This window comes from Oryctolagus cuniculus, chromosome 2 (genome assembly GCF_964237555.1).
Source record: "Oryctolagus cuniculus chromosome 2, mOryCun1.1, whole genome shotgun sequence".
In the NCBI taxonomy this organism is placed as follows: Eukaryota; Metazoa; Chordata; class Mammalia; order Lagomorpha; family Leporidae; genus Oryctolagus; species Oryctolagus cuniculus.
The window spans coordinates 174,158,502-174,216,369 of NC_091433.1; the positions used below are offsets into that span (position 1 = coordinate 174,158,502).

The following is a 57,868-nucleotide window of genomic DNA, read 5'->3' on the forward strand; positions in this document are numbered from 1 at the left end:
GGACTGCATTGTGCTAGCTGGCGAAAAGAGTCAAATTCAAAATCTGGTGTGTGGTTTTCACTGAATACACAGTTTTGGCACCATTGAAAAGCTGAGAAATTCTAAGTGGAACCACTGTATGGCAGGCACCATCTGAACACGCACTCAAGCTCTAGTCTGTTAAGTGTGGAGGGAGCCTGAGACCAAGTTTAATTTAACAATTCCTCCCTTCTAGTCAAGCGTCTCAAAATCAACAAAAACCTTGGGCTCTGACAACACTTTATCACCACCTCAATGGACCTGTCTGGTCTCAATATGGAATTCACAGTATCAAATTAGGCTTTTTAAAATTTTTTTATGCTATCTCCACATTTCTGTTATTCTAACTGTAACAAGACTATTTTCATGTACAAAGGATGGCTGCATTCTACCTATGTTAAGATTCTTCTTGCTGGCATTTTCCAGTTAAAATAACTATCTTCAGGAACATTTAGGTTCTCTTCAGAGTGAAGGGAGATGAGAATGTGGCTACAGAGTCCTTATTAGGTGCTACGTACAAACCAGTCCTGTGCTAATGATCACAACTGGTCCTTGGGGGTACATTCAGGCTAGCAGTTCAGACATGCACATCCTGCAACACAGTGCCTGGGTTTGACTGCCCTATTCCAGCTTAGCTGCCAGTGCAGACCAGGGAGACAGTGGGGCTCCAGCTATTGGATCCCTACAGTCACATAGGCGATCTGGTTCCCAGCTTAGCCTTGGCTTAGTCCCGGAAGCTGCAGACATCTGAGGAGTGAACTAACAGATGGGAGCTCTTCTCTCTCTGCCTCTCATTTAAAAAAAAAAAAAAAAAAAAAAAAAAAAAAAAAAGGCTGCTGTTGGGCAAAGAAGAAACAATGTTAGCAGCAATAAATACAAATTTAGTGAACACATTACCTACATATGACTATAAGCAGTTAAAATGGTTTAAAGAGTTACTACATAATTTAAAAATATGGTAAATTTTCATTCTTTAATGATTAATATTAATTTGCCTAATTAGTGACTTATTCCACATTTGATTTTTTTAAAGATTTATTTATTTATTTGAAAGGCAGGGTTATAGAGAGGCAGAGGCAGAGAGAGGTCTTCTATCCAATGGTTCACTCCCCAGGTGGCCGCCAATGGCTGGAGTTGCACTGATCCGAAGCCAGGAGCCAGGAGCTTCTTCCCAGTCTCCCATGTGGGTGCAGGGGCCCAAGGACTTGGGCCATCTTCTACTGCTTTCCCAGGCCATAGCAGAAAGCTGGATTGGAAGTGGAGCAGCTGGGATTCGAACAGGCGCCCACATGGAATGCCAACACTGCAGGTACAGACCCTCCCATATGTGGTTTTTATCTGGATGAATTTCTAAATAATTTCCTACTGACCAAAAAATCAATAGAATCCAGATTAATGTGGTTTAACTAATACTGAGATTAATAAAGACTGCCCTTTCCCCGCCACAGGCTTCAATATGACTTCTAGAAGAATCTATCTAAAATTCTATTTAGAAACTGCTCAACTTATACTTCAACCAAGAAGCTGTTTAAGTCAAAACTGATAGTGTGTGTGTGTCCTAATCTAGCATACCAAAAGCAATTCATGAATATTTTCAGAAAAGAAATCAATTCAATGTCAGAAACATAGTGTCATTCTGAATAAAATGTATGTTTAAATGTGTCGCTCTGAAGAAAAAAGCAATAAAATAATCAGTCAGGCTTCATATCAATTAGACAACTTTTACTAAATGAGAAAACTACATTTAAAATGTGCTTTAAAACAAAATAGAATTAGAAAAAAAAAGACATATGCAGTTTAAGGAAACTTTGCACTGTGCTGAAAATCAAATATTTCTTGCAGTAATACAATGCGCCAATTCATAAACTGTAAGTTAACAGAATTCTCATTTTAACATTTTCAAAGACAATATTAAGGTCAAGAATTTCACATCTATGGTAGCACATATAGAAGGGCATTATAAATGTGATGTCCATCCCTATGAAGCTTACAAATTTGACAATGCTCAATAAAAGCTTTTAGAGTCACATCCAATAGTGTCACATCCAAACAATCACAAATCTGTGCTCTGTAAGTTCTCCTTCTAAAATCTTAATGGTGACTTTTCTATTCCTTGCCATGTTAATGCTAACCCTTAAAAAAAGAGAGAACAGGAAAAGAAATGCTGCAATAAACTCTTGATCACATACAGAAATTATTGCTACTATAGTTCACTACAAAGCATATCTATACAGTATCATATGAACTTTGATTACGAAAAATCAGAATAAAAATCTTTAGTGACATAAGCCTTACAATCGTATACAACATTCACATGGCAATATTAGACAGTTAAGCACCCAATACCCATAGTTGACAAAATGTCCCACTGACCAGCATTCAATTAAATACATCCTTCGTATAAAGGGAGAAAAAAAGAGATAGTGTCAGCTTTCCAAGGCTTGTCAAAAAAGGATTCTCATGTTTTGTGGATCTAAAAACAAAACCAACAACAACAGCAACAACAAAAATCCCAAAAAACAAAACCAATGCAGGTGAGGGTGTTACCAGAAAGTTAAGCATGCCAAAAGGTGTTTCGTGCGAATTAAAACCTAAAGCCAAGGTACCACATAATCACATTACCAACTATTTGGGTAATACTATATGAGCCTTACATTAAAGTTAAATGAAATGCTACTGCACAATAGAGCATTAATAAGTTAAAAATTAGAGTGCACAAATTCAAATCAGTGGCAATTTCTGAATAAAGCAAAATATTCACTATCAGCTGTAAAGTTTGCCCAGTCAAACTGATTAAAACCAATGAATTGGACAGTCTGCATATTTTTAAAAACTATCACTCTCTAAAATTCCTTTTTAATGTAATGAGGAATAAATTTTCTTAAGATCAAACAGGTATATAAGTAGATAAGCAAAAGAAAGTAACAGTTGGTGAATGTCTTTAAAGCTCTTCCCATATTTCACTTTTTAAAATGTTTAGGGAAAAAATATTGCCATTATTCTAGCAAAAACAAACAAAACAAAACAAAACAAGCCCAAAATAATTAAACAACCAAGCAACACTAAAACCACATTACACAGATGGATCATCATGCTTTCATCTGGTTTAATTATCACATCTAGTTTAACTGGGATGCTTTTCAACTTTAAAAATTGTGATACGTGAAGATGTAACCTGAATGGATAATTTTGAATTTGGATTTAACTTTGTTGAATATAACAGAATATACTTATTACAATACAGTGTAGCACATCTTTCTATTAGAAAAAAATTTAAGATCCTTTACCCGTCTCCTTAAGTTAAAGGTGTGACATCATAAAGGGTGTCAAATGGCTGGATGGTTTTACAGTGCACACTTATATATATTATGAAGTATGTCCTTAACAAATCTGGTGGTTTCTTTATAGAATTCCTTCTTCACCTTTTCTTCGGTGGATTAGCTGTTCGAGGTGGAGTGACAGGGCGTCCAGAATTCAGTCCACCATACTGGTATTTAGCTTTCTTTTCAGATGGTTTCAATATCTTAAAGTAAATAATAAATGAATAAGCAGTGTTACTCTTTCAAATGCAGCAAGCTTAAGAAAACTGATAGGGTGGGTCTTTTTTTCAATAAGGGGCATACAAATTGAGAAAAAGGACAACACAAATGCAGAACAGCAAAATTCCACCAACATTTCTTATTTAAAGAGAGTACACATGTGTGAACACTATTATTTATCATCCCATTAATATATTTTAGTTAATAAAAATTTCAGTAAAATTTTTTCCAAATTTATCTCTGGTGAGGAAAAGAACACCAGTTTAAGAATCAAAAGATGTAGGTTTTCATCATAATTCTGACATATTTACTTAGTAGGGCAATTAACCTTCAACATGTCACAAACGCTTCAGGCCTTATTTTTTTGTGTACAAATAAATATCGATATATTTTATTACAAACCTTAGAGCTCAACTATTTAAAATGTACAAGTCAACAGTTTTTAGTGTATATATATTCATCCAAACAATTATCATAATTTAAATTTAGCACATTTTTGTTACCCCAAAACAATCTTTGTTCCTGTTATCAATCATTTCTCATTCCTGCTCTCTACCTTTCCATAACCCCTCCAACTCTAAAAAGTACTAACTTACCTGATATCTCTACAGATTTGCCTATTTTGGACTTAATTGTTAAGACCTTCCAGTCTTTTTCTTCTTCTTTTTTTTTTTTTTTTGTGACAGGCAGAGTTAGAGACAGAGAGAAAGGTCTTCCTTCCGTTGGTTCTTCCCCCAAATGGCTGCTACGGCCAGAGCGCTGTGCCGATCCGAAGCCAGGAGCCAGGTGCTTCCTCCTGGTCTCCCATGCAAGTGCAGGGCCCAAGCACTTGGGCCACCCTCCACTGCCTTCCCGGGCCACAGCAGAGAGCTGGACTGGAAGAGGAGCAACCAGGACAGAACCCGGTGCCCTAACCAGGAATAGAACCTGGGGTGCCAGCGCCGCAGGCGGATTAGCAGCCTAGTGAGCCATAGCACCAGCCTTCTTCCTCTTTTTTTTAAAAAGATTTATTTGAAACAGTTACACAGAGAGGAAGAGACAGATCTTCTATCCACCAGTTCACTCCCCAGATGTCGGAAGCTTCTTCCAGATCTTCCACATGAGTGCAGGGGCCCAAGCACTGGGCCATCTTCTGCTGCCTTAGCAGCAGGGTGCATTAGCAGGGAGCTAGTTTGGAAATGGAGCAGCAGGGTCTTGAACCAGTGCCCCTATGGTATGCTGGCATTGCAGGTGGTGGCTTTACCCACTATGCCACAATGCCAGCCCCAAGACATTTCAGTCCTAACACTGCACTACCTGGTCTGATCGTCAGCTCCAGCTCCTGACTCCAGCTTCCTGCCACTGGAGAGAGAAAACACTTATCTGTAAATGCATACTTTAAAATTCTTTGGAAAGATTTTTATTTAGGTAAATGTTCTGTTTTTTTTTTCTTCATTGTATTTATACTGTTTTCTTTCCCCAGTGCCCATCCCAGGTAAGTCACTACCTTACAGGTCACACTCAGTCAAGGATGAGTTCCCTAAAATTCAAATATTTGATGGGTACCAAAAGTTAGAAATTTTTGTGATGAAAAACAGAAATCTCTAATGAGTGCCAATGATAATCATTTCCTAATTAAAATTTCAATAAACCTAAAAGTAAAATTGTACTGACAATAGTTTTAAATAGATTTCTAGTTGTTACAAATTTAGATCTATATCATACCTGAAATGAACACATCAAAGTCTCATCCACACTCATCATTCCACCAGCATTATCAAACTCGCCACAGTAATTTGGGGCTGAAAATAGGGTTACCAATTGTCGCTTAGCAAAAAATTCATATCCATCTTCCACCACCTGTCAAAGGAGAAAGAAAACGGCATTTATTAGCAGGCAATTGTCAGCTATCTATATTAATTAAGATTAATAGGTAATGGCCTAAAAAAACACTTGTTTTGTTTTGGAAGTTTTGATATCTATTCTTAAACTTTGCTTAGAACATTAAATTGGTGTGCCTTTTCTGTAAAATGGCAGAGATTAAGCTTAAATGGAATAATAGGTTTGTAATTACTAAAAAGCATATTTCCAAGGCTTCCCATGAGACAAAAATGAAATACCCTAATGTGTACAGTAACCACAGGGACCTGGGACATGAGGTGGGACTCTGATGACAGCATATAATCCCACTATAGAACCCTTCAATGAGTAACAACCAGGCCACAAAAAACTTCCCCACAAACTTTTTGTTTGCTTTGCTTTTAAACTTCATATCAGTGGTATATACCTACAAACTGAAAACATTACTAACTTGAGTTTCATTTATACAGATCAGGCTCCTTAAGTTAAATGATTATAGGCTGAAGTTTTATACCACATGTAATTTTTTTCCTTAATGTTTTAAATTTCTAGACTCTATTGTCAATTCCTGAGTTATTTGAACAGCTTATATTTCTCAGCTTATGACTCTAACTTTTGGGTTTATGAGAGGTAAACAAAAACATGTAAACAGTTTATATTTATCTACAAAAACCAAGATTACTTTTTTTTCTTAAAGATTTTATTTATTTATTCGATAGGAAGAATTACAGATAGTGAGAGAGAAACAGAGAGAAAGGTCTTCCTTCCGTTGGTTCACCCCCTATATGGTCGCTACGGCCGGCGCTACACCGATCCAAAGCCAGGAGCCAGGTGCTTCCTCCCAGTCTCCCATGCGAGTGCAGGGCCCAAGCACTTGGGCCATCCTCCACTGCCTTCCCAGGCCACAGCAGAAAGCTGGACTGGAAGAGGAACAACTGGGACTAGAACCCGGTGCCCATATAGGATGCAGCACCACCACAGATGGAGGATTAACCAAAGGAGCCACAGCGCCGGCCCATCCAAGATTGCTTTTTTTTTTTTTTTTTTTTTTTTTTAACAAGCAGAGTTAGACAGAAAGAGCGAGACAGAGAGAAAGGTCTTCCTTCCATTGGTTCAACCCCAAAATGGCCGCTACAGCCAGCGCGCTGAGCCGATCCGAAGCCAGGAGCCAGGTGCTTCCTCCAGGTCTCCCATGTAGGTGCAAGGCTCAAAGACTTGGGCCATCCTCCACTGCCCTCCCAGGCCACAGCAGAGAGCTGGACTGGAAGAGAAGCAACCAGGACAGACCTGGCGCCCCAACCAGGACTAGAACCCGGAGTGCCGGCGCCGCAGGAGGAGGATTAGCCTAGTGAGCTGTGGCGCCAGCCTCTAAGATTACTTGTTAAAGTCTATTTTGGCCGGCACCGTGGCTCAATAGGCTAATCCTCCGCCTTGTGGCGCCGGCACATCGGGTTCTAGTCCTGGTTGGGGAGCTGGATTCTGTCCCAGTTGCCCCTCTTCCAGGCCAGCTCTCTGCTGTGGCCAGGGAGTGCAGTGGAGGATGGCCCAGGTGCTTGGGCCCTGCACCCCATGGGAGACCAGGAGAAGTACCTGGCTCCTTCCTGCCTTCAGATCAGCGCAATGCGCTGGCCGCAGCGGCCATTGGAGGGTGAACCAACGGCAAAGGAAGACCTTTCTCTCTGTCTCTCTCTCTCACTGTCTACCTCTGCCTGTCAAAAAAAAAAAAAAAAAAAAAAAAGTCTATTTTAGGGGCGGCACTATGGCATTAACAGGTAAAGCTGCTTCCGGCAGTGCTTGCATCCCATATGGGTGCCACTTGGAAGTTCCAGCTGCTCCTCTTCCAATCCGCTGTCAGGGCCTGGGAAAGCAGAAGACAGCCCAAGTCCTTGGGCCCCTGTCCCTGAGTGGGAGATCTGGAAGAAGCTCCTGGCTCCTGGCATTGCGGCCAATTGGGGAGTGAACCAGTGGATGGTTCTCTCTGCCTCTCTTTCTCTGTGTAACTCTTTCAAATAAATAAATAAATAAATCTTAAAGTAAGTCTATTTTAGGTATCCTTTTTGATAAGCAAAATTATCCTATAATACTTCCATAGAATTACAATTATTTACTTTTTAAAATAAATCATACCTCACTGCTGGGAATGTGCCTCTGTTGAAATTTACCTCACAGCACAATTTAGATATTAATCTTTTTGGTTAAGACTGCAACACTTTATCTATGGTTTCTAGTTTTCAGTTTTTGTTCATTCTTTCAAACACTCTTTTTAAAGATTTATTTATTTCCAAGTCAGTTACAGAGAGAGGTAGAGCAGAGAGATCTTCCATCGCTGGTTCATTCCTCAGATGGCCTCAAGGACCCAGGTGCTTCATCTGGGTCTCCCACACAGGTGGCAGGGGCCTGAACACTTGGGCCACCTTCTGCTGCTCTTCCCTAGCCATTAGTAGGGAGCTGGATTTGAAGTGCGCAAATGGGAACCAGTGTCACAGGCAGCCAGTCCCCTTAAATTTTTTTTTTTTTTTTTTTTTTTTTTGACAGGCAGAGTGGACAGTGTGAGAGAGAGACAGAGAGAAAGGTCTTCCTTTGCCGTTGGTGTACCCTCCAATGGCCGCCGCGGCCAGCGCGCTGCGGCCGGCGTACCGCGCTGATCCGATGGCAGGAGCCAGGAGCCAGGTGCTTTTCCTGGTCTCCCATGGGGTGCAGGGCCCAAGCACCTGGGCCATCCTCCACTGCACTCCCTAGCCACAGCAGAGAGCTGGCCTGGAAGAGGGGCAACCGGGACAGAATCCGGCGCCCCGACCGGGACTAGAACCCGGTGTGCCGGCGCCGCTAGGCGGAGGATTAGCCTAGTGAGCCGCGGCGCCGACCCCCTTAAATTTTTTAAAAAGGAAATATTAGTAGTTTGTGTTGTTTCCTACTGTTAAATCTCATAATTTTAGAGATAACATGTTTGAAAATAAAAACAATAGAGGGGCCAGTGCTGTGGCATAGAGGGTTAAAGCCCCGGCCTGTAGTGCCAGCATCCTATATGGATGCCAGTTTGAGTCCGGCTGCTCCACTTTTAATCCAGCTCTCTGCTATGGCCTGGGAAAGCAGTAAAAGATGGCCCAAGTCTTTTGGCCCCTGCATCCGCGTGGGAGACTCGGAAAAGCTCCTGGCTCCTGTCTTCGGACGAGTGCAGCTCTCGCCATTGCAGCCATCTGGGTAGTCAGCAGCAGATGGAAGACTTTTCTTTGCCTCTGCCTCTCTCTAACTCTGCCTTTCAAATAAGTAAGTAAATTTAAAAAAAAAATAAAGTAAACATAGAATTCTGGAAGTTCCTGGAAAAGTCCACATACATAAACTAAGTTACTTTAGTAACTTCACATTTTAAAATCATCACCTATTTTTGAAAAGACCAATGAATGGAGATCTATGGCTGAAACAACTTAACCAAGGGGATTTCAGTTAGGTAACTTATTAGCAACCCTGCTCTTTTATCAAAATCATAAACATGATAAGTACTGATTAGAAGACAAATTTGCTAACAGTAAAGGCTTTAGGAACGTAACTTCATTTCAACTGCGTGACAGGAGAGAAGCACGTAGTACCTAACGTGCAGCGGGTGGGAAGCCAATCATTTTTATGAGTTAGGATCACAGCACTCAAGTGTCATAGGGAATAAAGCTTCAGACAAAATGGAAGTAATTTCTAACACAACATGATTAACTTAACATATCTTGCTTTAAAAATAATAAAGAATCACTAATATAATCTTTAAAGTAGCCAAAAATTATTTTTAAAAATTAAAGTGATTGAAAAGTGTATCAGTTATGTTTTAGAGAGTGTTTCTGGAAAAATATGAAGTATTCTTAAATAATAATAATGGTTTTATCACAGCTGAGATAACGATACAACGCAGTCTGTAGTCAAATCCCCCAATGGACTCAAAAATGCCTTCTTAAAGAGCATTTTGATTTTATCAAACTCCAAACAATATCCATACAATGACTGATAATATGGGACTGTTACCCATTATAGATCATATAAAAAAAAATCTAGATTATGTCTAGAAAGCTTCAGAAAAGCACTAAAAATTTTTCTAGAGTTGCACACATTATTCAATATATCCTTTTGAAACATTTCTTCTTGTACAGTGAGAAAAGGTTAACAAAGCATTTGTTTTTGTTAATTAAAGATTATCTATTTGAAGGAGTTACAGACTGAGGGAGAGACAGAGAGCGATCTTCCATCTGCTCATTCACTCCCCAGATGGTTACAACGGCTAGGGCGGGAGCAGGCCAATCCCAGGAGCCAGGAACTTCTTTCAGGTCTCCTATGTGGGTAGTAGGGACCCAAGCACCTGGGCCATCTTCCTCAGCTTTTCCCAGGACATTAGCAGGGAGCTGGATCAAAAGTGGAGCAGCCGGAACTTGAACTGGCACCCATTTGGGATGCCGGCTTTGAAGGCTGAGGCTTTACCCACAATGCCACAACGCTGGCTCCAAAGCATTTACAATGGTACAATCTAGGTAATGGCTTTGTCTCTCCCACTGCCTTCTTTACACAAGTCATTCAGATGTCTCAAAAATAAAATGAGAGGGACTGTGTGAAGTTAACAAATATTAAGCTATCCACAACTCTTATAGTTCATACCTGATGAGCTCGACAAATCAGGTCTAAATCATGACGATTCAGAAATTTACTGACTACATCAGCGCCAAAAGTGAAGGAAACACCACGGTCATTTTCTCCCCAGCCTTGCACGTCCTTGTCTGGGTCAGACCACAGTAAATCACAGAGCAAACCTTTAAAGAACAGAAATACAGCAATGAAAAAGAAAAAAAGGAAAAATAAAACACAAAAACTTCGACTAAAGGACATCTACATCACATCTCTTTTCCTGCCCTCTTACCCTTCAATAAACAATGGTAATTATTTGCCCCCAAGTATCTCAGCCTAGCTAACTCATTCAACAAGACTGCCTGGCCTCTTAAGAGAAGTACTGGAACCAGTCCTACAGAGAGGAAATCTGTACGACATGCTCTAAGTTCATTTTTTCTGAATTTTTACACACGAATAAATGATTGACTCAGTAGCATTTTTTTTCTTTTTTCAGGATATTCATTTATTTATTTATTATCTGAAAGGCAGTAAGAGAGAGAAGGAGAGACACAGAGATCTTCCATCTGCTGGTTCACTCCCCAAATGGCCGCAAAGACTGGGGCTGTGCCAGGCGTAAGCTGGGAGCTTCATCTGGGTCTCCCATTGAGTGCAAGAGCCTAAGGGCTTGGGCCAACCTCACTTGCCTTCCCAGGCACAACTGTAGGGAGCTGGGTTAGAAGTGGAGCAGCTGGGGCTCTAGCACTGCAGGCCACAGCTTTAACTTGCTGAGCCACAGTGCTGGCCCCTGTAGCATTTTTCATCCCTTCCTTATGGAGTTACGCTGTTACTGAGCACTATAATCTACTCCACTAGACTATTTATCCCCGAGCCCATAACACACCAGAGGTTTTCAGTAAGTCTTTATAAAAAGCTCATGGGGCTAGTATCCCCACATTTTTCTCTCTTCAGGACTGTCTTGGTTATTTTGACTCCTTTGTTCTTCCACATAAAGTTCAGAACCAGCTTGCTTAAGTCCATGAAAACTCAACTGTAATATCACTGGGATTGCATTTAACCTACGGACCAATCTGAGGAAAGAAAAATATCTTCTCCTTAGATCTGAAGGATTTAAAAGGAAAGTATGGTGGAACAAAATCAGACTAATCCTGAACTTTAGTAATGTTTTGGTCAAAAGAGGTCAGAACTGGGACTGGCACAGTGGCGTAGTAGGTTAATCCTCCGCCTGCGGTGCTGGCATCCCACATGGGTGCTGGTTCTAGTCCCGGCTGCTCCTCTTCCAACCCAGCTCTCTGCTATGGCCTGGGAAAGCAGCAGAAGACGGCCCAAGTCCTTGGGCCCCTGCACCCATGTGGGAGACTGGGAAGAAGCTCCTGGGTCCTGGCTTCAGATCAGCGCAGCTCCGGCCATTGTGGCCATTTGGGGAGTGAACCAATGGACAGAAGACCTTTCTCTCTCTCTCTCTCTCTCACGGTCTATAACTCTACCTCTCAAATAAAATAAATAAAAATCTTTAAATAAATAAATAAAAAAAAGAGGTCAGAACTAGAAATACTTATCTTAGCATCTTCAATAGATAAAGAGTAATGGAAATCTTAGAATTCAAACCACCTTGAAACCATAAAGTGAGAAGACCGGGGAATGAGCAAAGAAATAGTGAGGAGGAATGATCAAAATAAACAACAACAAAAACAATTGGCAAAGATTTCCTAAAAGGATAAAGAATTGTCTAGAAGTTGGAAATGGTTAAGTTTCAATGCCACAAATATATGGAGTAAGACAAAGAACAAATATAGGCCAATTATAGTAAATTATCAGACCTTAATGAAAGTAGATTCAATGGTTCAGGGTAGGATACTTAAGTAAAAGTTGAACTGTAGTGACATCAGGAGTGGACAATGAAATGGTGATATTAAATAATTTTTTAAGAATTACAATGGCTAATGAAGTTTTTAACCATTGGACCAAATGTCTGCCCCAGGGAAGGTGTTTTTAATACAATGAGATGGTTTAAGATTTTTAAAATTTATTATCTTTTATTCTTAAAAAAATTTAGTTATATTTATTTGAAAGACAAACAGATTATCTTTCATCTGTTGGTTTACTCTTCAAATGCCCAAAACAGCTGGGGCTAGTCCAGGCTAAAGCCAGGAGCTGGGAACTCAATTTGGGTCTACCACATGGGTGGCAGGATCCAAGCCCCAAGACCATCATCGGCTGCCTCCCAGAGTGCAACTTAGCAGGAAGCTGAAATCAGAAGCAGGGTCAGGACTCGAACCCAGGCACTTGAATAAGGAACATGGGCATCCTGGGTGATGTCTTAACCACTGCATCAAACTCCGTATTACAGCTTATCCTGAAAGATCTCCATAGGAGAATTATCTAAAATACAACAGAATTAATGGCAATGTATTAAATTTCCATCATCGATATTTCCTAAACTCCTGCTATTATGTTTTAAGGAATTCGCCAACACAAAAAATCCACTGGAATATGTAGTCTCAATTCATAAGCCCTTTCTGGTTGAAGCTCTTCACATATCTCCAGCACTCTTTAATGCTTCCCACTTTCCAGTCTGATCCTTGAGATGAAAGCAGTGAGCAGAAAGCCAAGATACTGCGGCCAGCATGGCAGTGAGCTAAGCTGCTGCCTACAATGCTGGCGTCCTATAACAGAGGGCTGGTTTGAGCTCTGGCTGCTCTATTTCCCATCTGCTCCCTACTGATGGTCTTGGGAAAGCAGCAGAGGACAGATCAAGTATTTAAGCCTCTGTCACTCACGTGAGAGACCCACCGGGATGGAGTTTTTAACTCCTAGCTTCAGCCTAGACATCCCAGCCTTGGAAATCATCTGGGGAGAGTGAACCAGCACACAGGAAAATGTTCTCTCTCTCCCTGTCTCTCAGCAACACTCTGCCTTTCAAATAAATCTTTAAAAACAAAAAAAAGGCACCAAGATACTAAGACTCTATAATTTCAGTGACAACCTGTAAAACCACAAAGTAGCTGGCTTCAAGATTTTTGAGTGTGGATGCATACAATATAAAATAATAACAGCAACAACAATCTGGAATTCCGCAACCTTAATGGAGTCAGATAAGAATTTCAGAGTCAAGATTCAATGTTTAAAGAACAAGCATTGAATTAATTTGGCTACTGTTTCAAAGATTACATTAATTTATAAATTAAATTTCTATGTGTTATACAGAACAAGATCAAAACTATTAACATTTCAGAAATTTCCCATTACGACATGCTGAAAACAGAAACCTTACATGTCACTCTCAAAACTGAACTGTACACAGAAACTTTAAACAGTGAATATATATTTTATACCTTATTTTAAGTACTGAGGTTGGCACTGTGGTATAGTGGATGAAAATGCCTTGTGACACCAGCATCCCATGTGGGGGCTGGTTCATGTCTTGGCTGCTCCACTTTCAATCCAGGTTCCTGATAATGGCCCAGGAAAAGCAGTGGAAGACGGCCAAAGTATTTGGGACCCTGTCACCCATGCATGAGACCTGGCATGAAGCTCTTGATTCCTGGCTTCGGCCTGGCCCAGTCCTGCCTGGTACAGCCATCTAGGGAGTGAACCAGTGAATAGAAGCTCTCTCTTTTTTTCTCTCTGCCCCTCTCATTCTCTCCCTCTACTGTACCTTTGGAAATAAATAAGTTTTAGGTACTAGTTTCTATTATATTGGGTCAAATATATTTTATAATTAAAATTAAAAGCCAGGGTGGGATGGGTGCAGTAGGTTAAGCTGCTACTTACAATGCCAGCATCCCATACTGAAGTGACAATTCCAATCCTGCTCCCTGCTAATGCACCTGGGAAGGCAGCAAATGATGGCCCAAGTTCTGGGTCCCTGTCACCCATATGGGAGACTAGAATGGAGTTCTGGAGTTCCTAGCTCGGGCTTTGACTTGGCCCAGCCCTGGCTGTTGCAGGCACCTGAGGAGTCAATCAGTGGATGGGACATCTCTTTCAAATAAAGAAGTTATGGCAAAAATCTCCGCTTTCTTACCTTTTATATTTGCCAAAAATCAGTTGTGTTACCTGAGAAGTTCTGGGGCAACTTATTACTACAATACAGTGTTAAGAGCAGGCTGACACCAGAGGATCTACACAGCTATTTCCAATGGTTAATATACAGTCATGAGGAGCATTCAAAGTGACATTACCAGACTTTCAGTACAGTGAGCAAAATAATTCAATGACACTTGAAAGAAAGCAATCCCAGGGATGGCACTGTGATGTAGTGGGTGATGCCAGCATCCCCTGAGTGCCAGTTTGAGTCCTGGCTGGTCCATTGTTGATCCAGTCCCTGTTAATGAACCTGGGAAAGCAGCAGAAGAAAGATGGCACAAATACTTGGGCCTCTGCCACTCATGTGGGAAACATGGCTGTAGTTCCAGGCTCCTGGCTTTGGTCTGGTCCAAGCCTGGCTTTTGGAGCCATTTAGGGAGTGAACCCGGGGATGGAAGCATTCATTCTCTCTCTCTCTCAAGTAAGAATCTTAAAAATAGAAGAGGGGGAAGGCAGTGCTGTGGCACTGTGGGTTAAAGCCCCAGCCCATTGTGCTGACATCCTATATGGGCACCAGTTAGTGTCCTGGCTGCTCAGCTTCCAATCCAGCTCCTTGCTAATGCACCTGGAAAGCAGTAGAAGATGGCCCAAGTCCTTGGGGCCCTGCACCCACATGGGAGACCTAGCAGAAGCTCCTGGCTTAGAATCAGCTCAGCTCTGGCAACTGTGTCCATTTGGGGAGTAAACCAGTGGATAGAAAACCTCTCTGTTTCTACATCTTTCAGTAACTCTTAAAATAAATTCCGCACTGGGTCATGAATAGTATTCAATGTTTATCCAACGAAACTTTATAGGTAATGGGAAACGAATTCACCCATAATCCACTCCAATACTTTAAAAAAAAAAGACTTACTTAATTATTTGAATGGCAGAGTTGCAGAGTTGCAGAGAGGCAGAGGCAGAGGCAGAGGCAGAGGCAGAGAAAGAGAAAGAGAGAAAGAGAAAGAGAGAAAGAGAGAAAGAGAGAAAGAGAGAGAAGTGTCTCCCATTTGCTGGTTCACTCCCAGGTCAGGAACCAGGAGCTTCTTCCAGGTGCAGGGGCCCAAAGATCTGGGCCATCTTCCACTGCTTTCCCAGGCCATAGCAAAGAGCTGGATCGGAAATGAAGCAGCCAGAACTCAAACTAGTACCCATGTGATGCCAACCCTGCAGGTGGTGGCTTTACCCACTATGCCACAGTGCTGGCCCCTCCAATACTTATTTAATGAATAATCAATTTCCTTTTAACAATAAGCAATCTTCTTATCAGTAACTAAAGTCCCCCCCATATGTATTTTGTTCACAATATGTAACAGGATTTCTGGATCCTATGTCATGCCTGAGAATCTCCATTGTTAACACATGTAAATTTGCTGGGAACTGATGAGTATAGTATGTATAAGGGTGTATCTGATTACACAAATAACACTGGGACAATCTATCCAAAAAGGTGAGCTCTTTTTTTTTTTTATTTGACAGGTAGAGTTACAGACAGTGAGAGGGAGAGACAGAGAGAAAGGTCTTCCTTCTGTTGGTTCACTCCCCAAATGGCTGCAACAGCCAGCGCTGCACCGATCTGAAGCCAGGAGTTAGGTGCTTCTTCCCGGTCTCCCATTCGGGTATAGGGGCCCAAGCATTTGGGCCATCCTCCACTGCCCTCCCGGGCTATAGCAGAGAACTGGATTGGAAGAGGAGCAACAGGGACTAGAACCTGGCACCCATACGGATGCAATGCTGTAGGCGGAGGATTAACCAAGTGAACCACGGCACCGGCCCGAGTCTCTTTTTTAAGATAAATTTTTTGGCAGGAAAAAGAGAAAGAGTAGTTTTGCTTATGTTAATGTTTTTAACAGTATGAACATGTGTAATATAATAAAAAATATATTTGGTCTTTGTAACTGTTCTGTCCTGGCTCCCAAAATTCTTGCAATTTCCTGAAAGATAGTAATGTCTTTTGTTATTCATAATGGGCTCCTTTCTACCACCAACTGAGCCTGTAGTAAAGAAGCAATTCAAGGCTTCAAGATAGAGCTATTCACCACAAAGACCAAACATCTGAGCAGACAGTTAGAATTTTCATACCTGTCTTTCCCCTCATTTATTGGTGATCATGGTGCTAAATATGAATTTCTATTAAAAACAACAACTCTTGGGGCCAGCACTGTGGCACAGCAGTTAAAGCTGCTGCTTGTGCCACCGGCATCCTGTAAGCGCACTGGTTCGAGTCTTGGCTGCTCCACTTCTGATCCAGCTCCCTGCTTTGGCCTGGGAAAGCAGTAGAAAACAGCCTAAGTCCTTGAGCACCTACATGGGAGACTCAGAAGAAGTTCCTGGCTCCTGGCTTTGGATTGGCACAACTCTGGCCATTGTGGCCATTTGGGGAAATGAACCAGTGGGTGGAAGACCTTTCTCTCTGTAATTCTACCTCTCAGATAAATAAATCTTCAAACAAACAAACAAAAAACTACTACTCCTGACTGTGATTTGGAGAGGTTCCAGTTCAGAGAGGGCATGGAGTTCTGGGCTAACATTTCCATCCCCAGTACCTTCCTCTACGTATAGCTTTCACTTGGCTATTCCTGAGTTATGTTTTTAATCACTTTTTTTATTATGATTTTTTAAAGCATTATTTTATTTATTTGAAAAAGTTACATAGAGAGAGGAGGAGAGGCAGAGAGGTCTTCCATTCTGCTGGTTCACTCCCCTAATGACTGCAATGGCCAGAGAGGGGCTGATTCAAAGCCAAGAGCCAAGGGCTTCCTCCAGGTCTCCTATGCGGGTGCAGGGGCCCAAGGACTTGGGCCATCTTCTACTGCTTCCCAGGCCATAGCAGAGAGTAGGAGCAGAAGAGGAGCAGCCAGGACTCAAACCGGAGCCCATATGGGTTGCCGGCACTGCAGGCTGGGGCTTTAACCTGCTATGCCACAGCACCAGCCCCCCCCCCTTTTTTTTTTTTAATATTTTATTTTATTTGAAAGAGTCTCAAAGAGAGAAGGAGGGGCAAAGGAGAAAGATCGATCTCCTATCCGTTGGTTTACTTCCCAAATGGACGCAAATGGCTGAGGCTGGGCAAGGCCAAAGTCAGTATCCAGGAGCTTCACCCATGTCTCCCATGTGGGTAGAAGGGCCCAAGCACTTAGGGCACTCTCCACTGCCTTCCCAGGCGCATTAGCAGGGAGATGGATCAGATGTGGAGCAACCGGGACTTCAACTGGCACTCATATGGGATGCTGGCACTGTAGGTATGGGGCTTTACATGCTAGGCCATAGCACTGGCCCCAAGTTACATCCTTTGTAACAAATGAATAAATGTGGGTAAATCACCAAGGAGGGGGTTGTGAAACCTCCCCACTTGTAGGTGGCTGGGCAGATCTTACTTGTATCAGTAATGTAGAATGGAGCCTTTAGTCTGAGCACTCTGTGGTAATTTCAGGAGCCAGTGTCAGATTTGAATCAGACACTTACCTAGTGTCAGAATTGGTTGTTGTGTGGAAAAAGCACACATATTTGGTATCAGAAAACACCACAAAGAAAGTACTGATTTTTAGGCAAAAGGAAGCAAAGCAACCTGCCTATACATAATGACATTTATGTTATAAATGTCATGATTAGATACTTCAGAATATATGCTAGTACTGAAATAGGAGTAATAACATTTACAAAAACTTATTTTCACTTTATTTAAAAGTAGAGATTTCCCATTCACTCCCCAGATGCCTGTGTGTGCTGGGGCTGGGCCTGGCTAAAGCCAGGAGCCAGAACTTAATGCAGGTTTCCCACACAAATAGCAGAGACTCAAGCAGTTGAACCATCATCTGCTGCTTCCTGGGTGCACATTAGTGGGAAGCTGGATCAGAAGTAAGGAAGGGCCAGTGCTGTGGCCTAGTGGGTAAAGCCGCCGCCTGCAGTGCCGGTAACCCATATGGGTGTCGGTTCGTGTCCTGGCTGCTCCACTTCCGATCCAGCTCTCTGCTATGGCCTGGGAAAGCAGCGGAAGATGGCCCAAGTCCTTGGACCCCTGCATCCACATGGGAGACCCAGAAGAAGCTCCTGGCTTCAGATTGGCCCAACTCTGGCCATCAGGGAAAGAACCAGTGGATGTAACACTTCTCTCTCTCTCTCTCTCTGCCTCTGCCTCTCAAATAAGTAAGTCTTAAAAAGAAAAAAAAAAAAAGATGCTTAAAAAAAAAAAAAAAAGGCAAAGAAGCTGCAACTCAAACTAAGCACTCTGATATAAGATACAGGTGTCCCAACCAGCATCTTAACTGCTACACCAAATGCCTGCCCCAGGGAAAAACATTTTAAAGCCAATAGAAAGGTCAGGGTAAGTGACAGCTGTGTCTACTATTTACATACAAAATTACATCAGGATTCACTGTTATCAATTCACATTTTATCTTCAACCAGAATGTATTGCCCTCCCCCCTCTTTTGACAGGCAGAGTTAAACAGTGAGAGAGAGAAAGACAGAGAGAAAGGTCTTCCTTCCGTTGGTTCACCCCCCAAATGGCCGCTACAGCCGGCGCTCTTTGCCGATCTGAAGCCAGGAGCCAGGTGCTTCTTCCTGGTCTCCCATGCGGGTGCAGGGCCCAAGCACTTGGGCCATCCTCCACTGTCTTCCCAGGCCACAGAAGAGAGCTGGACTGGAAGAGGAGCAACCGGGACAGAACCAGCGCCCCAACTGGGACTAGAACTCAGAGTGCCGGTGCCGCAGGACGAGGATTATCCTAGTGAGCCGTGGTGCCGGCCCTGCCTATTATTTTGACTTGCTTAGCCAACTTAAGAGACAGTTTTACTGTCTAAATAGCCAATTTTCATTTTTTCATGTATTTTGCAGAATTTCATAAAATCAGCCACATCTCTAGAAACTTAAGAGCTCTTAAACTCTAAAGACAGATACTGAAAATAATGGAGAACTAGTAGATAATTTTTTTTTATTTTATTTATTTTTTTTGACAGGCAGAGTGGACAGTGAGAGAGAGACAGAGAGAAAGGTCTTCCTTTGCCGTTGGTTCACCCTCCAATGGCCGCTGCGGCCAGCGCGCTGTGGCCGGCGCACCGCACTGATCCGATGGCAGGAGCCAGGTGCTCCTCCTGGTCTCCCATGGGGTGCAGGGCCCAAGGACTTGGGCCATCCTCCACTGCACTCCCGGGCCACAGCAGAGAGCTGGCCTGGAAGAGGGGCAACCGGGACAGAATCCGGCGCCCCGACCGGGACTAGAACCCGGTGTGCTGGCGCCGCAAGGTGGAGGATTAACCTAGTCAGCCGTGGCGCCGGCCAATAGTAGATAATTTTTAAAGAAGGTAATTATATTCTTTGCTAAGAAACAGAATAATTTTAAAAACGTTTGGACAAATCCAACAGTTTTTTTTAAAGATATAATCATGCCAATATGAACGAAAGAATTAAAAAATAGAAAGGTAAAGGGAATCAACAGCAAGATCTTTTTTTGTGATAAAATAAGTTTAACAGAACCCTATTATGGTTGCACATAAAACCTCACAGTTCCATGTTTTGTGGAATAATTAGCACAAAGTGAAATACAATACTGCAAATAAAGTAATAGAGTTAGTTGGTTTACTATACAAGGGGCTCTATTATATATATTAGATGAATCAATCTTATTTCCACTAAAGATAATTAAGCTGAAATACATTAACACATAAAAATAATTAAATTTCTCTCTATACTTACCTGTATCAGGGACATCAGTGGGTCTCATAATTCTCCGAATCTGCTCCATAGATTGTAGGTCTGGTGACAGTCCTACAAATAAACAGATGAGACTTAGTCTTCATATCTATAAAATTTCAAGTCAATAAAAAAGTATTTGATCAACACAGATTCACTACATGAAATTAAAATCCTCAGAAGTGGTCTTTTTAATGTCATCTTAAGAGATCATTTATTGAACTTTTATGAATTCCCCTATACTGTATCATGATTACATCACCCTCTCCATTTTTCCCTACCAGGGAAATGATATCCCCTTATATTTCAGAAGATTTTCCACAGATGGGAGCTACAGCAATCTTTCTGTCCAATCATTCCCTGCCCTTCACAGGAACATGCCCAGTTACAAACTTTCCCACCGCTACTGTCATTTCTCACCACCTGATCTAAAAATTTTTACTTCCAAGTTAAAATGCTTCGGTTGGTCCTCTAAGCCATTCTCACATCCCACTTAAACTGGCTCACTACCTTCATCAAAGTACAAATTCTTAGCCACAAAGATAAAGAAGAAAGCACATAAAAACACTTTGCAATCTTTAAAGTGGTACATTAAAATGTAAGCTTTTATTTCCTTTTGTTAGGTAATCCAACTATCATCACAAGGAGCAGAACTAAACATTATTTCATAAAGCTGTATTTCTATTCTTAGCTATACTGTATAAGAACTACAATTCCTCTGGTGTTTAATATATACTGAAAAACAAGTTTCCATTTATATGGTGAATTATGTTGTCAGAAAATGAGCCACTAGGGGCCAGCGCTGTGGTGCAGCGGGTTAATGCCCCGGCCTGAAGTGCTGGCATCCTATATGGGAGGCTGGTTCTAGTCCTGGCTGCTCCACTTCCGATCCAGCTCTCTGCTGTGGCCTGGGAAAGTAGTAGAAAATGGCCCAAGTCCTTGGGCCCTTGCACCTAGGTAGGAGACCTGGAGGAGGCTCCTGGCTCCTGACTTCAGATCGGTGCAGCTTCAGCTGTTGCAGCCAGTTGGGGAGCGAACCAGTGAATGGAATACCTCTCTCTCTCTGCCTCTCCTCTCTCTGTGTAACTCTTTCAAATAAATCTTAAAAAAAAAAAAAAAGAGAAAGAAAATGAGCCACTTATTAGCTCAGATGTAGGTAAATGCATCTAACCTTTCCATGTTTCTCCATTTGAATTCTTCCTGTATGTTGATAAAAATCTAATTTTCTTACGTTATTTCCATTAATTTCTAATAACCCAAAACAATTATTAGAGCATTCATCAATTTCCTTTGCTCAGTATTCAATTCTCTATATATGACAGTCAATTCTTGCATGTTCCTAAAACTGCACAACATACGAAGATTGTCTCAAGTCCCTTTTAATGCTCCAAAGTCTATTTTTCCCCTAAAACCCATGCTTCCATCAATATTTGTCCAACAATTCTCCTTTTTTGGACTTTTCAATAATTATTTTCTCTAGAAGTACCAACATAATCAAGTCTCTTATTAGTCATATCTGTTTCTGTTTCATACATCTATTTTATTAGCAGATTTTTAAATTCATTAAGATTATCAGATCACATACTATACATATTTGCAAGGCATCTAGCCAACTGCTAACTTTTATGTCTTCAATTTTTTTTCCCACAAATCATACAGAACTTACCATTGTATGAAAAGTTATTTTTAGGAATAAAGCAGACACATTGCATGAAGCCAACTCTTGACAAATGTTAAGATATGTATCAATCACATCTGGATGCTGATGAAAGATTTTGTTATAGGCAGGAAATGAGCCTCTCATTTTAGTATTTTTAATAATAGCAAAAGTTTTAATCACTTGAGTTCTCATAAAAGCACTGCTTTGTTTCCCCACAGCATCTTATTGTAGACCTTTTCTGAATAACAGTAAGGCAAATTCATTAAAAATTTACTGGTCTACCTCCATGACAACAGAAGATCTTCTCATCCACAATGGCAGCTATAGGCAGACAGTTAAAGCAGTCAGTGAAGGTCTTCCACAATTTAATATTAAACCTTCGCTTGCCTATAAAAAGAACAAGCAGACAGAATTTTAAAAAATATAAAACTGTTTATATTGGTTATTTAAATCCACATTATGATTTTAATTTCCTTTATGCTTATTGAGCACTTCATTTTTTATGTGTTATTTGTATACTTTAGAAAAAGTAATAGATAAAAAATATTCAGCACCTTCAGTAAAGTTGCAAGTAATTTCAAAGACTGTGCTAGGTGTTTTATGAGACAAATATATTAAACAATTTTGTCTTTTAAAGATCAGTGTAATATAGCAACTTTGAAATAGTTTAACAGGCTAGCAGCTCACTTTGAGTTTAACACCTAGCCAAATAAGCCAACAGAAGCAAAAGGGTTGCTTCCCTCTGAAGACTTTGTTTTTTAACTCTAATGCCTTGAGCAACTACAGCTTACTGCCAAGAAAGAAAATTTCGAAGTGCTCAACTGGTCGTCGCTTTTGAGCAAATTACAATTTGGCACTAGAACAAGTATAAATAAGGATACGAAGTCTGTAATTTTTCTGTAGCCTAGCATAAACAGCTATACCTTTACAGAGTTACTCTTAAATTTGCCAAGTTGCAACTAAGCCAGGAAAAACATATAAATACTAATTCTCTATGCTTCTACGCTATAGCCCATCTCTTAACTCAAAGCTCTGTTTACAAGCTGCTCTCCCATACTTAATGTCACTTAATGTCATTTCTATACAAGAGTATTCAGAACCTTATTTTATTCTTTTTTTTTTTTTTTTTAAGATTTATTTATAGGGCTGGTGCTGTAGCGTAGTAGGTAAAGCCACTACGTGCAGTGTTGTTATTCCCATATGGGTGCCAGCTGGGAGTCCTGGATGCTCCACTTCCAGCTCCCAGCTAACATACATGGGAAAGTAGTGGAGGACAGAGGATGGAGGATGGAGGACTGAGGGTGGCACAGGTTCTTGGGCCCCTGTACCCACATGGGAGAGCCAGATGAAGCTCCTGGTTCCTGACTTCAGACTGGCCCAGCTCTGGTTGTTGCAGCCATTTGGGGAGTGGGGAGTGAACCAGTGGATCGAAGATCTCTCTGACTCTTCCTCTCTAACTCGGCCTTTCAAATAAATAAATAAATCTTGAAAAAAAAAAAAAAGTTGTTTATTTGAAAATCAGAGTTACAGAGAAAAAAGAGATAGAGATATTGCATCTGCTGGTTCATTCCTTGCATGGCTGCAACAGCTGGGACTGGGCCAAGCTGAAGTCAGGACCTTCTTCCTGGTCTCCTACATGGGTATGGTGGCCCATCTTCTACTGCTTTTCCCAGGCCATTAGTAGGGAGATAGATCAGAAGTGGAGCAGCAGGGACTTGAATTGGTGCTCCTATGGGATGCCACAATCACAAGTGGTGGCTCTACCTGCTCCGCCACAATGCCAGCCGCCCCTCCTTAGTTTAGTCTTTAGTTTGATGTACCGTTGGCCCCCTGAATCCATACCTGAGGGCTCCATAACCACAGATTCAATCAACCATAAATGGAAACAAAAACAAAAACAATCTATGTCAGTTACTGTCATTATTCCCTAAATAATACAGTGTAGTAACTGATAACAGAGCACTGACACTATATAAGTAATTTAGAGATGACTTAAAGTATACAGGAGAACGTGCATAAGTTATATGCAAATCCCATAAACAAAGATCTTAAGTATCCACAGATTTTGGCATGTTTCCTGGAGGTTCTAGAACTAGTCTCCCAGAGTTACTGAGGGACACTGTATTCCAACTCACTCACTCTGAGCTACTGGTGTGTTTTAAGCAATTTAAGCTGTATTTATTACATTTCAGAAATAAAAATGCAATATAAAATCAGATACAGAATCATTCCCACTGGGGTATAAGTGTTACAAGAACAGGTAAGTTTTACATTCTGATGCATTCCCGGCGTTTAGTGAGAAGAGTGACTAACATACATAACACATTCTCAAAGTTTTGTCAAATCATTATATGAATTAAGGAGATACAAATTTGAGAAGAATTTAAGGATGGAAAAAAGTAAAAGAAGATTATAATGGCAAATTCAGGAGTAAAAAATAAATTCAATTTCAAAATAACTGATTCTAAATGTTAATTAGTGAATTAACACACTTGTTCCCATACTTAATCTAACAAAACCGCAAGACCAAATGTATATTTAGAAATTCAGTAATAACACTTAGAAACACTATTACACAATAGTAAATCTGTGTTTTCCTATTGATAAAATATAATAAAATATGGATAACCCAAAATATTCAGTATCCTGGTATTTCTAGATCTGTACATATAGATTAAAATTCTAATAATAAACCAGTTCCACCGAACTTTTCAATAGTTCTTATGACACATTATCATTACTATTATTTTTTAAAGATTTATTTATTTATTTGAAAGAGTTACACAGGGGAGGGAGGGGCAGGGGAGAGAGGGGGAGAGAGAGAGAGAGAGAAAGGTCTTCTATTCACTGGTTCATTCCCCAATTGGCCATGAATGCTGCAGTTGCGCTGATGCAAAGCCAGGAGCCAGGAGCTTCTTCTGGGTCTCCCACATGGGTGCAGCGACCCAACAATTTGGCCATCTTCTACTGCTTTCCCAGGCCATAGCAGAGAGCTGGATCAGAAGAGGAGCAGCTGGGACTCAAACCGGTGCCCATATGGGATGCTGGCACTGCAAGTGGCGGCTTTACTCTACATCACAGTGCCAGCCCCCCAACACATTCTTATTAAGGGCTTCTGATACACCACAAGAATGCAGGGAATTAAAACTCTAACTGATGCTGGAAAACCAGAAGCCACTATTTACAGTGACCTCTGTTTCACTTGATATTTTAGTAGAAAAACTAATTAAAAGAGGAACTCTCCAGACTAGGATGCTGTTGTCAGTCTAAAACAACATGACGAAGAAGTGCTCAAGGAATCAATTTAATTAGTAACGTTTTTCAGCTGCAGATTCCTCCACCCATGTGGGAACCCGGAACAAACTCCTGGCTTCACATCAGCCCAGCTCTGGACGTTGTAGCCATCTGGGGAGTGAACCAGTGGATGGAAGATTTCTGTCTCTGCCTCTCTCTCTTTCTCTGGATCTCTTTTGCCTTTAATAAATAAATCTTAAAAAAAAAATACTGAATTAAAAAACCCCTTTGACTAGAAAACTATTATGAAATGTTTTCATTAATTAAATAATTTTTATTTTCACTTACATTCATCATAGAATCCATAAATGCGATTGATGCTAGCACACTCATGGTTTCCTCTTAAGAGAAAGAAGTTCTCTGGATATTTGATTTTGTAAGCCAATAGCAAACAAATGGTTTCCAAAGACTGTTTTCCTCTATCCACATAATCTCCTAAGAAAAGATAGTTGGCTTCTGGTGGGAAACCTCCATACTCAAATAATCTCAGTAAATCTGTATACTGTCCATGAATATCTCCTAAAAAATAGAAAAAGTCAGTTTTAGAGAAATTGATGACTAAACAGCTTCTACTAAAACTTGCTGTTAATGTAAGCAGTTGCGAGTGTTCAGGACCTTATGCAATCCCCTCCCCTGGAGTGAGGGTTACACCTAGTGACTTGTTACTAATACGATGTAGCAAAAGTCAGATGGGCTGTCACTTTCAAGATAAGGTTAAAAGACTGTGACTTCTGTCTTGCTGGCACTCTCTCACCTTCTTCAGTGCTCACTGCGAAAGCCAACTGCTTCACCTGCAAAGAAGGTGGCCTCTGGCCAGTACTCATTTTGAAGAGGTTCTCAGTCCATTCAGGGCATGAGAAACTGAATCCTTCCACGGCTGAGCCTTCAGATAGATGACTACAGCCCCAGATTACGCTTTGACTAGACAAAGTGTGACAGCCCCAGAACTAGAGGACACAGATAAGCTGTGCCTGAATTCCTGACCCTCAGAAACTTGAGAATGGTAAACTAATGTTGCTGTAAGCCAGTTTTAGGGATAATTTGTCAATATAATAATAATATAAATAATAAAACAATCATATATAATGTAATTATACTTAGCAAGAATAATAAAAATAATAATATAATAGATTACACAGGTACTCTTAGCATTTTAGTGGCTTAGGGCACTTTGTTAACAAACACAGGAAAAATGGCAAGACTTTAGGAATATGTACTATAAGTAACTATTACCTTGAAGTTATTTTCATATTAAAAATTCTAAAGAAAAGTACCACAGACACTCTCTAACTTATGACAGTTAAATCTATGATTCTTCCATTTCATGGTGGCATAAAAATGATATATATTCAGTAGAAATCATACTTTAATTTTCATCTTTTCCTGATAGTGATACATGGTCTGATACTCTCTTGGCATGTTGGGCAGTGGCACTCAGCCCTGGCTCTTGGTCAGCCACAAGACCATGAGGGTAATAAACTGATACTATACAGCAGGGGTAGGGAGCCTTTTTTCTGCCAAGGGTCACTTGGGTATTTATAACATCATTCACAGACCATACAAAATTATCAATTTACACTGGCATCATTTAAATTCTTAGAAAGGATCGATCATTTCCAAAAAGTCTAAACTACTACCTCTTGAAGGTGATATTCAATAAATATTTGCCTTAGCTAATATCTCTATTATTTGCATGGTGCTGTACAAAGGAGTACCAAGCAAATGATTTAATAAGCCACATGAATAAAAGGAAATGAGAAATATTTAAAGACACACTGAGCATCTGCAGATTACATGGTATGAATACAGATCACTGAGAATCATGCAGAAGACTTTGAGTAAAAGTTGATGATAAGTCCAAAAGCTATCTATAAACACTAATAACTGAAGAACACCTAATTATCAAATCAAAAGCCAGCATGATACATTATTTATATCATTTTGCACTGTCATGTGAACTACAGAAAAATGTTACTTTCCATGCAACAATTTTTCTGATCATCAACTCAACTTACAAACTTTTGCTTCTGGTCAACACCATACGACTTAAAAAAAAAAAAAAAGAAATTGTGAAATAATCTAGTATTCAAAATAAATTTAACCATCACAACAAAGTTAGAAGACCACAGATATTACTATATTGACCACCAAAATTTGTATCTATGCTTTCTAGCCAGTGTACTGGAATGGCTATTTCTCCATACCCTTGACAATAGTAAACACTAATCCTTGATTTTTTTTTTTTCTGTAATCTGATAAAGTTGGGGACTTACTTTAAATTGCATTTCAGTCATTCCTGGAGAGGATGAGGACCTTACATTTACTGGTCACTTGAATTTCTTCTAAGAGCTAACACTTCTTCATTTTGTAATGTATTATCTTTTTCTTACTTATTTCTAAGAACTCATATATTATGAACAGCAAACTTTTCATCAGTTATATATGTGGCAAACACTTGTTTTATATAACAAAATGTCATTCTTACGGAAGTTTAATGTTTATAATTTTATTTAATATATCGATCTCTTTTATATAAACTGTGACTCAGAAGAGTTGTTTCCAACTTTACCCATTTACATACCACAAATTTTCAGTGGTGCTTCCAATTCCAAGAGAATAGGCTGGCTGAGGAAGATCTCCCGAGACTTGATACAAAGGCCCCGCACTTCCGCTTCAGTCATCTGCACAATCTTTCCTGGACGACATCCTCGTACTGAAAAACAACAAATATGCTGGTCAGTTTTCTAAAACTTACCCATAAAACAATAATTCTTTAAGAAGAGCTCATTTTAAAGTAGAAAAATCACACAGGCATCAAATTATTCTGTTGGGTCCTAAAACAAACATTCAAGTTATTCCAATGACTTCTGGCTTCTATCTCCACTGTTGCTGGTCCTTGATGATGCTCCTCAAGTCTGCTGTCGATGAAATACAGTCCTCATCTTTGCTCTCCAATGGCCAACTGGTCCAATAGTCCTGGAGACCTAAAAGGTTCCAAGGACAACACCCTTGAGGGTCTGGCCTACTATTCCACCAAAACAAATCTTCAAAGTAGGAGGCTAGTATAATTTTTCTAAGACACCAACAGCTATGAAGAAAGGGAAATTAAAAACTTCCTTTAGGGGCTGGCGCTGTGGCTTAGCAGGTAAAGCTGCCACCTGCAGTGCCAGCATCCCATATGGGCACCAGTGACAACAATCCCATGAGGCCTGGCTGCTCCAGCTCTCTGCTATGGCCCGGGAAAGCAGTACAAGATGGCCCAAGTCCTTGGGCCCCTGCACCCGCGTGGGAGACCTGGAAGAAGCTCCTGGCTCTGGATTGGCCCAGTTCTGGCCACTGCGATCATTTGGGGAGTAACCAGCGGATGGAAGATCTCTCTCTTTCTCTCTGCCTCTGCCTCTCTGTAACTGTGCCTTTCAAATAAATACATAAATCTTTTAAAAAAAATTCCTTTAATAAAATCAGCAGTCTTGGACAGCGCCGTGGATCACTAGGCTAATCCTCCGCCTGTGGCGCCAGCACTTCAGGTTTGAGTCCCAGTTTGGGGTGCCGGATTCTGTCCCGGTTGCTCCTCTTCCAGTCCAGCTCTTTGCTGTGGCATGGGAAGGCAGTGGAGGACTGCCCAAGTGCTTGGGCCCTGCACTTGCATGGGAGACCAGGAGGAAGCACCTGGCTCCTGGCTTCAGATTGGCGCAGCACGCCGGCCTTGGCGGCCAACCAACTGAAGGAAGACCTTTCTCTCTGTCTCTCTTCCTCACTGTCTAACTCTGCCTGTCCAAAAATAAAAAATAAATAAAAAAAATAAATCAGTAGTCTCAAGAACTTTGGCAATTACCACCCCCATTTTCTGATCGCCACAAATACTTAAAAAGTGGAAGATATTTATTAAATGTTATTATATTCATAATAAGGCATTTTAGGAAAACCTCTAAATGCTATTTAAATGGAATAAAGCATTTTTCACATGAATGAGCAATAAAAATTCATAAATACGATTTTCAGTAACTTCTGGGATGAGGTAGAGTAGGAGAGTGAGTGGGGAGAGGGGAGTCCCTGATTTGCCCAATGAACTGAACTTGTATTCATCATTATCTTCACTGTTTTCCCTTTAATCTTTAAATACACTGGTAAGCTCTCAATTAGGCTTAATTGAAAAGATACATAAAGAACACAGATTATCTTTCTACAGCCCCTACTACTTCCCACTTACAACTAAGTCCACACATTTCTTGCTAAAAATCACAGATTATTTTGTAAGGTCAACAAGAAAGGCTTATAGGAGAAAAAAAGTCACAGGAGATGAAAGAAGAAACAAACAACATTCAAGTATGTGCTACCAAATATGCCAGTTAATAACTATCCCTGAAATTCAAGACAATGATCAGCAAAACCACTATTATGGGAACTTAACACAGCTCCCAAACATTAATTATCCACTTCTGATGCATATCTGGGCTTTTATAATACCTTCAATTAAGTATCTAGACTACTCACTTAGATTGAGGAACAATTCTTAATCTTGACACCAGGGTTTTTTCTAAAGACAAATTTATTTGAAAGGTGTCAGCACTGTGGCTTAGTGAACTATGCTGCCACCTGCAACACTGGTATCCCATATTGGAGCACTGGTTCAAGTCCTGACTGCTCTATTTCTCATCCAGCTCCCTGTTAATGTGTTTGGGAAGGCAGTGGAAGATGGCCCAAGTACCGGGACCCTTGCCGCCACATGAGACCCAGACAGAGCTCTGGGCTCCTGGCCTCAGCCTGGAACACACCCAGCCATTGTGGCTATTTGGGGAAAGAACCAGCAGATGGAGGATATTTCCTCCATCCCCTACAACCTCATGTGCAGGCAATCACTGCCTTTCAAATAAATTAATTTTAAAAATTTTATTTGAAAGGCAGAGAAACAGCTAATCCATTTGGCCCTTATAAAAATTTTTCACAATTTATGTTGTGATTTGATAGTAATAAAACCCTGGGTGGGTCACCAAAATTTGGATATAACTTAATCCAATCATTATGAAGCCAAAGACAGGTATGGGTCACTTTAATGTGCCAATTCAAAGTGTCTAAATTACAGCAGTCAATCTTTTACCACATATTTATTTTCTCTGTAAATTACATGTCTACATAATTCCCAAGTAACTGTAACATTCTAAATTGCTATAAAAATGTTTCAACTTATCAGTAATGCCAATCCAGAGAAACTAAAAATTTACCAAAAACCAAAATCATACCACAAAAAAATCCTACATTTCCCTGATTCTAAGATGCAGTTTGGGAGGATAAATAGATACCCAGGACAATTCAGCTGTCCTCTAATTCAAAGACTTGCTCCCTTATGAACTCCCAGATTTCCAAGAACCCTTCTTATATAAAATACTACCATTCAGATGAAGATACAGAAGGCTTCCAGCAACCCTGAAGACTCCTGTGTAAACTAACCAATGACATTCTGCCCAGGTTACTATTCTTATTTCTTTCACTATCAATTAACTTTCCTTGCTTTTGAATTTCAGATAAATAGAAAAAGTGTGTACAAACACACACAAACCCTAAGAAAATGTGGAAAATAAGTACTATGAAAAAATCATATATGGATTTCAATTTTTTTTGCATAAAATAAACTTATCTTTTATCTCTATTTTCCATGAACTTTTGCGTTCTGATTTGCTTGTAAATTTGAGGAAAAGAGACAGAAAGAGAGCTCCCATCCCCTGGTTCACTCCTCACATGCCCACCAATGCCCAAGACTGGGCCAGGCAGAAGCTGGAAGCCAGGAATTGAATTGAAATCATGACTTGAAACCAGGTATTGGATGTGGATGTGGGCATCCTATTCACTACGTTAAATGCCTGCCTTTTAATGTGCTTAACAAACCACCTGGCTATCCTTTTACGGACAAGCTCATTTTGAACTGTCCGTCCATTTTTGAACACTGGGTTATCTTTTTTCTGTCTCTTAATGCTGTCTTGCGATGAACAGATAGCTATTAATGAATTTAAATCCAAAATAACCTCAACTAAATTTAATCAATCTTTTCTTTCTTTGGTTATATTTTTAAAAACTTCATTTTATAAGCAAGGCAAACAGCACCTCTTCTATCAGCTGGCTCATTCCTCAAATGCCTGTAACAATTGAGGCAAGGGCCGGCACCACGGCTCACTAGGCTAATCCTCCGCCTGCAGCACCGGCACTCCGGGTTCTAGTACCGGTTCTGGACCCTCTTCCAGTCCAGCTCTCCTCTATGGCCCGGGGAAGGCAGTGGAGGATGGCCCAAGTGCTTGGGCCCTGCACCCGTATGGGAGACCAGGAGGAAGCACCTGGCTCCTGGCTTCAGGTCGGTGCAGCTCGCCGGCTGTAGCGGCCTTTTGGGGAGTAAACTAACAGAAGGAAGACCTCTCTCTCTAACTCTGTCAAAAAAACCAAAACACATTGAGGCTGGGCCAGGCCAAAGCCAGGAACTCAATTCAGGTCTCTTATGTGGGTGTCAGGGACCCAGGTCATCACCTGCTGCACCCTAGATGCAGGCAGCTGGAATCAGAAATGGAGCCCAGCACTGGAACCCAGACACCCCAGTATTTGTCTTTTTATTTTTCTTTAAAGATTTATTTATGGGGGCCAGCGCTAAGGCGCAGCAGGTTAAAACCCTGGCCTGAAGCACTGGCATCTGATATGAGTACCAGTTCAAGTCCTGGCTGCTTCACTTCTGATCCAGCTCTTCGCTATGGCCTGGGAAAGCAGAAAATGGCCCAAGTCCTTGGGCCCCTGCACCTGCATGGGAGACCCAGAAGAAGCTCCTGGCTCCTGGCTTTGTATCGGTGCAGCTCCAGCCCTTGTGGCCATCTGGGGAGTGAACCAGAGGATGGAAGAACCCCACCCTCTGCCTCTCTTCTCTCTGTGTAACTCTTTCAAATAAATCAATAAATTTTTTATTAATTTATTGAAAGAGTTACACAGAGAGGAGGAGAGGCAGAGAGAGAGAGAGAGAGAGAGAGAGAGAAAGAGAGAAAGAGAGAAAGAGAGAGAGAGAGAGAGGTCTTCCATCTCCTGGTTCACTCCCCAGCTGGCTGCAAAGGCCAGAGCTGTGCCGATCTGAAGCCAGGAGCCAGGAGCTTCTTTCAGGTCTCCCACGCAGGTGCAGGGGCCAAGGACTTGGGCCATCTTCTACAGCTTTCCCAGGCCATAGCAGAGAGCTGGATCGGAAATGGAGCAGCCGGTACTTGAATTGGTGCCCATATGGGATGCCGGCACTGCAGGTGGCAGCTTAACCTGCTACACCACAGTGCCCAGCCCTCCAGGGTTTCCTACAGGTGTGTCCTAAGCAGCACTTAACAGTTGCACAAAAACACTTGTCCTGCCTTGTACGGGTTTTAACTGGAGATAAATAAGTATCAGAAGAACTGACATTTTAACAATTTTAAGTCTTCAAATCTATCATGATTTCTCCTTTTATTTGTCATTTCCCTCAGCAATTTATCACAGTTTTCAGTGTGGATGTCTTAAACATTTTTCAAATTGATTTTGGGGCTGCTATTGTAAATCTATGTTTTCCTATTTCATTCCCAATTGTGTGATGTTAATATACAGAAATATAATTTGGCGCAGGCAATTGGTAAAGCAGTTAAGTTGCCATCTGGGATACCTGCATCCCATACCAGAGTGCCTGGTTCAAGTTCTGGCTCCTCCACTTCCCACCCAGCTTCCTATTAATGTGCTTCCTGGGAAGAAGTAGATGACGGTTCAGGTACTGGGGATCAGGACACCACATGGGAAATCAGCAAATGGAAGGTCTCTTTCAAATAAAATGAGAAAAATGGGGCCAGTGCTGTGGCGTAGCAGGCAAGGCCTCCAACTGTTGTACTGACATCCCATATAGGTGCCCGTTTGAGGCCTGGCCACTCCACTTCTGAATCAGCTCTCTGCTTGGCCTGGGAAAGCAACAGAAGATGGCCCAAGTACTTGGGCCCCTGTACCAGTGTGGGAGATGCAGAGGAAGCTCCTGGCTCCTGGCTTCGGATTGGCCCAGTTCTGGCCGTTGCAGCCATTTGGGGCACGAACCAGTTAATGAAAGACCTCTCTCTCTGCCTCTCTATAACGTTGCCTTTCAAATAAATAAATCTTTTTTAAAAAATGAAAATAAGAAAAAATGTCTTATAAACAAGTGGTTTGCAAATACTGATTTTTTTTTTTTTTTTTTTTGACAGGCAGAGTTGACAGTGAGAGACAGAGAGAAAGGTCTTCCTTTTCTGTTGGTTCACCCTCCAATGGCCGCCGCGGCCGGCCAAACACACTGATCCAAAGCCAGGAGCCAGGTGCTTCTCTTGGTCTCCCATGCAGGTGCAGGGCCCAAGGACCTGGGCCATCCTCCACTGCACTCCCAGGCCATAGCAGAGAGCTGGACTGGAAGAGGAACGACCGGGTCAGAATCTGGCACCCTGACCGGGATAGAACCTGGTGTGCCGGGCAGAGGATTAGCCTATTGAGCCGTGGCACTGGCCACAAATACTGATTTTGTAACATAATCTAATATTTTGTAGATTCCTTTACATTTTCCAACTATACAACTGTTTTACTCATGAAAACAGCTCTACTTCTTTCCTAATATTTTTAACTTTTATTTTTCTTCCTCATTGAATTGGTGAGGACATCTAAGACAATGCTGAGTAGCAATGGCACTAGTGGCTTTACCTGTCTTGTTCCTGAATTGGAGGGTAAGGCACCCAATATTTTAGAACTAAGTATGACAGATACCAGCTGTGTTCATCTTGGCATGTTGAGGAAATTACCTCCTATTACTAGTTTACTAAGAACTTTTATCACAAAGGGTGTACCAAAATTTATCAATATCTTTTCTCATCTACTGAGATAATCATGATTTTCTTCCCTTTTATTCTGCTAATGTCATTTAACTTGATTGATTTCTGAGCTAATCTTAGATTCTCAGAATAAACCCCACCACTTTACGACTATCTTTCTTACAGGCTATACAATACCATCACACTTACTAGAATTATCATCAAGATTTTTATGGCTGTATTCATGAGAGATAAAGGTCAGTAACTTCCTTCCCTTATTATTTATTAGTCAGATTTTGGTATACAGGTTATGTTGGCAAGCAGAGAAGTGTTCTATTTCTGTTTTCTGTAGGGGACTGTATAAAACTGGCATATTTCTTTAAATATTTAAGATAACCAGAGACTCACCTGGGCCTGGAATTTTCTTTTTGATAAGTATTTCAATACAAACTCATTTTAATGAATGTGACTATTTGAGTTTTCTTCTACTTTTTGGGGGTTAGTTAAAATCAGGAGGGAGGAACCTTTTTCTGTCAAGGGCCATTTAGATAGTTACAACATCATTCTCAGGCCACACAAAATTATCAACTTAGGCCAATGCTATGGCTTAGCAGATTACGCCTCAACACCAGCATCCCATATGGGTGATGGTTCGTGTCCCAGCTGCTCTACTTCTGATCCAGCTCCCTGTTAATTCACCTGGGAAAGCAGCAGAAGATGGCCCAAGTGCTTGGACCTCTGCAACCATGTGGGAGACCTGGATCAAGCTGCTGACTTCAGTCTAGCCCAGCCTTGGCTAATGTGGCCATTTGGTGAGTGAACCAGTAGATGGAAGATCTTTCTGTCTCTTCCTCTAACTCTGCCTTCCAAATAAAATGAATAAATCTTTTAAAAAATTATCAACTTAAAAATTACCCTGCTATAGATTTACTGATTTTTGATTTCTGATTGCAGTTGCCTTGGCAGGGCCAAATCAAATTATTTCACAGGCCTTATATGGTCCACAGGTTGGATGTTCCCAACTCCTGAGCTAAACTGTCAAATTTATTAGCATCTTTACTTATAACAACTTATTATCCTTTATGAATGTACATTTTTCTCCCTCTGAACCACCTGAGAGTAGATTGCACACATCAGGCCCTCAGTAAACCAGTACATATTTCCTAAAAATATTCTCTTACACAGCCACAGCACAAGTTCTCAGATTCAGGGAATGTAACATTGACACAAATCTTTAAAGAATACACTGCAAGGACTGGCACTGTGGCCAAGCAGGTTAAAGCCCTGGCCTGCAGCGCTGCATCCCAAATGGGCGTTGGTATGTGTCCCAGCTACTCTACTTCCAATCCAGCTGCCTGCTAATGCAACTTAGAAAGCAGCAGAAGATGTCCCAATTGCTCTGGCCTCTGCACCCATGTGGGAGACCTGGAAGCAGCTCCTGGCTCCTGGCTTCAGCCAGGCCAGCTGTGGTTATTGTGGCCATTTGAAGAGTGAACCAGCAGACAGAAGACCTCTCTCTTGTTAACTCTGCCTTTCAAATAAACAAACAAAAATCTTAAAAAAAAAAAAATTTATTAAGAACATACAATTCATTAACTGTCCCAATTATGTCCTCCGTAGCACTTTCTCTCTAGTACAAAAGTCAACCTGGGGGGCCAGTGCTGTGGCGCAGGGGGTTAAGCCCTGGCCTGAAGTGCCAGCATCCTATATGGGCGCCAGTTCGAGTTCCAGGTGCTCCTTTTCTGATCCAGCTCTCTGCTATGGCCTGGGAAAGCAGCAGAGGATGGCCCAAGTCCTTGGGCACATGCATCCACGTGGGAGACCCAGAAGCTCCTGGCTCCTGGCTTTGGGTCGGCACAGCTCCGGCTGCTGTGGCCATCTGGGGAGTGAACCAGCGGATGGAAGACCTCTCTGTAACTCTGTCTTTCGAATAAATAAAATAAATCTTAAAAAAAAAAAAGTCAACCTGGGATTATGCATTACATTTATTTGTCCCATCTCTTGTCTACTTTATCCTTCTTGATATTGAAAATTTATTTTCTATTTTTTACATTATCAGTTTTTCTACAGGTTTATCAATTATTAATCTTTCATGATTTCATTTGAAAAACCATGCGAGTACTTCAAAAAGTTCATGGAAATGGAATTAAAAGGTAAATTTATTTTGGTGTCAAAATTTTAAAATCCATGCACATCTGCCCTTTTTTGATTTTTGTACTTTAATATTTTATTGTTTCAAAACAGAGCTTAATGTTCAGTGGGGTTTTTTTCTTTTTATTTAAAAAAAAAATTTTTTTTTTCACAGATTAAGAGTTAGCAGTGAGAGAGAGAGACAGAGAGAAAGGTCTTCCTTCCGTTGGTTCACCCCCCAAATGGCCACTATGGCTGGAGCTACAGGGATCTGAAGCCAGGAGCCAGGTTCCTCCTCCTGGTTTCCCATGCGGGTGCAGGGGACCAAGCACTTGGGCCATCCTCCACTGCCTTCCCGGGCCCCTGCAGAGAGCTGGACTGGAAGAGGAGCAACTGGGACTAGAACCTGGTGCCCACATGGGATGGCCAGTGCCGCAGGGAGAGGATTAGCCAAGTGAGCCATGGCACCGGCCCCAGTATTTTTTTTTTTTCTAAAAAGACATATAAAGTTAAACACTCTAAGCACTGTTTTTAGCTGCAATTGCACATTTTTACACATATTTTCATTACCCTTCAGTTGAAAATACTTCATAATTTTTGTTGCTAGTTCTTCTTTGGTTCATAAAAGATATAAAATAGATCATGCTTAATTTCCAACTGAGGATTTCCAATTTTGTTTCCAACTTCTAGTTTATTACCACTGAAGTCAAAATATCTGATTTCCTTTCTTCCAAATATACGAAGTTTGCTTTATGGTACAGCATATAGTATACTTTTATAAATGTTCCATACATATTTTAAAGATTATTGATTTGAAAGGCAGAGTGACAGAGGGAGAGGGATGTTCCATCTGCTGGTTTACTACCCAAACGGCTGCAACAGCCAGGTCTAACTGAGCTAAAAGCCAGGAGCCAGGAACTTCATCCAGGTCCTCCACATAGGTGACAGGGTTCCAGGCAGTTGCACACCTTCCTGTTGAATTTGTCCTCTTGGCATTATACAATGCCTTTCTTTACCTCTAGTGATACTTCCTGCCTTACCGCTTTTCCCAACATAAATACAGTCAAGTTTCACTTGCTTAATGGGGCCTGATTTATTCTTCCCTGTTTTACTTCTCTATGTCTTCAAACTTAAAACAAGTCCCTTGCAAATGTTATATGGTTAGGTCCTCTGAGCTTTGTTTAATTTCAATGTTTGCTCTTTTTGCATTTACTTTAAATACTAACCAGGATGACTGCAAGTCTACCATTCTGTCACTTGTTTCCCTAATCTTTATTTCTCTTTTCTTTCATTTTTGAGTCATCAGTTTTTAATATTCTTCCGTTTTCTCCTCTCAGCTTTATTCTTTTACTTTTCATTTAGTAATAATTCTAGAGACTGCAAATGTTCTTTTGACTTATTACCACTCTCCAGCTTTTTGTTCTACCACTGCATACACTGTTGCCACACATTTTAAACCCCATAAGCCAAAATTATTTTTCTTTTATTTGAAAGAAAGACAGAGATCTTCAATTTGCTGGTTCACTTCTCAAATCCCTGCCTTATTAATGGGGCTGAGCCAGGGTGAAGCCAGCAGCCAAGAACTCAATTTGGGTCTCCCATGTTCATGGTAGGAACCCAGCAACTTGAGCCATCACCTGCTGCCGCTGCAGGATGCAACAGGAAGCTGGATCAGAAGTGGAGTAGCCCAGACTTGAACCTGGTACTTTGATATGGGAAGTGCTGGTGGCACAAGTAGGAACTTAAGTAGCTGCACCAAAATTCCACCCCCTATTTTAAACAGTCAGAATTAATTGATATTTACTCACATTTACCATTTCTTTCTGCAGTTCTCTGCTTTTATCTGGCATCATTTTCTTTCAACATGAATAATTTCCTTTAGTATTTTCTAGTGCCCATCTATTAGCAATAAATTTTCTCAGTTTTAATTTGGCTTTACTTTTGAAGAATATGCTCACCGGATTTAGAATTTGTGTGTGTGTCTTTTTTTTTTTCCTCTTTCTTCCAGGGCTTTATAGGTTCTGGCTTCTGTGGTCTCAGGTGACAGATAACCATTATTCCTACTGTTCCCTGACAGTAATAACCTCTTTCCTATGGCAGCTTTAAGATTTTACCTTTCGGGGCCAGTGCTGTGGTATAGTACGTTAATCCTATGCCTGTGGTGCCAGCAGCCCATATGGGAAGAAAAAAAAAGCACATATCTGATTATTGAGTACACACTAGAAACGTAGGTGATTACATAAAGAATTTTGAAGAATACCTTGGCAAGGATTATAACCATGGGCTTAAATCCCATTATTTTACCTGACTTACACAATTTTGGTAGGAGCCCCAAGGTTTTCTTACTTCTAGTAAGATTATCATTCTACACAACCATGTTTACTTCAGAAAGGTAGAGTTTTACTAAAACACAACTGTTCTCATTTGTTCACATATCATCATGGTTCACTCTATAACAGCAGAGTTTCACAGATACGAGACACCAGGTTTGGTACTCTCATTGCTTCATATTACAATTACATCACAGCATCTTTTAAAAATATTACTTATTTGAAAAAAGCAGAGCTACAAAGTGGGAGAGGCAGAGGCAGAGAGAGAGCTCTTCCACCCACTGGTTCACTCCCAAAAATGGCTGTAATGTCCAGGGCTGAGCCAGGCCAAAGCCAGAAGCCAGGAGCTTCTTCCATGTCTCCCACTTGGTTGGAGGGGCCCACGCACTTGGGTCATCTTATGCTTTCCCAGGTGTACTGGCAGAGAGTTGGATTTGAGGTAGAGCACCTGGGACTCAAATTGGCACCTACATGGGATGCTGTGTTGCAGGCAGTGGCTTTACCTGCTATACCACTGTCACAGCCACTGTCACAGCATCTTAAACAGTATGTTATCACTGTACTGTGATTTTATTTTACTTTTATTATAAGTGCACACTTATCATATGAAAGCAAGAAAAGTAGGCTCTGAATGTTGTACTTCGAAGACACTATACCATGTGGATTATTTTCTTATTAATTAGGTGGCTCGGCATTGTATTTATTAAGTAATGATCATAGCTATGCCAAAATAACAGAATTTATGTTGATATTACTAGTCTAAGTAGTTATCCTAATATTCCCAATTCACAGAAAAGCAACAGTAAGAAAATTCTGAAAAAAATTAAAACAGTACATCTCATCACAGAATCCCTTCACAAAAATAAGAGTCTGCAACTAAAGAAGTTTCCAACTAGCTTATTGTTACCCAACAGAAGTCAGTCACTTTACTAGTGTGGGTGTTAAATTGTGTCTGCGCTGGCACTTCGGGTTCTAGTCCCAGTTGGGGCGCCAGTTCTGTCCTGGTTGCCCCTCTTCCAGGCCAGCTCTCTGCTGTGGCCCAGGAGTGCAGTGGAGGATGGCCCAAGTGCTTGGGCCCTGCACCCCATTGGAGACCAGGAGGAAGCACCTGGCTCCTGGCTTTGGATCCGCGCAGCGCGCTGGCTGTAGCAGCCATTTGTGGGGTGAACCAACAGAAGGAATACCTTTTTCTCTGTCTCTAACTCTGTCAAAAAAAAAAAAAAAAAAAAAAAAAAAAAAAAAAAAGAGAGAGAGAGAGAGAGAGAAAAGAAAAAGAAAAAGATGGGATGGCAACACTTCAGGCCAGGGTGTTAACCCACTGTGCCATGGTGCCAGCCCTTGAGTGCCTTTTCTTGGCTTCTGCTAAATTGGCCAATGTCATCAATACTTGTAAGCTGTCAATCCTAAATCTGAGGTGACTGGAAAGCCAGGCTCTATGAATAGCCTGCGAGGAACAACTAAAGGCAAGAATATTTTCAAAGTAGCTGAGAGAAACTAACTTAGTACGACCTGATAGGAAACCTGCTAAGACATGTTATGTCTGATTACAGAAAACACACAAGAGCAGAAAAAAATTAGTTGGACAATTCTACAAAGGCTGTAAAAAAGTGTAAGGTGTTTGAAGTCTACGGTGCAGTTATTCGGAGGAAAAGTTTATTGATTTATCATATATTACTGAACTTCAATCTATCATGTATCAGTGAACTTTGCTCTCACAAACACAGTTTTGTGAACACTTATCAATAAAAGCACCTGAATATCCTGACTTGCCTTACCACACAAGAGTTTACTGGCTTAGCAGTGATAATTTTTTGTTTTGGCTTAATATCTATTTATTTCAAAGGCAGAGCAAGAGAGAGAGAGAGAGACAGACAGACAGACAGAGACAGAGAGAGTCAGAGAGATCTTCCACTCATTGGTTCATTCCCCAAATGGTCACAACAGCCAGCCCTGGGCCAGGCTGAAGTCAGAAGCCTAGAATCCAACCTGGTCTCCCAAATGAGTGGCAGGGGCCAAACACTTGGACCATCCTCTGCTGCCAGATCTGGACAAAGTGGGGCAGTCAGGACTCCAACTGGCGCTCCAACACAGATGGTGGATTCACAAGCAGTGGTTAATCTGCTGACCACAACCGCAGTCTCAGCAGTGATAGCTTGTGATTTGTGTTTGAGCTCAGGGTTAATAACAAAATTTTACTGAATGAGAAGAAATCACTCTTAATCAGGACTACCAAACACAGAACAGTTTTAGAAACTAGATTTTGGGGGCCAGCGCTGTGGCACAGTGGGTTAAAGACCTGGCCTGAAGCACCGGTATCCCATATTGGTGCCAGTTTAAGTCCCAGCTGCTCTACTTCCAATCCAGCTTTCTGCTATGGGCTGGGAAAGCAGTAGAAGATGGCCCAAGTCCTTGGACCCCTGCACCTGGGTTGGAGACCCGGAAGAAGCTCTTGGCTCCTGGCTTCAGATTGGCACAGCTCTGGCTGTTGCGGCCAATTGGGGAGTGAACCATCAGATAGAAGACCTCTCTCTCTCTCTGTGTGTGTAACTCTGCCTTTCAAATAAATAATTTTTTTTTTTAAATAAAGATTTACAAAGAAGGAGGTACCTTTCTCTGAAGGGAGGAGAGAACTTCCACTTTGACTATGACCTTGTCTAAATAAGATTGGAGTCGGCAAACTCAAAAGGCTTCCATAGCCTTGGAAACTGATGACAAGAGCCTAGGATGATTACTGACACCATAAACAAGAGTGTCAATTTGTTAAGTCAACAACAGGAGTCACTGTGCACTTATTCCTCATTTAGGATCTCTGTCCTTAACGTGTTGTACAATGTGAATTAATGTTATAACTAGTACTCAAACAGTACTTTACACTTTGTGTTTCTGTGTGGCTACAAACTGTTGAAATCTTTTTAATATATACTAAATTGATCTTCTTTTTTTTTTTTTTTTTTGACAGGCAGAGTGGACAGTGAGAGAGAGAGACAGAGAGAAAGGTCTTCCTTTGCCGTTGGTTCACCCTCCAATGGACGCCGCGGCCGGCGCGCTGAGGCCGGCGCACCGCGCTGATCCGACGGCAGGAGCCAGGAGCCAGGTGCTTTTCCTGGTCTCCCATGGGGTGCAGGGCCCAAGCACCTGGGCCATCCTCCACTGCACTCCAGGGCCACAGCAGAGGGCTGGCCTGGAAGAGGGGCAACCGGGACAGAATCCGGCGCCCCGACCGGGACTAGAACCCGGTGTGCCGGCGCCGCTAGGTGGAGGATTAGCCTAGTGAGCCGCGGCGCCGGCCTAAATTGATCTTCTGTATATAAAGATAATTGAAAATGAATCTTGATTTGAGTGGAATGGGAGAGGGAGCGGGAAAGGGGAGGGTTGCGGGTGGGAGGGAAGTTATGGGGGGAAAAAGCCACTGTAGGCTGGCGCCGTGGCTCAACAGGCTAATCCTCCACCTAGCGGCGCCAGCTTCTGTCCCGGTTGCCCCTCTTCCAGCCCAGCTCTCTGCTGTGGCCCAGGAGTGCAGTGGAGGATGGCCCAAGTGCTTGGGCCCTGCACCCCATGGGAGACCAGGAGGAAGCACCTGGCTCCTACCATCGGATCAGCGTGGTGCGCCGGCCGCAGCGGCCATTGGAGGGTGAACCAACAGCAAAAGGAAGACCTTTCTCTCTGTCTCTCTCTCACTGTCCACTCTGTCAAAAAAAAAAAAAAAAAAAAAAAAAAAAGCCACTGTAATCCATAAGCTGTACTTTGGAAATTTATATTTGTTAAATAAAAGTTAAAAAAATTTAAAAAAAAATGTTTTTATTTATTTGAAAGGTAGAGTTACAGAGAAGCAGAAGTAGAGAAAGAGAGGTCTTCCATCTGCTGGTTCACTTCACTTCCCAAATGGCTGCAATGGCCCAAGCTGAGCCAATCCAAAGCCAGGAACCAGCAGCATCTTCTGGGTCCTTTATGCTGGTACAGGGGCCCAAGGACTTGGGCCATCTTCCACTTTCACAGGCCCTAGTAGAGAGCTAGAACTGAAGTAAAATGGCTGGGACTCAAACCCCACCCATATGGGATGCTGGCACTGCAGGCAGCGACTTCACCCACTACACCACAGTTGCCAGTTCCTCCATCATTCTTTCAAATAAATAGAATAAACTTAAAAAAAAAATAGCTAAAACAAGCGAGATCTTCAGTCCTACACAAATCTGCAGCAAATTTCCAAACTCAAACTACAGCATTCTTCAGACAGCAACCTAAGTACAAAAGAAACTTCCATATATCAAACTGATGAGACTGTGTGTATGAGGGGCTTACACCCAAGTTTCTATTGAAAGTTGCTACTCTGCCGTGTAATGACATGCTTCAGGCAAATATCAAGAGAATTTTATTTATAAATGCTTTAATACAATCAACTAAAATCACACGCTTCTGAACAGACATTAGTACCTGGCAGTACCTGTCTGAAGACGTTTTCCAAGATGAAATACATAAAATCTCATTACAGATCAGCATCAGATGATCAACTGCAATCAATTTTGATGGTAGAGAACACTAACTTTAAACCTCAATTACGCAAAATGTTAAGAATCTCTTTCCTCTCATTATTGAAAGAACTGTACTCAATTTCAAATTTTTTATTTGTGTAAAAATTTTTTCAATGTAGGTTTCTTTTAAAATTACCAGCGGTAATTTATATATGTATATATGTCTATGTATGTGTCCCACATTTTATCTTTTATTAGCCATCTGTTTTTTCCAGTAAGTTTATAATTGCTTTCTGTAAAGGAGAAAAGATGGAAGAAAAATAACATGTTCTACCAATTATACATGTCTGTTACATGAACTCTTAATTATATTTATTAATCATCGGTATTTTCTTACTTAAAAAAATTTTATTTGAAAGGCAGAGTTACAGAGAAAGAGGCAGAGAGATCTTCCACCTGCTGGTTCACTCCCAACGGCCACAATGGCCAGGCTGAAGCCAGAAGCCAGGAACTCAAGCTGGATCTCCAAGTGGATGGCAGGGTCGCAAGCACTTGGGCCATCTTCTGCTGCTTTCCCAGGTGCAGTGGCAGGGAGCTACATCAGAAGTGGAGCAGCTGGGGCTTGAACAGGCTGCCATAGAGGATGCTGGTGTTGCAGGTGCCAGAACAACCATTGATATTTTCACTCTCACTCTACATCCTCCACCCTAAGATTCACTCAATGTTATATACTAATTAAATACTAATTAACAGCAATGTTAATGTAATTTCCTAAATTATTTCCTGGCAATTTTCCCCCCAAATTTAACACAAATTCTGCCTTTAAGCAAAAGCAAACAGCAAAAATGAAAACACACGGTTGTAACAACTAAGATGGGCATTTCTGGATTTAGGTAGCTACCATACTTTAAACTGATAGGAACTGATTCATATGGATTCAAACCCACAGATGGCCCTGACGAATTCTGTATCATACTTCAAATTGTGACACTTTTATCTACATGGGTATTTTTCTGTGAAGGCCTGTGGCCTTCTCAAATTCTCAAAGGGGTCTATGGCTCACGGTAAGTAGTAACTCTTTCCAGGTGCACTAGCAAACAAATAGCCACTTATAATGAGAAAAGAAGAAAGTGACAAATACTTTTTAGGAATAGAACAAAGCGTGCTCTAACCCAACAGTTCTCAAAGTATGAGCTTCCTGTTCACCGTGTTGACATCTCACTGATGGTGCAAAAGCAATGGCGGGTAAAACTGTTGGTGCCTTATAACAGACTGAGTCTGTTTTAATATGTCCTGGAAGTCACTGAGTTGTGCACTGCCACCACACACCTGCAGTTATCACATATAATCCATTTTATTATATCTCAATCCTTGACTAAAATATCTTTTTAATATTCCATGTGACTGAATGGAAAATACCCACAAAGCACTTTTACTGCATACCAAAGCACAATGGTTGTCTTAAAGAAAAGCACTTTTCTGTTTAATTTCAAGCTGATCTAGCAATTTCCCACAAACACCTTCTTACTGGAAAGCACAATTTATAAACTATGGTTATTCATACTTAATCCACAGACACCTCAAAAAGTAGCAAAGTGAGTCTGTCCTTTCAAGGAAAACTGACAGTGTTTGTTGTCAATGATAAAGCTTTCAAGTGAAAATTAAAATTTGGGAAACCTTGTATCCAGAACCACAAATCTGATAGCTCCTCAATACTCAAGGATTCTTTGAGGAGATCATGATATAACACTAACAATGTGATTGGGGTGAGAGTTGGGGGAAAACTCAGTTACTGTGTAGTAAAAACACCACACAGTTCAGCTGAACCAGTATTTTCCAAATGACTAATGCATGTTCCAAAGTCATGAGTAAGATCCATTTACAGTACAAGACAGAGCAATGGGTTTTAAGAGAACAACAAAAAATTTCAGATATAATTTCAGATTACACAGTGCAAGTAGCCTTTAAAATTAAACTTACCACTGATTTTTGGCATAATATTCAGAGAATATCCACAATTAGCTAAAGAGACTATGAAAATACACCTTCCTTTCCCAACTACCTGCTTATATGAATATAGATTTTCTTCGTATACTGAAGCAAAGTAGAGATGAGAATTCAATTGCTTTCTAACAAAGACATTAAAAAGATTAGCCTAAAGGTAAAACAATGATGCACTCTTCTCATCAATTTTGTATAGAAAACTTTTTCATAAAAACATTATGCTGAAATGCAATAGTAAAGTTGCTTTAAATCAGTTAAGGACTTCCAAGCGCAGGTTTGAGTCTGAGCTGCTCTGCTTCTGATCCAGCTCTTCGCTAATGTGAGTGGGAAAGCGGCACAAGAAGGCCCAAGTACCTAGGCCCCTGCCGCCCACATGGGAGGCCTGGATGGAGTTCCAGGCTCCTGGCTTCAGCCTGGGTCCACCCCACCCATTGCAGTCATTTGGGGAGTGAACCAGCACAACTCAATCTCAATCTCTGCTTTTCAAGTAAGTTAAAAAAAAAAGTTAAGAAATTTTAGAATTCTCATTTTCAATTTCTAACACAGTATTTATAAGTAGCCCATAAATAAAAGTTTTTGTCCTCAATTATTTTAAAAAATGTGAGAAAGTTGTGTGTAAATGGTGTCCACACTCAAAGCCTGAGATCCACTATCCTAGTTCACAGCCAAAAGAAAAGCATATGACAGATCTCCCAAAATCACTTTTCACCACTTTATTCTGGCTAGAAATACCTCCTAGCAAGCTGGCTCTGTGGCGCAGGTTAATCCTCTGCGTGGGGCACTGGCATCCCATGTGGGCACCAGTTCTAGTCCTGGCTGCTCCTCTTCTGATCCAGCTATGCCCTAGGAAAGCAGTAGAAGATGGCCCACGTGCTTGGGCCCCTGCACTCACGTGGGAGACCTGGAAGAAGCTCCTGGTTCCTGGCTGCAGAGCGGCTCCAATCCAACTGTTGTGGTCATCTGCGGAGTGACCCAGCGGATGGAAGACCTCTCTGTCTCTCCCTCTCACTGTAACTCTACCTCTCAAATAAACAACATCTTAAAAAAAAAAAATACATTTGAATATGTAGAACTGTGTTAAAAAAAAAAGAAATATCTGCTAGCACCAACATTATATGTATATCAAACAATAAAGTCTGGATAATGGAAAAACAACAGAAATTTTTAAATACACATAGATATGAGAATGCTGACTGTTACCGTAAGTAGGAAGTACAGGACACAGTATCTGTTAGGTACCCACAAGGACATGTCTGCTCAAAAAATTAGCATGGGCAGGCAGGCATTTGATCTAGTGATCAAGATGCCTGCACCCCATACTGGAGTGCCTGATTTGATAATTGGCTCCTGGCTCCAGCTTCCTGCTAATGCAGACCATGAAAGGTAGCAGTGATGGCTCAAGCGACTGAGTCCCTGCCACCCATGTGGAAAATCTGGACTGAGTTCAGCCCCCACCACTGGCCTAGGGTCATTGTGGGCATTTGGGGAAACGAACAAGTGGAAGGCAGCTTTGTGTGTCTCTCTGCCTCTCATTTGAAAAAGAGAGGGGAGGGCCCACCTAGACCAAGGACCGATTTCTTCCACGAAACCAGGAAAAGGCTAGCTACTGGTTATTTATACTTAACTAGCTTCAAGTTGAATTTTATTTTAATCTTCTAATTGCAGAATAAAGACTCTGTCTTCAAAAATATGTTCATCTTTTCAATCAGATGGAAAGTTCCTGATGTTGGATATATTTCAGAGGATGAGGTGTAAAAAAATTACATTTCACCTATTAATAACCACAACTTCAGGGGTAATCTGATACAATCTTGGAAGTTAAAGTGCGTGTGTGTGTGAGAGAGAGAAGGGGCTACAGGAAAAAGAGCTGTGACCTTGATCTCATTCTCCCTTCGTCTCACTATCCTCCATTTTTCCAGGAAGAGTAATCACTGAACTGGCTATTCACAGCTGTTAGAACACTGCTCACTGCCTGAGGGTATAAATTTGGAGCAAACCAAAACTCACTCAGGAGGCTCCCTTGGGAGTCCCCATCACATCACCACAAAGCCTACTGACGTTTACAAATTATTTCTTTCCTTTATCTTCCTACATCTCAAGACTTCCAGAATACTCTTGTTTCAGAAACACATAAACAGGATTTCAATCAATATTTCCAACTAGCCTGACATTCCTAAACACTGATATTATTTTACCTCTATTACAACACTGGAATGCACAATCTGTTAAATGATAAATATGGATAATAAAAGTATGAGAAAAAACTATGCATGCAATTTACTATCTTCATCACTAATTCTATAGATAACTCTATATCTAGATTCAAATTTAAATTTCTAAATCCCAGTGAATTCTTTTCTTGGATTTAAACTTGTAGCAGAAAAGCTCCAGTTCTGCATTCAAATAATCAAACAAAAACATCTCTGGAGTTTCCCTCACACTGCTGGAACTAATTAAGGAGGGACCCTCCCCCACCCAGTTCTGATCAGTCAAAAAATATGCCTCCTCCAGCCCCTCCTGGAGAAGCATCAATAGAGAAGACCCTTCAGGCGACCTCCCCTCTGGTCCCACTCGCTCTTTTCCAACAAGTCTGGCCCTTGGATCTGTACCAACATTGCTCCTGTGGAAGTCGAGGCTGCCAGGAACAACTAGCACTTCCTTCAAACTGCCTAACCTCTAGATGGCTGGGCTAAAATCCAACAGTTTAACCAGTTCTCAAAAGGCTAAAGAGAGTTACCATATGACCCAGCAATTTCACTCCCATATACATTCTCTCTCTGGAATAAAAAGCATAGCCCACACAAAAACTTAAATACAAATGTTGAGGCCAGCACTACTTACAACAGCCAAAAAGGCAAAACATTCAAATATTCGTCAATTGATGGACACATTAAAAATATGGTAAATACATACCATGGGATATTACACAGCCACACACACACAAAAAATGAAGTGCATGTTACAACATGTACAAACCCGGAAACACAGAAAAACAGTGACAAACACCACACACTGCACAACTTCATTTATGTGAAAAGCGCAGCAGCGGCAAATCTATAGCGACAAAACAGATTAATGGCTGCCTTAGTTAGGGTTGGAGGGAGGGAGAAGGGGAGTGCCTGCTACTGGGAACAGGACTTTTTGAGGTGCAAGTGTGAGAAAGAGAGGGACAGAGAAAATGTTCCAAGTTGACTGTGGTGATGGCGGCAGAGCTTTGTGGCTACACTTAAAAAACATTGAATCACAAGCACACTTCAAATAGGTAAACTGCGTGGTCTGTGCATTACACAGCAATAAAGCTGTCATTGAAGAGGGGGGGTGGATTCACTGGCCTTATTAATTCAGTTCATTTTTCAGGTGTGCTCCTTCATTTTTAACCTTCAAAAGGACAAAAAAGAAGAAAATTTCCTATTTGCTTGGTCAATCCAACTAAATTTTAACAAGTACATGGTCCACAAGTAGGGAAAGGGAAAGCTCACTAAGTTATTAGAGCAGTTCACAAACTCAATCATCTGACAGGTCAAAATCAAGTGAAAAATGGATTACTAAAATAAGTACACATTCTAAGATTTTCATAAAGCCATCAGTGGCCCCAAAACAAACCTGATCACACTTTGTCACAGGAGTTTATACAATGCTAATAGTCTATTACCCTTTGTGACAAAAAAGGACAACTAAAGAAAACTGCTCTATCACACAAATAGCTTTTGAGATATTTCTCACGGTATTTCAATGACAAAGGGAAACGTTCATGATGAAAAATTAAAGCTATACAAGGAATATTCTAATTCTACAAAGTATGTGAACATAAAACTGTCAAAATTTCATCACTGCAATTATGGGAGTTTTTTTTTTCTTTTATGCTTCTCTGTATCACAAGGTTTCTACAATATCTTACTTTTATAATCAGAAAAAAGCAAAAGCTAAACACAGTTCATATGAATTACCAAATATATGATACATAATAACTACACATTATTATCAACTGGTACAGCAGTTTTTAAATATTTGTATCAAGTCTATGGGAACAGGGCTGACACCAGAACATATATTGGCAGAACATACATAATCCAAACAGTGCTCAAATTGTTTTACATTAAATAATAGCATAAATTGTCCTAAAAGCTCTCCAAAAATACAAATAAAACAGCAATGATGTGCCCACCTAAAAAGAAACACACTAAACAACTCATACAATGTAGCTACTGAAAGCATGTATAAGCTGATTGGCAATTTGATATGGGAAAAAGAATCAGGAGTATGCTGTCCAGCCAAAAGAGATCAGGTCTTGCTGAATCCCCCTCCCCAGAGACAAGTTTAACTGGCAGGTAAAAAACGATCCTGTTTTGAAGTGCACATGGTTGTGGAATGGCCACATCTAACCAATAAATGCAACAGAGTTACCATTTCTGTGAGGGCAGCATGTATCTTCTTCACATTTTTCAAGAATACAGTATCACCCTTAGCTAAATAGTTACTTTACTGTACAATGAATTATTTGAAATTTATTCCTCCTGACTATAATTATTATCCTTTGCTGGCAAAATCCCGACTTGCAATTTTAATTAAATGAAAACAAACAAACAAAAAAATCCCACAAAAAAATCATAGCTGTTCTGCTAGGCAGCTTTATAAAATAACATCACTTAAATTTGAGTTAAATTTAATTGCAGGTAAATAACACTGAAATGCAAGGCAGACAAGAAGGACTTTCCTTGAAGACTAAAAATTCCAACTCTGCCATTGGTAAGTTATTGAACAAGACTAGACTGAGGAAGGAGGAGGAAGAACCAGGAATATTTAAGATCCCAGGGAGGCACTGTTGAACTCAATCTACTTCCTCAAGGTTCAGAAGTAATGAAACTCTTGACTGACACAGAGTGTGCTGAATTGAGAAACCGACAGGAGGCAGGAAAAGGCCCGAAAGCCACTTGCTTCACTCAGAACTCAACTGTCTTATCTTTGCATTCCTGGTGACTGGCAGCGGGGTCAGCAAACACCTACCTAAGTGAAAGAAGAAAACATGACTGGACTACAATTCTTACCAAAAAAAGGAAAAAACTGTCCAAAAACTTCAACTAAAATGTAGCCAGAATTTACAAGACAACTTTCCCCAGCATCCTCTTCTCCAGTAACGTTGAACAATCTACAAGTGGGTTTCTTGTGATATGTAATCATAAAAACAAAAACGAAACAAAACACATTGCATCTGACTTAAAATATTCCAGCCAGAACATTTAAAAAGCTCCTGAAATCTACTGTGTATTACGCCTAGAAAGCACATCAACATATGCAAAACAAAATCTGAACGTGCGATACAAATATCATTTTTAAAATGTAGAAATTTACAAGCTAAATTTAAAATACATAAAAAATAATGGTGGCAGGCCCAAAATGTTTCCCAAGATCTAACAAACAGAAAATTTTAATAATATGATTTTCTAATGGAGAAAATTCACAATTACAGAAACATAATTTTTTCAAAGCAATTTTCCTGTGCCCTGGCCAAGATGTTCACATCTGTTACAAGACCACAGAATCCCAGGCCGCGAATGCGACGTCAGCACCAGGGGCCGCCCGGGAACGACGCGATCAGTGAAGAACAGGTAAGTAAGAGTTCTGCCGAAATGTTTGCTCCCAAGCTGGAAGGCTCTCCGGGCTGCAGCAAGTACACTGTATTTACCCAACAGGTACACTCAGAACTGATGTTTCAGAGAGCGACGCCGCGGCAGCAGGAGCAGGAACTGATCCTCCCTCACCCCAATCACACAATCTGCTGATTTTCCAAAATAAGTACACTACACTGCTTCCTTGTAGTAAACAATTACCTTCAGGTAATCGCAACAATAGTAGCAGCGCACATGCAATCCTTCACACGGTGTCGGACACGGGTACTCTCAATTGTTAAAAGGCCTAAATTTCTCCCTACACACCAAACAATTGCTGTCGACACACATTTTAGGGTAAAAGGGACGACGATGGACGTCGACCGATATCCTGCAATGAATCAATTCTTCCAACTCCCGGCCTCCACCTCTTCCCCGCCTCACCACCACCACAAAACCACTCCAAATAAAAAGACTCAGAGACTTCAAACGCTGCGAGGATCTGTGTGAGGCTTTGCAACAGCCCTGTCCGAAGTTTGTGCAGAACCTACTAAAATCCTAAACCCAGACGCCAACCCCTTCAGCAAGCGCCATCCATGTATTTCCTATTTCTCACGGGCATCTTCAGTCCTACCCAAGATTTGGTTGTCCTACCCCTTTCTGTTCGCCTAATAATGAATACTAAGTAAACTGTGGCTAATTTTGTCCTCAAAGGCTTAGGAGAGTCCGTTCCAGGGCATCGTGTGGAAATGTAGAGCAGATCAAACAGTCCAGCCGAATGGGCTTTTTTTTTTTTTAATAAAAAATAAAATAAAATGCACTCCCGCAACAGCAGTCGGCGGCGGCCAAGGGCAATGCACAAAGAGCGCCGAGGAGACGCGCACCTGTCCAGGACACACCAGGCCGGTGCAGGCATCCTCGCCCGGGCCCCTCGCGGAGGCCGCCTCCCGCACGCCGGCCCCCCACGCCCCGGGAGCCCGCCGCCCGCGCCCACCAGCCGCTCGCCCCCTCCTCGGCTCCCGGGGGCCCGCCTCGGGGCGGGCGGGGGTCGCCGGCGCCCGCGCCCGACTCACCCTCCAGCAGGCGGGTGATGAGGCTGTCCACGTTCAGCTCCCCGTCCGCCATCTTGTCGGCTCCAGACGCTCCTTCCCCGCAGCGGGAACAAGGGCTTGGCGGCGGCGGCGGCGGCTCGGCGTTCTCTCACCTACGAGTCACGCGGCGTTTCGAACCCGGCTCCAACTCCCCCAGGTCCCGGGCCCTCCCCCCACCCCCTCCCCGCCGAGGAGCGGGAGCGCGCGCGCACTCGGAGGGACCCACAATAAATAAATAAATAAACAAGCGAGGCCCCCACGAACCGGGCCGCGTCAGACCCAGGCCGCACCACCTCCTCCTCCTCCTCCTCCTCCTCCACCACCACCTCCTCCTCCTCGGCACCGCCCAGCTCCGCAAAGCTCACCAGCGCCGCCGACGGCCCCACCCGCAGCGCCACTCACTCGGCACGGCCCCTGCCCGCCGCCGCGCCACGCAGCCCTTTGCGCAGGCGCACCGCGCGCTCCCTGGCGCGTCCTCTCCGACGCCCCCCGCCGCGCCGCACCGGCCTCCGCGCAGGCGCGCTGGGCGCCGTTCTCCCGCCGCCGCCCTCGCGCAGGTGCCGGGTCCTGCCTCTCGGCGCGCACTGCGCCGACTCCCCACGGCGGCGCAGGCGCCCGGGAGGGGCCCGGGCTTGGCCGTGCCGAAGGGGCTGCCGTCACGCAGAGCGCGCGTAGCGGGGCGGGCCTTGGCCTTGCCCTGTTCAGTGGGTTCCCGCCGCCCGACCGACGTAGTCCTTGCGCCCTCCGCGCCTCCCTTCTCTTTTCTTGGCTTCGCTGTGGGTTTGCAAGCCGCTCACGTTTCCGTTAACCGGGGAATCCGGGCTGCAGGGGCCGGTGTTTGACAGGCGGGTCTGCCCGTGGAGGAGGCGAGGGTTACTTAGGCTGGATAAGTTTGACATTGCTAAAAAGGGTTTTATACCCTACCGTCCCGTAAGGCGGGTTCCCCACTGTCCCTAGGTGGAAGATGCGTTCACGTGGGTCCGGGAAGGGCCAGAGGTCTTGAAACTGTGCCTGCCTAGCCCTCTCCTCCTGTCTGGTTAGTCTCCATAGACAGCCTGGAGATTGCTTTTCCACAGGGGCTTTTCATCCATACCTCCTTCCAGTGCTTACTCATCCTACTTTGTGACTGCATCTGTCTCCCACACTCGACTCAGCTCCTAGGGGACAGAAGCGCGGCCCCCGTCGAGTGTCTGGCACGGAGGAGGGAGGGAAGTGTGGGGCCCCGGAAAGGTTGTCACCCGGCTTCCTTCCAGCCACGGAAGGGAGAGAGGGTCACGCCAAAGGGTAGGCAGGCTGGAACTGCTTTAAATGTTATGCACGTATTTCCTCATGCAGTCTACAACAGCCCTATTAGGTAGGTGTTAGTTTGCCTTGTGGATGGTATTAATTGAGGCATTGGATACCTGGCCCCAGACACACACGGGAGCCGTGGAGCTGGGATTCAAACTCAGACATCCGGCCCCAGAATCTGTACTTTCCATGTATGTGCGTGCTCTGCCTCCATGCATGAGTGGAGAGACGTACACGTGTTGCAGAATAGGAACTGTGGCTCTGTAAGGGGAGAGAACCATTGTCCAACCAAGTACCTTTTAATGCCCGGCTGACTTACAGAGCTAATGCTTTCTTTCTTTCTTTCTTTCTTTCTTTTTTTTTTTTTCCTAGTTCACTCTTCATTTCAGGATATAGCTTGTAGATTGATGGTGAACATAAAACAAATTACAAGCTATACTACTGGTCCTGTTGCACTGAATTTTTTTTTTTTTGAAGATTTATTTATTTGTTTGAAAGGCAGAGTTACAGAGAGGCAGAAGCAGAAAGAGAGAGAGTCAGGTCTTGCATCTGCTGGTTCACTCCCCAAATGGCCACAACAGCCAGAGCTGGGCAGATCTGAAGCCAGAAGCCTGGAGCTTTTTCCAGGTCTCCCACGCTAGTGCAGGGGCCCAAGGACTTAGGCCACCTTCTACTGCTGCCCCAAGCTGTAGCAGAGAGCTGGATCAGAAGATCAGCAGCTGGGACTCGAACCAGCATCCATATGGGATGCCAGCCCTGCAGGTGGCAGCTTTACCCACCACTACACCACAGCACCGGCCCCCACACTGAAGTTTTGGCAGATTTCTGCCAGTTTATCTCAGAGCCTTAAGGGTGAAGAGATGGCTTATCATTGCCCTTTCATATTTTGTTAATGTGTGTTCATCTATACTACTCTGCTTTATTCCAAAAGAAATGATCTAAAACATTTTACGTAAGTGCGTGCAGTGAGGTAAATTACAAGTGAGTATGGGGCAAGTGTTTGGCTTAGTGGTTGAGACTCCAGTTAAGACACCATGTCCCATATTGGAGTGCCCGGGTACCATTCCTCTCTCTCTCTCTCTCTCTCTCTCTCTCTCTCTCTCTCTCTCTCTCTCCCAGTTCCAGTTTCCTGCCAGTGCAGACTCTGGAAGGCAGCAGGTGAGTCCCTCCTGCCACAGGGAGACCTGGATTGAGTTGCAAAACCAGGACTCTTGTTGCTGGGTTTTGGAAGTAAATCAGTGGATAGGAGTTCTCTCTGTTCTCCCCCTCCCCTCCCCCCTCCCCTTCTTGAGTAAATGATTAAAAGTACAGAGAAAAGCAGGATCTCTCCTCCCATAGAGTGAAAAACATGCAATTAAATGAGTAGAATCAGGTACTGCCCTGCTGGTTTTTTAGAGACAGGTCACAAATATGACACTCAGCTTTCTAGCAACTGAGGAAAAGATCAGTTACAAGTGGAGTGGGGGTTTTGGCTGACCTGGGACTGGTGCTGGAATACACAGCCTGTGGAGTTGTGTGCTACTTCCTCAGATCTCTTCCACGAGCCTTTTTAGGGGGGACGGACTGCTTGCCAGCTCTCAAATAGGTGTCTGCTTATCCTCCAGTTTTTACAGGGCCCATGAAGTCCATGGAATTTGAACCCTGTCCAGGATTAGGGTTCAAGTATATGCAGACATGTTTAAAGAGCAAGAGACACCCAAAGGAAACTGGGTCACACAGAGAAGTGATTGTTGGTGGTGGTGGGGGGGGTTTGCTGTGAGTAGGGCAGGGAGAGGCCAGTCTTGGGAGAACTCTAGTGGCCAGAAGAGACTGGAGTGGCTGGCTGGGAGTACTGCCTGCTGCTGTCACTGTCTCCATGCCCACCAGGTTTCCCAGGGCCTTGGAATCCTGGGAAAGAATGGGCCACAATAAAAACAAGACAGTTTTATAATTCAGGTCCCAACCAACATTTTTGGTGGAGTCTCCTTCTAAAAGAATTATGGAAGAATTAAGAATCTGTCAGATTTTAAAGTCAAACTGATGCATATCCTGTATGTTACTTAACACTCAACAGCTCCTGGTCTGGTTTCCCATAATCCCAGCCATCATAGGAATGTTCACAGCATATAAGATAAAGACCACATGTCAGTCACAGCCACATGTCAATTCACGTCAGACCTGCCACCAAAGTAGCCCACTCTCTTTTCCAGAGTAAAATGTGTTTATTGACAGAAACTTGGAAACGAAGAAAATATAAAAAGCACCCATAATCTCAACAGCCATCACTAACCACTTTGCAATCTTATTTCTGAATAGTGGTTGTTAAACAACTGTCAACAGATCACTAGGTTTAGGGAGACGTCTGGGTCACTGTGTCACCGTTCATGAGTGGTGCCAGAAATACCTGTGAGGGAAAGGCCCTGGTCTTTACGTGGACTTCCTGATTGCTAGAGGCTCGAGGCGTCATGATGTGGGGGTCTTATTAAAGCTGTGACCCTATGTTTACTTAACTAGCAGGTGCTGCCTGGGACACCCGAGTGCTGCAGCCCCAACCATCACTGTGTGAGACCAGGGAGATGTCCCTGTGGATTGGCCTCAGAGAAGGCCGGGTGGGACACAATGAGTACAGCTTTGCAACTCCTGAAAGTAAATGCAGCAAAAACTCCAGCGAGGGATGTTTTTCTTCTGTGACTCTCATTATTGGCCAATAGCTAATATGGTGTGAAAATGAGGAGGTTTAGGTAGCAAAATGAGGAGGTTGTGATGTACTGTAAAGTTCCTTGCTGCCCTGATTAGTCCAAAATAGCTTTCAAATGAATGAATCGATGTTCTGTCTGGGCTGTTTTTCCATTTATAAGATTCTCTCAATCATGTCTTCCATAAGTCATAAGTGGAAGTTAGTTTAAATTTTACTAGGTATACTTGGAGGGCAGTTGTACTTTATATCAAATATCCTAAGGCTTTGGTAGTCAATTCAACTCAAGAAACTTGACAAACCAGACAAGGGTAGGAGGCCACCTCTGTCAAGCCTAGATGATACACCAGGCAGAATCAAGATTTTTTCCTTAAGATTTAGCCATGGTTTCATTTCGGTATATATGTGAGGGAACAATGAGGGTGCCAAAGTTGTCAGCTGAGCCAGAGGGCATGTTCTGTCATTGTAGCCCCAAAACTTACAAAATGAACATAACCAAATGCCTCTTTTCCTGCCCTTGGCAAATTGCTTTCCTGGGCTCCCGGCTGCCAACACACACACACACACACACACACACACACTCACACTCAAGTGGAGCATTTTAACTTGAATTCTCAAGAATACCCTTCAAAATAAACTATTTGCAAAATAAATGCCTAGTAACTGAAGGAGTTCACTGGCTATGTAGAACTAACTGTAAGGCAATTAAAGTTGGTTGAACAGGGGCCAATGTTGTGGTATAGCAGGTTAAGCCACCACTCTGGCATCCCATATAAGTGCCAGGTCAAGTCACAGCTGCTCTACTTCCAATCCAGCTCCTTGTTTTTTTGTTTTTGTTTGTTTGTTTGTTTGTTTTTTTGTTTTTTGACAGGCAGAGTGGACAGTAAGAGAGAGAGACAGAGAGAAAGGTCTTCCTTTGCCGTTGGTTCACCCTCCAATGGCCGCGGCTGGCGCACCACGCTGATCTGATGGCAGGAGCCAGGTGCTTTTCCTGGTCTCCCATGGGGTGCAGGGCCCAAGCACCTGGGCCATCCTCCACTGCCCTCCCTGGCCACAGCAGAGAGCTGGGCTGGAAGAGGGGCAACCGGGACAGAATCCAGCGCCCCGACTGGGACTATAACCTGGTGTGCTGGCGCCGCAAGGCGGAGGATTAGCCTAGTGAGCTGCAGCGCCGGCTCCAGCTCCTTGTTAATGTGCCTGAGAAAGCATAGGAAGATGGTTGTGGCTGAGTGCTTGGGTCCCTGCCACTTCGTGGGCAACCCTGACGTAGTTCTAGGCTCCTGGGTTAGGCCTGGCCCAGCCCTGGCCATTGCAGCCCTTTCGGGGTGAACCAGCAGTGGAAGATTTGTTTCTGTCTCTGTCTTTCAAATAAATAAAATCTTAAAAAAAAATAAAGTTGAATGAACAGCTATTACAAATGATGACTATTAAATTGTTGAAGAGTTAATCTGTGTCCCTTTTTCTTTCTTATAATTAGATTACAGGGCCAGTTGTCTATGTAGGTCAGTCCTGGTTTGTTACAATAAAACCACGTTGTCCACATATGTAACAATATTTCTCTTTCAACCACTTTCCTGTTCTGCTTATTCAAACAGGATTCCAGGAAATAACTATTGTTTGCTGGTGAAGAAAAGTATACAAAATGTGAAAGTTTGTTTCAAATACAACAAGGTAAATGTTTTGTTTCTAATGACAGCTGTTTTCTCACATGGTATATCCAAATTATGTATGATTCACCTTTTTTTTTTTTTGGTTGGAGAAGGTTTACTTACCAACAGTTTCATGTCTTTTTCAGTTGGTTTGGCAAATAAAACAGAAAGCACTGTTTCCCAATGTAGTTGCTCAATGAGTATCTCCTCTGTAAGAACACATTACAATGAGAAACATATATCTCCTAAAGCTAAAATGAAATGTAGCCATAAGCTATGAAAACTATTCCCCAGCCTTACATCCCCCACCAGCAGGTAATTTTACCTAGAAAACACAGGTGAGATAGGCTATTTATGAATTATTTAAATCTTGATTTAAGCCAGTTCCGGTCTATTGTGAATACATTCTGAATTGAAATGTCCTATGGAAATGGCACTTGTTATTTGGGGAAATCTCACAGTGAATAATCCTCTGTAGCAAAATGAATAATGAACCAGTTAGGCATATTTGAAATAACATGTCTGAACCTACACCAAAGAAGGCATGGCTTCCCCACTTTCAAGTAGTTTAATAACTATGTGGGACAATGACCACAAAATGATCTGGATGGTGGGAAAGTCATTGGTCTGGAGTAGGAAGCCAAAGCAGCTGAGTAACCTCAGCCAAATCTCTGATTACTGGTTCTGTTACTTACAGAATGTGTCCATTAACAAATTATCTCCACAGTTCTCTGTAGCTCTCACAAGTCTCTGATTATAAGACACACAAATGAAGTGCAAAATGTAACATAATACTGTACAAGCCGTGCCCAACTTAGGAACTGGATCAACTCCAAAAGGTCAATTGTTTGGAACACAGAATATATTTTCCCACAGAGACCATGGTACAAATGGTGGTTAAATTCCCAGATCAGTCTGCAAAATCAATTTAATCCTTAATGCAACTGTATACAAGTATCCATGGTAATATGGGCTCCAACCACCAATTATAGCAAAGTTTGTGGACAAAACCCTTAGAGGATTCTAACTGACAAGGCAGAAAATACCTCCCAGATCTTTTTACTGCTCTGAGCAACAGGCATAAAGACAATCCCAGTTCCAAATCACAGGCACTCC

General features: G+C 42.1%; 1 protein-coding gene across 7 annotated transcripts; it reads right to left on the reverse strand.

The window, feature by feature from the left end:
- Positions 1 to 1,719: 1,719 nt before the first annotated feature.
- On the reverse strand, positions 1,720 to 51,652 carry PPP1CB (protein phosphatase 1 catalytic subunit beta). Of its 7 annotated transcripts, none has more exons than XM_051828875.2 (9): positions 51,505 to 51,652; positions 51,122 to 51,252; positions 27,290 to 27,421; positions 24,997 to 25,227; positions 21,697 to 21,801; positions 19,758 to 19,829; positions 10,029 to 10,180; positions 5,262 to 5,396; positions 1,720 to 3,541 (listed from the first exon to the last, which is right to left on the reverse strand). In XM_051828875.2, the coding sequence occupies exons 2-9, from the start codon at positions 51,171 to 51,173 to the stop codon at positions 3,437 to 3,439; spliced, it is 984 nt and encodes a 327-aa protein (XP_051684835.1). In that variant the 5' UTR covers positions 51,174 to 51,252; positions 51,505 to 51,652; the 3' UTR covers positions 1,720 to 3,436.
- Positions 51,653 to 57,868: the final 6,216 nt, after the last annotated feature.

Bases quoted from the DNA above. Each gene is read 5' to 3' on its own strand.
- PPP1CB (XM_051828875.2), bottom strand. From the start codon at position 51,173: ATGGCGGACGGGGAGCTGAACGTGGACAGCCTCATCACCCGCCTGCTG. The intron at 27,422-51,121 runs GTGAGTCGGGCG...GTTGTTTTTCAG, and splicing joins CATCACCCGCCTGCTGGAGG to TACGAGGATGTCGTCCAGGA. The intron at 25,228-27,289 runs GTATGTAAATGG...TCTATTTTTTAG, and splicing joins AGCACCACTGAAAATTTGTG to GAGATATTCATGGACAGTAT.